At 26.8% G+C, this 72,089-nt stretch overlaps 3 protein-coding genes across 10 annotated transcripts in view; 2 read left to right on the top strand and 1 right to left on the bottom strand.

Annotated features, from left to right (window-relative positions):
* The first annotated feature begins 17,670 nt into the window (after positions 1 to 17,670).
* Positions 17,671 to 41,835, top strand: LOC112596783 (protein kinase C-binding protein NELL2-like). 8 transcript variants are annotated; one of them, XM_025342574.1, is made up of 18 exons: positions 17,671 to 18,278; positions 19,178 to 19,396; positions 21,478 to 21,749; positions 30,464 to 30,715; positions 30,807 to 30,957; positions 31,037 to 31,319; positions 31,393 to 31,548; positions 31,606 to 31,752; positions 31,842 to 31,935; positions 32,033 to 32,227; positions 33,882 to 34,007; positions 34,138 to 34,401; positions 34,689 to 34,994; positions 36,463 to 36,597; positions 36,692 to 36,960; positions 37,654 to 38,151; positions 39,594 to 39,646; positions 40,341 to 40,854. In XM_025342574.1, the coding sequence occupies exons 3-18, from the start codon at positions 21,599 to 21,601 to the stop codon at positions 40,852 to 40,854; spliced, it is 3,594 nt and encodes a 1,197-aa protein (XP_025198359.1). In that variant the 5' UTR covers positions 17,671 to 18,278; positions 19,178 to 19,396; positions 21,478 to 21,598. The 8 variants fall into 8 exon arrangements, with proteins under 8 accessions (XP_025198359.1, XP_025198357.1, XP_025198358.1 ...); XM_025342572.1 differs by having other exon boundaries at positions 19,049 to 19,396; XM_025342573.1 differs by having other exon boundaries at positions 19,049 to 19,429.
* Positions 41,836 to 51,806: 9,971 nt separating this feature from the next.
* On the bottom strand, positions 51,807 to 56,311 carry LOC112596760 (tubulin beta chain-like). The gene is made up of 6 exons (XM_025342541.1): positions 56,297 to 56,311; positions 54,444 to 54,500; positions 54,194 to 54,302; positions 52,932 to 53,127; positions 52,710 to 52,869; positions 51,807 to 52,622 (listed from the first exon to the last, which is right to left on the bottom strand). Exons 2-6 carry the CDS (start codon positions 54,498 to 54,500, stop codon positions 51,807 to 51,809), a joined length of 1,338 nt encoding a protein of 445 aa, XP_025198326.1. The 5' UTR covers positions 56,297 to 56,311.
* Positions 56,312 to 64,114: 7,803 nt separating this feature from the next.
* The window catches only part of LOC112596808 (bestrophin-4-like), a 21,170-nt gene continuing 13,195 nt past the window's right edge, over positions 64,115 to 72,089 (top strand). The window contains exon 1 of the mRNA XM_025342613.1: positions 64,115 to 64,717. Within this exon, the coding sequence (XP_025198398.1) occupies positions 64,647 to 64,717 (71 nt within the window). The 5' untranslated portion in view covers positions 64,115 to 64,646. The remainder of the gene's footprint in view (positions 64,718 to 72,089) is intronic.

Here is a 72,089-nt window from a genome sequence, read left to right as displayed (position 1 = left end):
ATACGTCGGGCATAATTATTTCTGCTTTTGTTCCAACATTAAATTCAACATCGTCAGCTCCACGTTGTTTACAACACGGCACATTATTATCATATATAGGTACACTCTTAGTATATTTATAGTGTATACACATCAATGAGTCGTGAAAAAGAATTGTACATGTTGATCATTGCGTAAAATATAAAATGTACTGCGTAAAAAAAAAAAATAAAGTTGACATATATTTTATATTCATTACTGCCACTGGTTAACTGATACCACTCGTTTGACGTTTCACTAGCTACTCGCAGCGTATGCTTTAAATAAGCATTGGTGGTGATAACATGGCATAGGCGAAAATCTGCAGGTGTTATGGAACTTGCCGGGTCAGAGCTTATATGTATTGACGCGGTGCCAAATACACGTCGGATAGATCCTCTTCTCACCGCGAGAAATTCAATCAAAATATTGAATACAAAAAAAAAAAAAAAAAATGATCATACGTGTAGCGTCTTTGGTCGTATAACGCAAAATATATAGATTAGTCTACCCGTACTTAATAATTATTAACAGCAGGTCAGTCACGTCGTTTTATTTCAGTCGAACGTATGGCGCCAAAAACGCGTATAAGTATATACCCAACTAATATATTAATTAGATTTTGCCGAAGTTAAAAATATATTATAATATTAAGATTTAATTTGTATTATAGTATGATATTGTCTATCATTTTTTGCATACAACCTTTTCATACAGTTCAACTAGGAGATGAAAGATTGAACTCCATCATCTCTTAATTAACACTACTGCAGTGTACTATTGCCATATTGTAATATTAAAAATAAAAGCAATAACGAATGATCGACTATTAACCAAGCGAAAATGTTGTGACTTATATTCGGTCAACGGTTTTCAGCTTATAATACAAACGAGTTGTAATATATCAATTTTTCGAACCGAATTATTATTTGCATAGTTGATTTTTTTAAATGACAAACATTCAAGACGTATAATAATTATTGTAATGTTGTCTGTCAACACGCGCGTACTTCATCAGCCTTCAGCTAAATGTGATGTATATACAGTTTATAATAAATAATCTTCTAGATATATAGTACTGTACACTTCCGCATGAATTGCGGATGTTGGATCATCCTGATTCGACAGTATTTGACATGGGCACATTTGGCATGAGTCAAAAATCAATAACGTGCGTTTTGATAAGTAAGACATACAACTGTCGCAGTCTACGATCGTGTAAACTATTTGGAAGCCTACAGCAGCTGTGCAGACAATACATAATAATATGCTATTTAAATATTTAATAAGTATAATTCCTTTTTATGACTAATTTAAATTTAAATAATGAACTCCGAGTATAATATATTTATATTTAAGTAAATAATCGAAAAAAATTCATTAGATACGAAGAAGAAAATATTTAGAAGTGAAGAGATGACGAATATTATAACATACAAGACTGCGGTTAAAAATGAGTAAATTGTCACCGACGACTGAGTAGCTCAGAATCAAACTCAGTATATACATATAGGTATATCGTCATGTGTACGTATCGAACCACTATAGACTACTTGAAAAATAAATATCTATAGATATCTATATCTGTTTGTCCATCGCATAAACGTATTTTATATTTATATACAATTGTACTATAGAAGTATACGTCAATTTGATAGTGGACGCATAGCAATTTACTGTAAATATCATAACATTATATATTGGAGATGCACAAGTCGCAAAAAGATGCGTGCACAAGACGGGTACTTGAAGCGAAAACCATTTGATAAAAAGCCTATTGCAGAATAGATGATTTTGTGAGAAGACGTCCTTATAATATGTTAAGAATGGTGTAGTCGTATATTATACATAACACACACACACACACACACATATGTAATATAATGCAACTACATTTCATATTAACTCATATCTTGAGATTCAGTAAGTGTTATAGACTAGTAATAATAAAATATATTAATAAATAGTAATATACATATATACGAGTATAATATATATATATAAGTTATACGGACGTTATAAAAAAAAATAAAAAAAAATACTTTTTTAAAAATTTAAACTATCATTTTAATACCTTTACTATTCTATTATGTATGAATTCATATATCTTTACACACCGATCTATTTTTTTATTAATTCAACATATTTTCAAGTAAAATTGTTTTTATCACATCAGATAATACATAATATAAAGTACATATTATACATATATACCAATGTGTATAATATATTACTTTCAAACTTGACGAATACCGCCAATATAATATTATCTTATTCTATATTTTTCTCGCACTTTAAAAAAAAATATATATTCACAAAGCTGTGATAAACTGTTAAATAAAAATGGAAATTTTAAATTTATATATTTTATTTTATTTGTTCAACATAAAGTGTATTTTTGAGAATTATTGTTCTGCTGTTTTTGATTAATAACTCATTAAAACGTTAAAAATTCGAAATAGTTGTTTAACAGATAAAGTTAACTATAGATATTAGCTAGTACCTTAACTGATAACATATCTTATTTTTATTCAATTTATTATTTATTTTGTTAACTTTCAACTTTTTTACTATGTAATATGTATATGCAGTATCTACATTATATAATATTATATATTTTACTATTATGTATGTACCTATTTGTATTATATATCGTATACTAATTATTACAAATTAAATGTTAAAACTATTAAAAGTAAACATTGACATTGTTTTTAGGTATATAAATCATGAAAACAGCTCATGATTTATGAAGAAAATTTAATTTTACGTCTGTCGGAGTATAAACATTTTTTATACTCAGTTCCTTTATAATATTTTTGTAGAATGCAATATAAAATACAATGTACATTTATATTAATGAAAAATGAAATATAAATATATAGCATTTCATCATATGCTGGAAATTTCATTATTTAAATTATGGCAAATATATAGATATATTATCGGTCCTTTCAGTTTGTCGTAACTCGTCACTGATGGATATTTAATATCTTATTAAAGTTTAATTTAATATGGAAAACTCAATTTATCTAATAAAATTCAATAAAAGAAAACAGTTTGTGTATTTAAATTTTAATAAATATGACGTAGGAAAAGTAAAAACATAAGAATGAGCAGATTAAATATACCGTAAAAACGTGTTATGCAAACATATAGCTATTGACGCTCAAATAATTTCAATAATGATTATAATTATAATTATATTTTAAGTATTTTTGTCTAAATAAACCGATGTCAAAAATGAACAACAAATATTGCGAGAAAGTTCTAAAAGACAAGTAGTAAACGGACTTTGAACATAGCTCATCAAAATGAATGGTAAAGAACCAAAAGATCTTTGAATAATGTTAGTAATGATTTGGAAATGAAATACATTATTTCTATTCAAAAAGTTACATAGTATGTAAAAAAAACAATATCATACATTAAATGAATTCTTTAAATAATATTATTCATCAGTTACAATATTAGAGTATTTTAACTTTTAATTTAATAATTTGTATTAAAAAAATGATTTTACTAATTTTATCATTATTTAGTTATTCTTATTATATTTATTAATACATTATTATTGATAATACTTTAACTTTTTTTAATTTTGATGAAATTATTGGATGTTTATAAAGCGTATAGAGTATTAAATAATTTGACAACGTTGCATAAACGATCTCATACGCAACTTACTGGTTTTATTTTATTGTTTTCTTTGATCTACCGACAAACAAACGAAATCTTGTTACCAAATAATCAACAAATAAACTAATCATGTTCTCTCTTTCGGTATCCTTTTTAACTATAAAAAAACTAAATTTTTTTATGGAAATACCCTTATTTTTTTATTTAAATATCCAATTTTGTCAAAATTAGAACTTTTAATGTTTAGAAAAAAAGTTTTTTATAATAAATTATCATTTTGTCAAAATATAATTTCAAACGCTTATAAATAAATATTGTTCCCAATCATATTTTTGATATTTTTTGAAATTTTTATAGAAACAATAACTTATAAGAGACTTTGTACCTAGTGAATTTTTAAGTTTTTTGACTGTGAAGAATATATATTATTTATAAAACAGATTATAGAAAATTAAAAACACCTTTTAAATAAAAATAATAATATAATTATAAAATGCCTTGAACATTTATAGCTCTAATTGAAATTTAAAGCAGTGACAACGGCTTTTTATATTTTAAATTCAATATAATTTTATGTATGAGTATATATTACAATAACAGTTATGAGCTTCCACGATTGAAACAGATAATTTTAGTTTTTTTAAATAAATAAAAATTTAATACAACGTTAAACGTTTCTTGTAAGTCATAGTTGTTCTTACAGTACTTAGTTAAAAAAAAAATATAGTGCACTTTGTAATAAATTGTTATACTAGTACAGTAGTATTTATAATATTTATATGAATGATCTATATTACAGTAAATATTATTAAAATTTAATAAACTATAATATAATTTCATTTTCAGGCATTTTTGTTAAAATGCTTTATTTTACGTATAATTTCTCTACGCTAGTCTTACATTGAATAAACAATTTTTAAACCTTATGTAGATTTATTGATTTGCCGTCATAATAATTCGATAGAAAGAAATATAAGGTTTCCATATGCCATACCATGACGTAATTTATAAAATAATAATACATTTTTGAAGGAAATTTATCTCCATCACTTACTTTTTATTCAATCCACTATAGTAATACAATTACATCAGATTTCAGATTTCATTACTTCAATAAAAATAATATTAATGGTTATTATTTTATATTTTTATGTGCAAAAATATAATTTTAAATTATAATGGGGCGTTGTATTATTCACGGAGAAAAGTTATTAAGCTGATGAAATATATAAACATTTTTTTTATAGGTGCCATTAAAAGCTTTTATACTTACAACTTTAAGTTCTAGTAATTTAATGATGCTAATAGAGACTATGTTCCTGCTGAATGTACAGATACAACCAACTGATAACAACCATTATTTTAATGAGGGGTAGTGATATATTCATAGTTTAAAATGAGTTTTTATATTTCTTATAAACACATAGTTTGTATCTAAACGATCAGCGGTAGAATTATAGAGGGTTTTTTGTAATGAAAAAAATATTTTAGTAAATTTTAAAAATAATAAACATATTATTTTATCTTAAAAAGGAAAAATAAAAATATCAGTATATCAGCCCAACATCAACCCTTATTATTTATATACTTATTTAAATTAAAACGAAAATAAACTTAAATTATATAGGTATTAGGAACTGATTATATTTTTTTAAATTAAAATAATGGATTTCTTTGTGTAACGTATGAAATAGCATTAAACACGAACTGTTTTAGAAAAGAGAATAATCTCAAGTTTATTCATTATGGGCTTGTTGACCGAGTTAACTTGATAAATATTTAATTTAATTTCTTCTTCCTATAATTATATTATGTTGATATGTAACTAATAAATTAATGAAGTTAATTTTTATATTTTTAATTTTAATTCAAAATTTGAAAAAAAACCATTGATACCTATTTAAAAGCGTATATTTAAATAAAAACTTGAATAATAAATCTATTTAATATAAGCTTTTAAAATTTGTTATTTTAGAAATTTTTATTTTAACAAACTATACATTTGAAAATCCACCAATAAAAGACTCAAAGATTCAATAAAAATGTTCTAATTTTTTGTGTGGAAGCATAATATTTATTTAGTTTTGATTTTAATACTATAATAAAACCAACCATTTTTATTATACGTTTGATATTTTACGGCTGCCCGCCGCATAGGATAAACGAAAACAACAAATCTGTGCTGTATTGCGGTCTCTTAATGTTGTAAACAGACTTAGACACTATACCTACTTAACACACATACACACATACACATATATATATATGGCCATTTAAATGATTATTTTAGATAGATAAGTAACGAAGATAAGAAGAATAAATAACATTACTTTCAATAGAATAATAATATTATATTGTGTAACTACCATCGTGTGTTTAACATTTTTTTTTTCATCGGATACAGAGGTAATGATTGTTTATTGACTGAATTCGAATAGTTGTACTCCAATGGAGTGTAGAAATGACCCAAAAATCGTATTTGTTTAAAATAGTTTATAACAAATAATGTAATTTATTGAAATACGCGCATTTTGTATCCTACGGAGAGACGGAGATTTAATATATCAGTACAAATAAAAAGTAACCTTGAACGATGATTTTGTCCTTTTTGTATATGTTTCAATAGAAATATATGTATATTATATAGGACGTAGGCATGTCGACCGTTAGTGGTGTTATGTGTAAATATATTTAGGTTATTTTTCCTTTATGGATGTATTGTGTCAACAGAGTATATATATATATATATACATATATATATATATATATAGGTTTCAGACTTCTAAACTTACAATATACGTATGAAACTGTAAATGTGTTTCTGTACGATTCTTCAGGATAAAACGAAATAGTACCAGGCACCATATGTGTCACGTACTCGCACTATTGTGTTTAATGCAACCATTCCTTTTTTCACGAGTCTTTTATTGAATAGTGCTTACTTTACGATGCTCTTATAAAAAATTAATTTGTTGTAAACAGTTACTTATTCATTTCAAATTTTCACATTTTTACAATTTGTGTTTATTTATTTTTCGTTTTTTATTTTTTTGATATAAATTAATTCATAATAATATGTAAGTAATACTAAATATAGTGTATACAAATAGTTATTTATTTTAGTATTTTATACTATATAATTTTTGCCAAAACTAATACGATTTTTTATAAATTTGAATATCCCATAACAAACTTAATCTAGTTTATTGCATACATAGTTAACTTTGTCATGTACTTTGATTGAATGCTATTTTGTATTTAAAATAAATAAATAAATAATTAAATATTTCCATTTAATCATAAAAAATATTTTAAAAAATATGTTATTGTAGTATTAATTTTTAACTATAAATTGAACATTCTTTAGATTTATGTACACATGAGATTTACCGAATACGCTCAACGCCATTCATTCAGGAATTCTACACTGTCATAGGAATGAAAAGATACTATCATTAAATAATTGTAAAAATTTTAAAACGAACATTTAAAACGATTTATTCTTATATCTGTATACTAATGAAATTCTGTTCAGATTTTATAGCCACCACACCAACATAATGTTTATAATTCGATGATTCATATCTTCTAAATCAATTTTTTTTCTTTTACTGTCTAAAGTACAAATATTATTTGTTTTAAAAATGTAGGTTGTTAGGTTTTTTGATTTATTTTTATTATCAATAATAATAATAATTCATATTGTACATACCTAAAGTAATTGTATCGACATAATATGGTTTCATAACTGCTCAATCTTTATCTTAAAACTTCATTATAATTAAAAACGATGTGGATTAGATAGAGACCACTAGTATATAGATTTGGTGTAGGAACGAAGACTAACATTTTTTTATTTAAAAAAAAATTTTTTTAAATAAAATTATTTATAATATTATAAGATATAATATATTAACCTAATTGCATTTATTTGTTAATGGACCTATTATGATTGCCTAATTAATAAATGTATGTATAACAAGTCTTTTTATTAAGATTTAAAATTCATAAATAATCACAAAATGTATTACTATGTTTATACATACCACCAGACTTTTATCTATTATCCGCTTACTCTTCTCCTGTCTATGCTTTTAAACTTATATGCATACTTTGAAAGTATTATAAATCAGTTATTTAAATTAGCATCACTCTTAAAGTGATACAATTCTTTATTTAATTTACTTACTTTTATTTATTATTTCTTATTTATTTTATTCATTATTCTTACATTAATATAATATAATATAATATTTAAATGGTTAAGTATAATATAAATAATTTTTTTTTGAGAGCTTTTAAGGGAAATTAATCTTAATAATGTCATCACTTATTATATTTTAATTCTCTTGTAATGTCTGGCTCATTATTATTTAGTATGACAATAATTTTTAGTTTTTTTATAACTCATTATTGATTACAAATAATTTTTATTTTTTATAAAGCAGTAAGCACTAATTTCGGTGTATAATAACGGGATTAATAAAAAAAAGTTTACCAACAAGGTTAATAAATTAATTACAACATTTAATAATAATTTAACAAAGATTAGTATAAAATTTTTTTTTTAACTTACAAAGCAAATATACTTATATAAAAAAATACCACCCAGGGCGATCACCACCTCACCCGTTCCCTATTTATACGCATTGCCTAGGTAAATTATTTAATGCTACTCCAATAACAGTGCAAGACCGTTTCGTCAATAAGATGAGTCTAATAATTAATGCGGCTGCAGATAAATAATTTTAATAATCGTGAACAATATAATAACTACAAAAAAAAAAAAAACAATTTGTATTTCACTTAATTGTTATTTCGACAAATTATATATGCTACATTAAACCGAAAACCCAGTGATGGGTAAAATATGTCAAGTTTCCGGTTTCCATCGACTACATCCGTAATTCGAGTACAAAAACGATATACCAATAATAATTTATTAACGTTAATATTTCCTATAATCGAATTCTATGCGTTCCTATTATATTATAACACATAGTATTTCGTATAATAATAATAATAATAATACACTGTACTAAGTGTTGCGTGCAAAATACGTCCAAATGACACGCGCGATATCTAAATATACTGGCTGCTATATATTATAATGCGATCATCTATTTAATAATAATATAATGGTATAGACGGGTATAAAATATAGCCGTAGACGATTTGATTAAATATTCAATATCATTGATAGAACTTCATGCATTAGTTTATTAAATTATGAGTTATTAATACTTAAAGTTTAGGTAATCGGAGTGGAGTGATATATTATATCGCAAATTGTTGGTCTACTTCTCCGTTAATCTAAACTTTAAATACTTATAAATTATAAGTTACTCGTCTGAATTTCAAATTTTATGTATCGAAATACTCCGAAAAAAATTCTTTACATCATAATCGTGAAAAAGTGTAAGCTCCGACTTGAGTTTCTAAAGTTGACCCTTAAAACTCTTCTTAAAATACAGTAAAAAAAAATATATAAAAATTACTAATCATTTTAGATTTTTTTTTAATTAAAAAACTTTTCTGTTAAACATTTTTTTCTACAAGGAATATTTTATGATTATATGATAAAATAGCTGTAAAATACATTTTTTAATCACCTTGTATATTATATCAATGTGTTATATCAGAATCGATATTATTAATTTCGTTTATGAATACTAGTTAATATGCGTCAACCTCGATTGTCGCCATATTATTTATTTTCCTGCAGTAAACAAGAGCAACTAAGGCTGCAACAAAAGTACAGACGGTAACAACGGGCGCATATAAGGCATTCAACAAACATACATAGTATAATTAATATTTATTATTATAAAATGTATACGAGTATGTAAAATAGAAAATAACTAGAATAACAGACATTTAAAGACAGTGGCGCCATAATACATATATTATGTACAGAGTTATTCACCTAGTATGTTCACTCTATTTTTTCTTTAATATTGCAGTTATTCAACATTTGATGTTTAGAACTTTTTAATGTATTTTAACTTATACGACCCTATTTTAAAATTCTCTATTGTTTTTTGTACTAGTATCCTATGGAGAAACAAACTTATGTTTATCAAATAACAGCTTTTTTTAATAGATTAAATTAGTGGATAATTTTTCTGAAAATTTTGACTTAAGGAATTAAAATTCGAACAAGCAGTTTTTGAGTTATTTAACTTGATGTTCTGTTGAAGAATTATAGATCCGCGATGATGGATTTGAAATACATAGTAATGAATATTGTAAATTGAAAATTTCAAGAAAATTAATAATAAACAATAATTATTAATACTAGATTAATAATATTTATCATTTAAAAAAATGGTCCAATTATAGGTAATAAATAATAAATCATGTATTACATTTATTTTTGTAAAACCATTTCTAAGGAAACGTTTTAATAATTAAGAAACAATTTATTTAAATTTTGAATTAGACACATTAAAAAAAAAAAAAAAAAAAAAAATGTAACCTAAATAATTTACAGTAAAAAGTTAAGAGTATTCTTATTAAAAAAAGAAGTACGTAACCGCTACAGGACATTCCTTAAGCAGTTAAGAAATCTAAAATCTCAAAAATTTGAAAATATAATGTTCAAGTGTATGTAAAAAATTTACAAATAAAAATTTGAATAAAATTATTAGGTATTAAATGAAAAATGAGAATGAACCTGACTCGTTCGTCACTCTGCATAAAATATTTATACCTGATGCAGTGTCTACTGCAGACTGCGGTTAAAATATTTCACTGCATCTATGTGCGCACGTGACCACTACTAGATTTTAATAAGGACTTGTTAAGATGTATAAATATATATATATTATGTTCGTCTTCCGCGTCTATGATACATACGTTTGAAATCCGTTGGTTGTCTATTATGATGAAAAATTACTTGCCAACTAGGAGAACATCACTAATTTATACCGTACGTTAAAGTTTTAATTATTTAATATTATTAATTTATATATATATATATTTTTTTTTTTGTCTCTCATTATTATAACGTAACCTATGAATTGATTCAAAAATAGTATTTTCGAGGACATTGCGTAGTGTCATTCGTATAAGTCTTTCCTGTATGAATGTAATAAACAAAAAATAGGTAGTAGCGGTAGTGCATAAAAACAATTCATTATGTGAGTTATATTATACTCTAATGTAATGAAAATGTCTCGTAATATACAATATCATAATATAAATATTGAAAGAGGTAAAAATCATTTTCTATTTAATGAAATACACGATTTATTTTTAAAATCATTACATTTGTCCAATAACTTACGATCAGTTACGGTGAACTTGCTTTTATTATAATCTACGAGTGCGGAGAAACGAAGACAATATCAGTTTATATGTGTGGCATCCCCTATTAAATCCATGGTCACGTTTTCAAAACTCATGTTCACAATTCTAAGAAATGTGTTATAAATTAAAAACGAAAAATAATAACATAATAAAAAGCATGAAAGGATTATTTTGTATCATATCTGGAAGATATTTCTCAGAACCGTGTAATATAATGTAAAGGATACAAAGACGGGTAAATATAATGTATAACGTCACACAACGTCCACCATTCGAATGTTACTATTTACTTTCCAACCCCTATTGCACAGTTTTTATTGTGTAGGAATTAATTTCTAATATGCAGTATTATGTACTTATTTTTTATTTTCTTATATAATACGAGTAATAAAAGCAAAATATCTGTGTTTGTGCATATTATATAATAATATAAAATATTAAATAAATATTGCAATACCATTTTTATATTATCTTGCGTATAGGGATTTCGATCTTTATTTACATTCAATTACATATCATAGATAGTGTTAAAAATTACACATTTATTTTATGAACTAGTATATAAATATCAAATAACAATTATTAAAGCCTATTTATATACACAACTAATATGTTTAATATTAAGAAACTTTCATTAAAGTTATAACATTTTAACATTTTATTTGTAAATAATATAGCTATATATATATATATATATATATATATATATAATTAACATGGTTAATTCATTGTTACAACTAAAATAATTTGACTACAGGAATTGATTTTTCTGTATAAGTTCCCTAAAACTAATTTTTTTAGTACACGCATGATAATTATTTACCGAATTAATAATAACGGCAAAAACACGACTCAATACGATCATACAAATTCACAAAATGTCATAATCTATACATGTTAATATTATTTGAAAAAAATTTTGTTTTACGTTATTTACAATTAAAACGTTATACAAATTTTGATTTTATCGTTATTCAGAATTTAAACTTATTCAGCTTTTGCGCTTATTGCTGTTCAGAATTAACATTTTTAATTCATTTTATAAATTATAACTATTAAATAATTGAAAATTGATTATTTCATTTAATGATGTACTCTATTTAACGTTTTGTGTTATTTAACTATTTATGTTTATCGTTTTTCGTTATTATTACGCTACAAATCTCAATCGTTTTTTGTCAAATATAACGTTATTATAACGTTTGTAAGCCCTGGTTTATAGGTTGAGTACTAAACATTCATATAAATAAAATAATAGAACTTATTTTGGTCAAATTATATTAAATATTTTCTCAAACTAAAGTTCATAATAGGACTTACTGATAATAAACGTTTCACGTATCAAATTGAAAATCGTCTATTTTAATTTATATTGTGGTCTGTTAACAAGTCGACTATGGAGATCACAGTTGTGTAAATAACCATTAGTGATAGTATATTTTAATTAATTATCTACTTTGACAGTATAATTCAATAAACGTTTGTCCAATGTTTTAACCTGTGAGCGATTTTATTCCTTACGTTTTTTCCGTCATTTGTACATTAACGGGAAACGCCTACAAATAATATATAGTTTGCCATTGCGTTTTGTTTTCCTTAAAATAGGTAAAAACATACTATACACGGCAACAGCAGGTACTTACCTATATTATTTATTATGTAATACTAATCTATTTTGAGACGTATATAATTATTCACTTATTACTGTTTATTTTAAATTAAATACACGATTTAAGTATATGAAAAATATGAATATAGTGTATACTGTAGATTATGATTATAATAATTTATTAATTTATTTACAACAGAGATTTACGGCAAACAACATATTCAAATAAAAGAAACGATAATATTATTATATCTAAATTAAAAAAAAAAAACCATTATCGTTTTACGACATCAATAAAAAATAAAAACTGCAACATGTACTGTAGATATCACTATGCGCATACAATGCTATATCCGCAGTGTTAATCAAAATACATATACATTATGGATGTATTATTCGATTAATCAGTACATTTATTTCTAGTTTATTTCATGAATACAATTTATGAATAACGTTTTACTAAGGCATGTAAGTTGTATTGTTTTTCACTCCCCACTAGCTGTGCTTTGTGTTTACTGAATCGTAACAGAATAAAACAACAACAGCAGGTGACAACAAACTGTCATATAGATGTTATAGGGGGGTTTCGATGATTATTAGCTGGTTGCTAATGTACACAGATAGAAAAAAATATAGGTTTACAACAATAGCAATATTTTATAGATACTCGAAAAATATACCTGTAAAATAAAAATAAACTAAAAAAATGTTTTCCGAGTGTTTGAAAATACAATGGTTATTAAATGAATAATATAATAAGTACTGAATTCAAATTAAAAGAAATTAATGTTATATTGTTAATGAAGATTGTGCACCATCTACTACAATAGTGCAATTTAAAATTCGTTAAATGAAGATGATAATGTGATTATACTGTATGTGGGTAGTGTGTTATGTTGTTAAATTATCATTTATCATTTTATATGTTTATGTTGCAAAATTGTTTGTGTGTACGTGTGTGTGGCTCGTGCCCCATAACGTTGATATAAATGTATTCTAAGAAATTTGAAAATAAAACGTGGCGAAATTTCACCATTATTTTCTATAATACACAAACATTTTAAATATATTTATTTGAAAATATTATAGTTGGAAATTTTTTCATTAAAATAGATAATTGGATTTGTTCAGAATAATAAATAAAAACAGTTTTTTATATTTATCTAAAATTAAAAATGTATGGTTATTATAGTAGTCAGTAATACGCATATATTATTATATTCAGGAACAAAAAGAACGTATTCATCGAGTACAAATTGTATTTGAGCCAGCAAAACAGTTTTTTATTTAACATTTATATCGTTGGTTTTATATTAAAAGAGGGATCATGTGTATAATATACTGTGGCCCTGGGGAAGAGAAAACCATAAATGTAAATACGCCTCTGCTTATTACTACATAACCTCATTGAATAATTTAAAATCGAGTTTCAGTAATTTAAAATAGCAAAATTTTTGTGGTAATATAAAGCATTCATAAATAAATGAGTATAGCACTTATTTAAATGGGACTAATATTTAAATTTCATATCCAAGTTTAAAACGAAAGAGACGATCACCATATTTCTCGATTTCTAGCATTAATAACATATTGGAAAATGAGAAAACATTAGGGCTCTTCTAATCACTACAATAATTTATACCTTAAACAATTTGTCATATTATTCAGTATTCTTAGTACCTATAGTTGAAAATTAATACAATATATTATGTATAAATTACACAGATAATACATTTTAAAAGTAATTTATTCTATACAATTTATTATATTTTTCAAATTTAAATATATTATCATCTTAATGCTTTAATGCATTTAAAAATTATTTTCCCTAAAAAGATTTTGATTCTTTTTTTTGGATATTATTTCTCCACATGTATTTTATACTGGACATTTTTTCTCAGAATATTTATTTATAACTAGATATTTTTATAGTTTAATGTTAAGTTTATCTACAAAATAATATGTGAATTAGTTCACTAAAAAAAAATACAAAAGTTTAGGCATTCCTAATCAATTTAACTTGTGGTATTTGCACTTCTTCATTATTTAATAAAATATTACTTAGTAAAATAATATGCCACTCGTTAGTAATAATTATTATATTATAAACTTAAAATAAACTCTATACAATATATCTTCGTGTATATATTATTGTTTTGTAAATAAATGTTAAGCATTTCAGTTTTTATTTTCGAAAAATATTTGAACAATATATTCCATTGTGAGTTGTGCTTGTGACCCATAAATCTGTTGAAGTGGAAATAGAATATTAATTTCTGTGCCTGAGCATTAGATGTTCAGTATAACGACAAATGTTGAAGAAAAATAAAGTAGAAAGTTTTTTGTAAAAAGTATAATAGTCCATCACTCATCAGATAGTATATACCATATACGTATACTATATATAGGACAATATATGAAATGGGCTTTTTAAAACATAAATTACGTGTTTATTCTAAATATTATACAATCGGGGCGTAATAAAACATTACAATTTATAACACACACCCTTAGTAAACACTGGGTTCGAATTGGTCACATATGATATGATATATTATATTATTTATACATGCATCATGCAGAAATAATGTAAGTATAATGCAATTTCGAAATAGGATTTCACTAAGGTTTAGTTTATTTTACGTCACGTACGAGATAATGACCCGTATAATAAATATGTTTATGCTATATATATCGTAAGTATATATTATGCAAATGTACATATACTAATACACGCACACATAATATCATATCGGTACTTTAATACGCGCATTATTATTTACGTTTTAAGACGTAAGGAGAAAATAAAAACCACTATAAACCGTAAAACTGTTATAATATAATATAATATAATATAATATAATACAATATAATATAATATACTGTGTATTGACAAACGCATCATATGACATAATTTCATAATAGCGTCTCTTGGTCACCGCCGCTATACAATGATAACGATTATTGTCATTTTGTCGGCTAAACGACCGAGGCTGTTTTATACACAATATAATAATATAAAGAAAACTGATGTAGTGATGTACAACAGCTACAGCTCTCTGTGACCACGCGTGGCTCGTGCTCGTCCCAAAACGTCATCTGCCCCGTGTGTTAGTGACGACGTGTGGGTTCAATGTGTAAACAATATCATCATCAAATTAATGAAATCGGAAATGCACGCACACACAGAAATGTACTATTCCAACGATTATATCAATCGCGTCTCGAACGTGGGCGCTAACGGCAGTCGGCAATCGGTTTTAAACAATAACGCGACATCATCACTTTATTATATAGCTGTATTTATCGGTTCATACGCAATACACGTGCGTTGAGTTCCTAAAAAATCAAATATTTCATACAACACACTTTATATTTGGTTATTATACACTCGTTCCCTCCAAATACTACTCATATTTCGTGACAATCCAATCAAACCATACACATCATTAAAACTTCCAAGCCATGTTACTAAACTTTTATTAATACGTAATCTAGACTGATAGTCATGATTTTCATAAATCATTATAATAAGTATAATATTGATAATGTTTTAAATTTACTGTTTATTTCAATCACAAGAAATATTATCATTAGTTTTTTAGCCAAATATCGTGAAACCATTACTTTTTTTACATTCAGATTCAGAATAACGAGCATTTATGGGTAAGCGCATACTACAAGTTGAACTTTAAACTGCATACGTATAAAACGCATTTGATACCGGGAAATTCGTGCCCTTAAGACTAAAAAACATACTGTAAAGCGTTTTGTACATCTATACTACGACATATTATATTATTATCGAGCGCATTGATCAATGGTGAACGGCTAGGGGTTTTGTTTTTGTTTTTGTCTTTGCTGTCCGAGTGAAAGTGGCGTATGTACGCATTGCAGGCATCGGCTTGCAACTTTCCGGAACTTTTTTGGGATGCTTGACTCGCTGAGCTTGCGATTTAAATTTTTTACAATACGATATTTTGATAATACGCCCGGAGACATCGCTATACATTTTATGTTGGGCATTAAAAATCGATGGTATTTAAATTGTCCGCATTGCCCGCACGACCGCCGACGCAATCGATACACATTCGGAAATGAATCACCACGAATTGCTACGCGCCACGATAAATGCGCTAAAAATGTTTGCAAAAAGGTCCTCTGGCCCGCGGTGGCCGGTCACAAATCACAATAATAATGTACGCGCGATGACCGCGTGCATATAATATATTATTATTATATTGTGTGTGGAGGTGGGCTCTCTTTATACGATATATATATGCAAAGACTGAAGCGCATGCGAGACGGTCGCCGATAACGGCGGCGTACAGAGACAAGCCGCCGCCGCCGCCTCCACGTTTCGGACCGCCTCCTGCTCCTCTGCGTGGCGTGCGGTGGTGACGGCGGCGGCGGCGGCGGCGGTGGAGGTGGTTGTCCTGCAGCAGGCGCGCATGTGTTTGTAACGATTTGGGGTGGTGGACGGGTAGGTGTCGCGCGCACCGTGCGCGGTGGTGGCGGCGGCGGCGGCGGTAGAAGAGCGTGGACGGACGGACGGATGGATGGACGACGGCGCGTATGGTGTATATACGCGCGAGCGACAAAGCGGGGCGGACTGGCGGCGGCGGCTGCGTTGGCGGCGACGGTGCGGTGGCGGTGGTGGTGTCAACGGTCCGTGTCGATGGCAAAGCGGAGGGATTATATTATACACCATCCCCACCTCCCCTACGTAACCTCACCGCCCCTTACTGCCGTAGACGTCGTTGGCAGCCGCTGTCGGACGGGTGCGCGCGTACGTACAGCTGTGCGCGCGACCGCCGGCTCCGGGTCGGCCGGTACAGTGGCGGGGGCGGTGGTAGTGGTGGAGATGACGGTGCGTGTGTGTGTGTGTGACAGGGAAGGGGAGGGACGACCGTGGCGGGGGTGTGACGGGGTGACGGAGGGATCCCCGCCGCACAATAATCGTTTCGGTTTTTTTTTTCCTTTTTTTCTCTCTTTTTATTTTTTTTTTTTTTTTATTTATTTTTTTTTTTTTTTTTGGCACACGCCGCCGGTGTACGAACCAAGTCGAGTAGCCTGACGGTGGTGGCGGTGACGGCAGTGTCGTCTCGACCACGATTACGACCACGACGACGATCACAGCGACGACGGCGACGACGGCGACGACGACGACGACGACGACGACGACGGCAGCACCCAACACCGGCACCACACACCGGCGACGGCACGCAACGCGCGCACACATACGTACACACGCGCGCATAGACGCAGCAGACATCGGAGAGTCGAGAGAGTGAAAAAATTATTATTTAAATTTTTTTTTTTTTTTTTTTTCATCCAAACGAGTCGCGTAAGCGTTTTCATTTTACGCACACACGCACGTATATATAAACATTTATTAATTTTTGTGCGTGTGCGTATCTCTTCCTCGGAAACTACGACGACGATATATTATAGAGTCCACTGCCGACACCACCGCGGCGTCAAAATAATAATTACACGCGCATATAGGCGTTCGCGCGCGTGCCACACTCGTTTTCCATTCGGCTCGGTCGGTCACAGCCAGCCACTAGCCAGCCAACCAGCCAGCCGACCAGCCGACCAGCCAGTCAGTCAGTCAGTCAATCTGCCGACCACCAGTGCTGGCGTGCACGACAGCTGTGGCCACGGGTGCAGTATCGCGACGTCGACCTGAAGCAACGGGGTGACTATATATTATACATATGCATAATACATAATATATATATATATTAAATAATAATATAATAATAATATATTATATTATACGCGTATATGTATACATCGTTTTTTTTTTTTTTTTTTTTTTTACAGTACCTGCGTAATAATAATAATATATTATAATATACGACGACGACGACGGACGGACGGACGTGTCGTGTGGTCATTGTATGACATTATATAATTATATTACGTTAAACTGCGGTTGTCGCGCGCCGTCTCGTCTACCGTTTTACCCGGTCACATTAAAATCGTTATTTTTAAATTGGACATTATACACACGCGAATTTATAGCGTACGCCAATTGACGCGGCTACTTCTGCTGTTCCTACTGTTGTCCGTCTGCACCGCACAGCACGGTTGCGCTAAACTGCTGCGGCTAATTATTTATCGTATACGGACCGAGCACGCGCGCGAGCGTGTTGTATGTGTGTGTTTTGGTCGCGACGACCGTAATCATTATTAAGACGGTAGCGCGTCATCTCGAGTTTCGCGTCTTCAAGTTTTTCGCGTTTTTTGCGTTTTTTAATTTTTGTTTGTTTTTTTTTTTTTTTTTTTTGTTTTTTTTTTTTTAACGTCATTCGAAATCGTCGTTTATTCGGCATTAGGTCTCGCGGTGTACGACAGCGACGGACGCGCTCCGACCGCAGCAGTAGTGTACCTTAAAAAAAAAAAAAAAAAAACCCGATAAGTCTTTAATATAATATTATTATATTATATTATATTACGTTGTAGCGAATAGCGAATTATCGGTTTGTTCGTGTGAAAAGTTCGCGAGCGGCGGCGGCGGCAGTGGCGGCGGTAGCGGTGCATCGCCGAAAGGTGTAACACGGCGCGATATATACCGCATATATATATATATAGATCGCGTGCACCACTGCGGCCTGCATTCTCGATTGGTGCTATGTGTACGGCAATACGCATGGACTACTCGGATCGGGTCGGACGGTTAAGACGGCATTGGCTGCAGCACGTGGTGTCTTCCGGATCGATAGTTACGGCGGTGATAAAAACGCGCCAGCACCAGCAACACCACCCGATGCATCAGTCGTTATCGTGCAGTTGCTGATAACAACGGAAAAAGTAATTATTGCATCCGATTCCGTTTTTTCGCCTGTACGTATACACGATATATCATAATATTATAATAATATGATATTACTGTCATTATTAGGTATGCCTGTTATAATATTGTTCATCATACGAGTGTGTTTAACCCGCCGATTCCATGGCCTATCGTTTCGGATATTATATCGTAGTATAATAGGTATCACCGTTATAACGAGACGCGATAATTACGTTACACTGTATAAATAATATGACGATGTATAATAAAACACCAAGCTATATAGCGTCACTCGTCGACCACTTTGGCGCGCCAATATAACGTTATTACAACACATCATAATATGATGGTATTATGTCGTCGGTATACTCGCGCGTTTCGTGTGCATTGTTTCTCCGACGAAATTCTCCGATGTGACTCTCTCGGCGTGCATATAGGTACACGCGATTACCATATATACACACACACGACTAATCCAATATTATGTATATATATATGTATATTGTATACACAACGACGGTGGTCAGGTATATAATATCATAATATATTATTATTACACGATTGCGTTGTTTGTAATGCCCGCCGGGACGACTGTGCCGCCGCTCGCCGTGTATTACGCGCTTAACACTCGGTACGTCGCGTACAACACTCACTCCGGTGGATATTATAGGGATACGCGCGTTCCCCTGCGCCGATATTAATAATAATAATAATATAATTCCACAGCCCCGCACGACACGCACACACATTTTGCACATGTTATTATTAGCGATGTTATTGTTAGTATTATTATTATTATTATTATTATTACACAGGTGCCCGCGGGGGGTTGCAAATCACACACAATATCCCGATGTATGTGGGTACACTTTTGTACCCAACATCGTCGACTGGTTAGCGTGACATCGTGTTTAAGCGTGATGTTTGCGGATTATTACCCTCTGTAACATTTTGATCGTGCAGCCTGCCGCAGTGGTAGGCGCGTTAACGCGAAACTGTTTTTTATATACTTTTTACCGATTCATTCAATCAACACGTACGAGGTATCCTGCGAAAAATGAAGTAACATCTAAACAGTTCCTATTCAAAATGTTAAAATTTGAATCATTTTTTCATTAATTTCAATGATTTATGGGTAGTATTCGATTTATTTTTACTATCATTTTAACTGTTGTTTCAACAGGACATCATACTGAATTTTCATCTGTTAAAATTATTAATTTCATAATAATGCAATCCTGCGTGTTATAGTATTTACTTCAATTTACATTAAACACGTTTATACTGCACAGTAATAAAAAGTTTCCGCCAATAAAATAATTAAATGAGATCTATTTCTAATAGATTTTTATCGTTATTATTCAATTTTTTTAATATTTATTGCAAGTTTGAATTAGATAGTTTATTCGCATACGTACATAATTTATTCATGAATTTTTAATGCATTTGTTGAAGTTTTTAGGGCATTGATTTTCTGTATTAGTTAATAATTATACGATGGTTTTCGATTCCTAAAAGCCATTTTTATAACTCGTGAACATGCAACGAAAACATTAATTCTAAATAGGTACATTATTACTTATTGTTTCTAATAAAGTAGTACGTCCCATCATGATTCATGAACCCATAAACCACTAATATTTCAGTATACTCGTTTAATATAATGTATTAGATACGAAAAATACTAAAAAGCCGCTAATAAAATTTAGACGTAATTAATTTAAAAAAAAAAATCAATTTCGTTGACTACTGTTCAATTATTTTTTATACAAAATTGTTTAGAGGATTTTTAAAAGGGTAGAAGGTGATGTTGTGGAACGGTCTCCGGTCGGTCGTTAAGTTATAACGACGGTGGCTGTAATGGCCTACGCGAATCGATGTGGCGGCTGCTGTCGTCAAGCATTAGTATCATATTTTATTTGGAAATTAGCCGTTACTTCCGACTGTCGTTCACTAACCGAAAAGTTACACGAATAACAGTTGTAGTATATATGCGGTTGCGCGATTTTGTTACGAAAATGTATAGTATTATGCACAAACAAAATAAGAATACCTAATAATGACAGTGGAAATTTTTTTTGTGTTTTTTTATATACAGATTGCAGTCGAAGAATCAAAACTCAGTGGTAGCCACCCACTATCACTCTCAATCAATGATTGATCGTTAGTAGCAAAATAAACACACAAAACAGCAACATTTTTGCGTCCGCTGCGATATTATGCTATATACCTGTAGTCGGGTGCAGTGGCGACGGCGGCCTACTACGGTAGTGGCGGCTGTGTTGTTGGCACTCGCGGTATTAACACCGCGGATATTGACAGCGCAAAAGCTATTACAAGCACCAATAAAAGGCGGATTAACTCCTTCAGGTAATTTTTTATTTGAGTGTTTATTACGAGAGGGAAAAAAACCAATACCATCAAGTTAAATTAGTCGAATTAACGTTAATTATTTGCAACCACGTGGAATTGATTATTACTGTACAGCCGAGTGCCAATGTGTTATATAAGTATCACGCATTTACGATAAACATTAATTAAATATTATACTTAGTTGAACGAAAAAAATGTACGTCACCATTTGCCAAGGTGTGTATATTTCAATAAGCCACTATGTCGTACTCAGACGTCACTATTTTTTTCTCGATTTAAAGCAGCGTTGAATTAAAAAAATGCATAAATAAAAGCTAAGCTTTTACAACATTATCTTAAAATTAACGTGTTTCTATTGTAGACTTGTTATATTATAATGTTACCTAATTAGATAGATTTTTTTTTTATTGTATCTACAACTTATCTACAATTCGTTCTCGATTTCTATTGCAGATCCAATAATAAGTACACGAGTACATTTTTTATTTGTTTCTTTTATTAGTATTTTCATAAATTATTGTTTGTATGGGAAGAAAGTTCTAAAACGTTTTATATTTCAACTCTTCAAGTACATAGATGGACAAATTCAATAGATACGGATAATATTTGTATTTTTAAGAGGTCATAAAAGCTATAGCTTCTATAGAAAGAATCAGGAATTTTGGAGAAAATTGTAATTAAAATAAAATCATGATGAAAAAATATGAACTAGCGCAGTTATAACTTACTTTTGACCATTTTTTGGTAAAACTACTTTTGCTTAGAATCATCTTTATTTAAACTTAATTTGCTAAATTCTCGCATTACAGCAATCTACTAAACTCAGTTTCAACATTATTTTAAATTTATTTTCCTTAATTTCAGTCATCATTGAGAATGATAATTAAAACCACTTTATTTACAATATTTCTGTACCTACATTAATTTATTGTTTCAAGATTGCTAATAAATTTAAGCAAAACACTCTTCATTTTTTTTTCGCTATAAAACAAAAGTATCCAAAACTACTCAGGGGGTGAATGTCAAACCAAAATGTATACATTATATTATATGTTAATTTGTCTTGATTTTACTCAGCGACCATCTGATACTAATTATTACTGCTACGTCTGTAATATAATTTTTACTATGAGTACGAGCGATGGCAGTGAATAATATAACCGCTGACACATTACTGAAGTGGTACATGTATTATAGCATATTAGCATCGTCTGTCGCCGTAATAATATAAAATTTAATGTCTCACACTTACATGAACTACATAAGATATAATACTTTTTTGTTTTTTTGTTCTTTATATTTTTAATTTTAAACAAGCGGAAAATGAAAATGTTTTTTAAAAGATAAATTTTACGTTAGACATATCATACATCCATGTTATCGAAATAGAAACGTCATTTATAAACATCCTTGTAGACGTAATAAATTTCATAAATAAATAACGTTTAACGTTTCAAAAATTACATTATTATCTTAATATCGGTGAGTATTTGGTTCGTTGCCATTACACTGATCGTTATGAACACACACACTATCATGTGTCACCGACTGACCAGCTGTTAATTTACCGTGTCTCTTCGCACCATCATAATATCACATCTCAATGCACATGAACGCACACACATTGCCTTCTTTTCTTTATACCTCTCACAGACCATTTCTTCTACGCCACTTGACGGTAATAATAATTAAAGACACGTGCTGTACTGCTGTCAACGTTGGTCAGTCGAGTGAAACCCCCCAAAAGTACATATTTAATGTTATTTTCCCGTTTTTGGTAACGCGATATGAGTGTGTGTGTATAGTTCCTGAAGTATCATTAATTGTCATTATATAGTACACATGTCGTTGTTATTATACACCAACAGTTGTGCTGTGGAGTAGTTGTGGTACATGTGGCACGCGAACAAGACATAGAAATATATATTTTTGTTTAACAGATAATAAACTATTTTTAAGTAGTGTGAATTATACAATTTGGCTATAACTTGGCGTCGATAATGTTGCGCGGTACGGATTTATTGATAAATGAGATATTAATAATTTAGAAAATTTCATAAGGATAAAATTTTATTTATTTTAAGATTAACCTATCACATTTTATTTATTTTTAATTATAATTTATAATAACTTTTAGTAAATAGAAGTCAAAAAAAAATTTTGGTCTCCTAAAGTTCGTTATCAACACTTTTTTTATTTAAACGTCACTAAAATTTTAGCTACGTTTTAGCTTGTTTTTTTTCAATAAATTGATTTATCATTAAACTTTCCAGTAAATACATTTAACATTAATTTAATAAAAATTAAAATAATATATGCCTATATATTGATTTAAGTTACTATAAATATAAATATTGCGTAGGTACGTCTATAAAATACAGTTTATAATATTATTATATTTTATAATTTATTGTACTTTCATGAATATTATACCAATTTTTATTGATTATTCAGTATTAGATATAAATATATATCATAATAAATAATGATACTTAAATATTCACTAAAATTAGGTTATTTTTATTAAACATCAATACGTGTCGAAAACTATATTTATTACGTAACATCTATGACATATTTAAGTGAGTGTGAGAAAAGGTGAGAGCCTAAAATTAAGCCACGCGCCGTTTTATATAATATTTACAAATGCTGCGATTTTGACCGGGCTAAACGCTGTTGATGACGACATTCATTTCTCGAAAACATAATATAAATTAATAATCGACTGCGATTTTTTTCACTATAGGATAATACTGCGAATTATTCAATCCTAATAAAAAAAATGTGCATAGCTCATCATGAGTTCGATAAACTTTTATATAATGACAACAATGACGATATACACGTGCGTTATTACTAATTATTATTATACTTGTACCCACTTTTAAGAATTTTTTTTCATATTTTACTCATACGTTGGTTCATATCTTGCATATAATAAAAATAAAAAAAAGTCGGTTCTTCCGAGACAATATAACGTAGAAAAAGAGGGTTATTTGAAAAATACGAGGGTGGAAGAATTGATTAATAGCTAAAATAGTACTCGACAAAATGGTACTGAATGGTACGATATTTTATATCTGATGGCCAATAAATTATTATAATACCAAAAAAGTGATAGTGATGATAGAACATGCAGGGTTATCTAAATATTAAGTCGTACTAGTGATGATGTTTTACTTAGTTTTAGTGTTTTCTTGCGTGTACACCTTCTCGAACTTCTTAGCGATGCATTTAAAAAATATTTATATTTTTTTTGTAGGTTATATCTTTGAATTTCCATAATCGTAAAAATTATACTGACAAATAATATACAGTCGTCACTCGTTAATTCGAAAAACTCCATAAATCGAACTAAACGCTAAGTCCCCTGAGAAAACCTCTATAATTAGAAGAAAATACATGTATTCCGGTACCCTCGATAATTCAAAATGTCTGTCGGTGGGACAAACTCTACAATTCGAATTTTTATTCCATAAACCTCTATAATTCGAATTTCCTTAAATGCGATTATATGTAAGTTCATATGTAAATACAATGTACATACATATGAAAATTACGTACAATCTATTTGACGTATTCGTAATGAAACTAATAACGTCGGTGGTTTAATATTATCGTAGTTAATAAACGTTATCGTATCTTACTTACCTAATCTAAACATTTGTCAAGATTACGTCAATTTTTTGAGTTATCTGAAATGAACGAAAAAAGATGCGATACAATTTCCAATGCTATCAGTAAGTTAGACAACGCTATGAACCAAATTGTGGCCAGCAATTTATCACAAAAAAAAATAACAGATTTCTTTAATTATGTAAAATATAATAATATAATAAATAAATGTCAATTAATAATTGTAAAATATAATAATATGTATGTATGTATATTGTATAATAAATATATGTTAAAATAAATGTAATATGTACATACATACATACAATAATTGTTCACCTCTCTTTAATTCGAATTAATTTTTCCCTCTATTATTCGAACACTCGGTAAATCGAAAACCTCTATAAATCGAATTTTTAACTTGGTCCCCTGAATTTCGAATTATTGAGTGACTACTGTAAAAAATTTTAAGAAAATAGTTATCATGAATAAAAAAAAAACAAGGACTTGACTTGAATTATTAAAGACTTAAAACACTGCAGTACACTGTTATATTTAAACATAATAAGTAACTATGTATCCTCCTAATATCAAAATATACTAGTTACAAACATACATAGGGAGAGTTCTTATTAATAATATGGGTAGCTAGCTGTAAATCATATAAGGGACATTGAACTCAAAACATTTCGCTGATTCCCAAGTACAATTAATGTTCATATATTATATTATAATACATTACCACATTTCGGATTCAATCACAAATAATAAAATCATTGGTTTGTAATGCAATACTATTACTTTGTTAATAAATATTGATGATTATCATACAACAGATTGAACAAAATAAAGAATATTATAAATTGACTTAAAAAAATATTAAAATTGCACTTATGTACAACATATAATATATTATGCACGTATAATATATATATATATATATATATATATAGGTATATAAAATAATTATTAGTCTCGTATTACATTTAATAGGTGCTCATACACAAAAGTGATGTTATAAACTAGGTATGCTTACTAATTCAATTCAACAACCAAAATTAATTACCAATTACTAATAAATACAATTATTGTATTTTATTAATACGTCGTAATTTTTAAATTTATGACCAGCATACCGCATGTAACAATTATTCATGTTTATCGTACAGCGGTGGTGCTATAAGGTAATCTCATGCTTCCATTACTAACACATCTCAATATAAATATACTTTTATCGCTTTTAAAGATGTTATAAACTGTATAATAAATTATTATTAAGTATTTATACTACATACTTAATGTTTTATTCATTTTAATCAATACATATTTATCGTATAAAATATTAATTATTTAGTTAAGTTTCTTATACAAGACAAAATATGTTTAAATTATTTTTTTTCGACGTAAGGCTTTTTATTTTTTATTAATATCGTATTAATGTTGTGTTATAATAATAATAATAATGTTTACTGCTATCATAGTCAGATAGAATATTATATAACTTATAAATTATAATCATATACATATATATCTAATGGTGATTTTGAGTGAATGCATGAATATACGTGTGATTAAATCGTAAAAATAATCTACGAAAAACAATTTTATTATCTATTAGTCTGCCTTATAAACTGAAAGCTGATATAAGTACTAAATAAACAAAAGATCAACGAAATTATTTTTTTAAGGACCAATAGTAAAAGATAACATATACATTAGTCATTAACTTATTATTGTTTGTATATTATAATATTATTGTTATGTCAGCTAAGCTTCAATGATATAATGTCATATTAACTTACACAATACTATAATATGAGTGTACTATATATTTGTTTATTTTCATATACTTAATAATATCCGCATTACAATAAAATTGGAAATAAAATTATTTGTATTGGTCTAACATACTTGTAACATCCATATTATAATTCATTTGAAAATGACCTACCGTGCACACAATTAAATCAAGATTATAACATTATTATGCCTTTTTTTATGTAACAAATTTCAAAAGTATTTATACTAATAATTAGCTACAGCTAAAAATAAATAGTAACACTAACAAAAATAATACTATCCTATTTTAAATAAGTATTGTATGTTTGTAAGGCAAGAAATAATAGACTATAATGTAATATCCTCTATAAATAAATAAAATTGTATAATTAAATTAGTAAATAATTTACTTAATGTTACATCTAGTGCATTATGCATTTACTAATTTATAAACTAAATGGTTTAAATTCTTCATACCTACATTAGATATATTGCTAATGTGGTATACTTAGGTAATCAATAAACACCATATCCGCAAATGTTGTCACCGTCTTACAAACGTATAAATATTGTGAGTTTGATGTAGCCAATTTTGTTCTGTTAGCTTGAGTATTAAAGTAAACTAACCAATTGTTTCTAAATTTTGAAGTAAATTATTTTTATTTATATGTTAGATTTTTACGATTTTTTTTTTATTTTTAAACGAATTAGGTAGATATGTAAAATAGTAAAATATAAAAATGACTATAACTAACTTAAAAGTGTAAATATCCTAAAAATCAACTAATAATATTATCACTTTTTACCATAATAGTTGATAAATTCACTCTAGTACTGAAACTTACTACACGAAATTAGTTCTTTTTAACGTTAATTTTATAAATATTTTACGTTTGTTCCAAATAAATAACACATGTTATAGGTTTAGCGTATTTTCAATGACAAGATGTAATTTATGACACCTACTCGTAATAAAATTAATGCAATTGCCTATTAAGAATCTACTTAAATACAATTTTTGTTGTGTTATACTTTATAAAATTTATACCAAATAATAATAAAAAAAAACATAACTGATAGGCAAAACTAAATTTGACAATAGACACCAAAATTATACATTTATCAGTATTCAGTATATTAATTTTATATAAATACATTTTTATGTTGTAGATCAGAAAGAGGTTAAGCAATTTTAATTGAAATTCAATATTTTTTTCAATCATTTGTCTTAATTTTCATTGTTATTATTATTAAATATTCATATTAAACTCCTATAACATTTTTAAAAATTTCATAAATTCTATTAAAAATGTTTTTATTTATTTAGCAGTAACTTAAATATATAACTTTAAATTATACAGTATTACTCTAGTAATTAACTATTCAATAGTTTGTCAATTGTCAATAAGTATTTCGATTATTTTATCTCGTATTTAAAATTTCATTATATATTCGAACTTAAATATTTTTTTTTAATAATTATTTTTAGACGAGTATATCACACATAAAACAAGATTCTTTGAAACAAAAAACATAAAGTAATATTTGATTTTTTTAAAGCAGTTCAAGTAGGAACATTATTTTTAATCGTAATAGTCCCTATAAACTTATAAGTAATTTTAAATTTGTAATGAAATGTAATATAAAATACAATCACAGATAAAAACTAAACTTAATTTTAAAAAAAAAGTCTTTAAAATCTTTTTTATGTTTAAAATAGAACTAGGAAATTATTGATTTTACAATGATGTAATTTCAAATACATTTTAGTATAGCAAAATTATTCTAAAAAATTGTTGTAGTCATTTTTTTATTACCTAAGTTATATAATGTAATACAGTTTAAACATACATGAATACTTAATTATATATAAATATTTTTTTTTATGCATTCCAAACTAGATTATACTTTCATTAAAAACATAAATGTATTAAGTAATGTTCACTGATCTATTGATTATGATAATTTACATTATACCGAACTATTAATATAACTAAAATAAAACTATGATTATGGAGACTTGGGTTTCCTATATATTTTATATTATTCCAACTATAAAGAACCTAATGATATTCAAATAAATACATTTATATTTTGAAATTTGCAAATGCCTAATTATTATTTTTTAAATCTGTATAAAAACTTCGTACAATTTATAAATAAATATAAAAATATATATTAATGCTATTATGCTAACAATTCTTTTTAAAATTTAATGAATAGGTACTATTAATTCCGTTAAAATGTGTGATAATTATTAATTGTCAAAATCTATTCAAACCAAACTCTATTAAACTTTCAGCAAATATTTTTATGTTTTTAAAATTATTGTTTTTATCATAAGTATTAAATAATTAATTCATTATATTTTTGTAGAATACGTTCAGTATATAAAATTTATTTTTATTTTTTTCAACACTAAAAGGCATAACTAACGTTTAAACCTTTTTTATTGATTATAATATTACCAATTTTTATTATTATTATTTATGTAAAATTAAATACAAGAATTTAGATGAATTTTTTTTTTACAATAGAAAAAATATTCAATTTTCATTTCATTTTAAATTTACTAGCATTACATTTAGAATATTAACAAGCTTTATTTATACTAATCACAACTTTAAATCTCTATATTAGACTTAAACTTTGACTAAAAATTTTTATTTTTTGAACTTTGCAAATATTTTTATAATTGAAAAATATCTTTTTTAAATTTTTATTTATCAAATAACTATATAAGAATAGTATCATTAACTTATATAACGATAAAATATAGTTTTCATGAAAATTAACTTAACTAATTTTCACTAATCAGTAATCTATCTATATTAGGCTACAATATACATTCAAACATAATATTACTTATTACTATAATTATCTATAAAATCAATAAATAATGTTTTCTATTCATAATTTGATTTCAAAGTTTTGTTACATTTCCTCTTAAGAAAATTATATTTTTTCAAAACATTGAGTTAATCTAACCGATAATTGTACATACAAAATTGTATACATTGTATAAAGTAACACTTTAAATTTAAATATTACGGTTCACTTTCAATTTATGATGTTAACATTTCAAACATAATAGTATTAATTATTATCTAATTTAAACTTTAATTTAAAATTACTTTTAAAACATTTTTTGAATACTTTGACAAGCAAGTAAAGGAGCTATAACGATTTCAAACTTCATGAATTAAATTGACAGAATAACTTTATTATATACATTATACATTATAAATGTTACACATTATATTATAACTTATTAATTTGATAATGTTTTTTTTTTTTTTTTATGCATATAAAAATAGCTTCATCACTTTCCCAAAATAATATCAATTATTTTGCTGTAAACGAAGCTAATTCACCGTTGGCTATTTTGGATTTGCTTGAAGCTACTATGCAAATATACCACAATTATCAAAATCATTACAGCGGTAGTAATAAAAGCGATACTACTAGTTTTACATTGGGAGTGTTACTCGTAGCTGTATCAGAAGATGAATTTTCTAATCCCTATGTTTTTTCTCCTAACCGGTTGAGACCAGCATACAGTATGCAAGGTAAATCCAATATAAATAAATTAAAAACTAAACAATAAATTAACAAATAATTTGAGCTATTTAAATGATTCATACAATTTAAACAAATTAGGTTCGTTGAGACAATTAAAAGTTCCTGACATTGTCTACAAACGTGCAATTCAATTGTTACGAGGTGCAGACGAGTTAACTATAGCTGCAGTAGTACGGCAAGAACGTGCGAATACTGGATCTATAGTATCGTTCTCGCTCGACTCCAACAGGTATCACCAATAAAAATACTTAGAATAATTAATAGAATAAATAAAAAAAATCGATATTAACATTAATGGTATCATTCAGATATTTGGAATTAGAATCGAGTGGACGTAAAGACGAGGTGAGATTGCACTATGTTTCTCAGAGTAGCCGTCGTGTTCATACCGAAGTATTTGCATACGCTTTGGCTGATGGCCATTGGCATGCTGTGGCCATAACACTGAGCGGTACCCAAGCACGCCTGTTCATAGACTGCCGGCTCATATACACGCGCACTTTGGCCGCCGGACCGGCCGACACTAGTTTTTTAGGATCACCGGATCTGTACATAGGCCAACGCAATAAAGGAGTACATTCAATTTTCAAGGTATTATAAAATAATTAAAATTGTTCAAAATTGTTTGAGAATGAACGTGAGATGAACATATCGTTATTAATAGGGACTTTTACAAGACGTCCGATTGATTAGAGGAGCAGATGGACAACGTGTGCAGTGCCCTAACCTGGATACATCATGTCCAACGTGCGGCCAATTCATTGCCATGCAAAAAACAATGGAAAACTTGAACAAAATTGTGCATTTGTTAAGTGATAAAGTACGTAAAAGTTAAAAGCTAAAAGTTTGAAAAATTATCAATATGTTTTACACACAGCTTGAAGCGGCCGAAACGAGAATCGCCGAATTAGAAACTTGCGAATGTCGCAAACCATGCGTACAATATGATGAACGAAGTAATAATACGGTAATGAAAATTGACGGATCAGTATGGCAACATGAATGCGAAACTTGTACATGTTTGGTAAGTACAAACTGCTAATATGCCATTAACGTGATACATATGAAATGATAAATCAATTAAAGAATAAAATGTATATATGATATTTTCAGCGAGGTCAAGTAGAATGTTCACCACTTAGATGTCCCCAAGTCAATTGCAAATTTCCAATTAGAAAATCTGGTGAATGTTGCGATACTTGTCAAAGTATGTTAACACAATATTTAATACTTATAAAACTATTACAATAATTATACGTGAATTACAAATCATAACACTAATGAAATGAAACTATTATTTTTAGAATCATGCCGAACTAAAGGTAATATTCTACTTGAACACGGTGAAACTGTCAATTTAGAACCATGCTTGACCTGCATTTGTCTCAATGGAGTTGTCAAGTGTGATAGAATAGACGCACAAACTCAATGTCCAGTCTTGGAATGTGATATATCAGAACAATTTTCCGTACCCGATCAATGTTGCAAATTTTGTCCAGGTAAAATTGCATAACAATTATTTAATTAGTTTTTATCGAGTGTTGTAAAATAATATTGACAGTTTTTCTTTAAGCCACATCCAAAAAAATTCAATTTCTTTATAAATGTTTGTTAAAGAAACAGAATTATAAAATTATATTTAAACTTTGCTTCTTTGTAAAAAATTGAAAATAATATAATTTAAAATCAATTATTATCTAGAATAGTAGAATCAATAGAAATTTAAATTATTTCATAAAAAAACAATATGATATTTGAATAGTTAGGTACTAAAATAATTATACCAGGGACATAATTATTATTAATATAAGAACAATTATTAAGTATCTAATATCTATGTACTGTATGGATATCTATATAAATATCTACTGTATATCTTTATACATATTTAAGTTACATTCTTTCAAATACATAAGTATTTAGTCTGTTAAAAATATATATTTATTATAGATATAAAATAAATACATTTATATACTAATTTTTTTTTTAAACTTATCAGTTATATGCTGGCTCAAAATTAAATACATATACAATTTTAACAATATTTTTTAATGTTATGTTTATTACATTAGAAAAATACAAAGGAATAAAAATAATATAAAATATAAGTTTATAAAAATAAAATCATTAGAATGAGATAAAGGCAATTTATAGACTATACCTTATGTTGTAGTGAAATATCAATATTCTACTATAACTTTTAACTATTATAAAATACTTTTCCCCCATATTATTTGTGGCTTACAAAGAAATAAGATACGTTTAAGTGCATAACCTTAGTAACACATGCCTTAAAACATGTGCATTTAATCTTACACATATGTCACATATGCCAACAGTTTAAATTATTAGGGGTTCGGAAGTAAATATTGCTTTCAATACGATGCCAACTTGAATATGAAGTACCAATTAACTAAAGTTATCTAATATGTACACTATTAATAGGCAATTACTAAATAATAACCACTGGTTGTTAAAAATTATTCTTCTTAAAAAAAGTATTTTGGATACCGACATTATTATAATTTATAAGTTATAAAACTGTTCGTTTCTATATATTTCAAACTCTCAATATTTTACCGTAAGTCTAGTCTGTAACCTTTTAAAAATTAACAACACATGTTGTTAAAATAATAAATACTTTTTGAAAATGTAAACAAGATTTTGGTATTGAAACTCGACGTAATTTTACTCTCATGAAATATTAGTATTATTTAAGTATGAAATAATTGATATTATTGTTTACTAAGTACTAACAATTAAAATTTAACAAACATTTAGATTCGCATGTTTCTTATTGAATGTGGTTTTTTTGTAATAATTTGTATTTAAATAATTATTTACAATAGTCAATGATAGTGTAGGCCGTTTGGAAATCTCAATTTTTCAGACAGTCTACGGGTACAATTGTAAATAATGTGTTTGTTGTATTAATTAATCATTTTTTAAATACTAAACAAAAAATAATAATAAATGCAATTATTAGATTACTATATAACAGCGAATATAAGGAAAAATTCTTTCCAAAAATGGGGGAAATGTGTCCAGGGAGGAGAAGAAAATAGCCTCGATAAATTATTATTTTTATAACGCCTTTTATTAATTTAATTTTAATCTTATATGTGTGTGTATTGTATGTAAACGCTTATGCAGGCGTCGATTATTGTGCACGAGGTGGACGTGACTCGTGTGATCCGAACGCTATTTGTATCAATCTAAAAACCACACACAAATGTGCGTGCGCTGTTGGGTACGCTGGTACCGGTTTACAGTGTGATGGTAACTAACAGAATTAATAAATTCCGCTTGTTAACTTGCGTTATTACATTAATAATAACGCCTTTAATAGCATTGTGTGCGTATGATAATATCCGATAATAACACGAATCGAATTAATAATAATGTTCAGATGTGGACGAATGCTCGAGCGTCGGCGGCCAAAACGGACATCACTGTGATGCGAATACGACGATTTGCGTGAACACACCTGGATCGTATTCGTGCAAGTGTAACGCTGGATATGCACATATCAATAGGTTTGAATGTGTAGACATCGACGAGTGCAGCAGCGCGGAACCACCATGCCATGTACACGCTGTTTGTGCTAATTCGCCCGGCAGTTACAATTGTAAGTGCGAGGACGGTTACGAAGGGGATGGATACACTTGCAGACGTGAGTATACATAGTTTTATACCAAAGCGGTCCTTATTCCTTATTTCATTTTTAGTTTTACTTACGTCACGTAAACCCTTCATTAGTTCAGCTCGTACGTTTTTATCAAATAACTATGTCTGTTAGCTGCGTTACTTACAAAAATTATAAACAGCTGGTTCTTACTTGAAGTACTTAGTAAAAACCGTGTGTTAACAAGGATTAACTCTAATAATAGTATACGGATCTAACCGATTTGTCCACTGTATGTTAATTACGAATGTTTGTATGATGCACGTATTTTACAGCTATATGCCAGCAAAAGTGCTTGAATGGCGGCGTATGCACTCGGCCGAACGTGTGCTCGTGCCCAAACGCGTTTGAAGGGCCTGCTTGTGAGTTGGATGTGGATGAGTGCACCACCGGTGCACATGGATGTCTAGGCCCTTCGTCCCGTTGCGTCAATATGGCTGGATGGTATTATTGTGCATGCAGCCCAGGTTATCAGAACGTGGTTATGTATCCTACTTCAGCCGACATCGCTACCACAGCTACTAGTGACTTGAACGCCATGACATCGACCTGGTCGTCTTCGTTGGGCACAATGTGTCAAGGTAAGAGCATTATTTATTATTGATATATAGAAATCAGCGCTCATGGGGGAAATATGAGGGTATCTGTAATGGGTGTGTTCATTTTGAATTTAATGATAATCTATTGCGTGAAAAAAAATAATGAAGACAATTCGGAGACGTGTGTCAGACTTTATTTTTAAGCATAATTTTTTTTATTTTTTTACTATAAAACTAATTTTTTTTTTATTTCATTGCATGTATTTGATTATTAATTATTATAATATATCGTTTGTATAGTTTTATTAACTAATAACTATAAGTTAAAAAACTAATTTAACTCATGGATAATGGCGTAAAGAATAGGTTCATGTTAAAATAGCATAAAATCAGTGTTGACAATTTCATTACGAATCTAATGATTAAAAGTTTCTAGTCACTACAGTTAATATTTTTAAATTACAACCAAATAACTAAAATTTGTTATAGGAAAAATCGCTTTTTCTTTTAAACGTCTATTTTTATCTAAAACAAGAAAATATATCAAAAGTTTCCCAATGTCTATAAATATATTTAAAAAGAGCCGGATTACATTAAGTCTTTAAAATATTTGGTAAAAATTTAAGTCTATGGTTATTAGTTATTACCTTTTGAATTATAACAAAATAACACAATTTTATTGATTATGTCTAAAATTGTTGACACGTCAATATTTTCATTTTTCATTGTTGTAAACTTTGTTAGTTTGTATCATTTAATTATTTTAAAAATACTAAAATTCCTTAAGTATCCACTAGATACAATTTGATAATAGGCACAACAAATTTGAAATTTTATACAGAATCTAAATGTTTGTGGAATTTAATTTTTAAAATAATTACATTTTTTAATCTTATATTTTTAAATAATTAAAAATATATTAAAATTTAATAAATATAACAAATAATTAGTTGAATTTATCTGAATCACTTTTGATTATTATTCGTAATTTCATGATAATTCATATAAATAAATCAATCTATCGGCAGAGCTTTCGGTTTCATTTTTAGAAAACTAGTAAGCTGTAGTAATTTATTTCTATCATGATTTTGAAATAATATTTTTATTTTTTTTTATTATTACAAGGATTTACTTTACTCTAAATTAGTAATTTTTTTACTGAATTTTAACATATTTTTTTTAGTCGTTAGAAAAAATGCAATACATAAAAATAATTTAATGTAATATAATATTATTTTTTTTATCTATGCTATTAAAAAACTTTACTATAAAAAACTTTTGAAAAAACTCATATTAAAAATCTACATAAAATTACTTATTAATTAAATACCTATATTGATTTACTGTGGTGATGATTATTCGTAAATACGTTTATGATATAATTCGGAATATAACTACTGTACATCTGTACATACTTTTCAGTCCTGTAACTACGATGTATGTACTAAATAAATAGTATGCCTTTGTGTTAATGTATAATGTCTTTTTGATTTTTTTTTTTAATATTTAGACATCGACGAATGTGCGATTAATAACCATACATGTCACTCAACGGCTACATGTGTGAATACCATAGGTTCGTATGAATGCAAATGCCCTACAACTAATGCCAATGCTGGTAACATCTCTTCAAAATGTAAATCGAGTAAGTTAATATTATATCTTATCATGTGCGGTTAACCGCGTTGTAGGATTAAAACTCAGATGTTGTTTTAATTTTTTTTCAACCACTTGCAAAGGCTGTTTGTATAAAGACGGAGATAATGCAGTAACAGAAGTGAATGATGGTGCCTGGTTCATTCCAAAAGAGTGTACTAATTGCACGTGTACAAGTGGACGTTTACATTGCGCAAAAATTGAGTGCGATTGCACAAATAACGACCATATACAATCGATTTGTTGCGCCCATTGTAACGCACAAGCGTCGTGTGTTCATCAGGAATTGACGAACGTAAGGTTTCGAAGTGGCCAACAATGGATATACCAGTGTCAAACATGCGAGTGTTTAGTGAGTAGATAAAAAAATTAAAAGATGTTTTTATTACAATTATGTATCTGTAACATACGAAGGTTCGAATATGCATATAAAACACATGTATTAAAATGTTTTTCTTAGTAGGTAGATACAATGACAAGTGTTTCAAGATATTTAGAATCAAATCAGCTATAGTTATTAGCTCTTATTTCAATGCAATTATTCCGTATTTCAGTATTTGTATAAATATTCATATAATATATTGAATATATTCTCGATTGCTTATGAAACATAAAAATCTATACCTAATCATGTCTATAAAATATAAACAATAATATTTAAATAATAATAAAAATATTCTAATATGTATTAGAATTAAATTTTTTTAAATAGACAATAATAATTTAGATGCAACGATTACAAGACATGTGTCTTTAAAAGTTTCCAAACACAACGTAAAAAAAAATTATCCAGATGATCTTAATCCGCTACTAGAACCAATAAAATTATCCAATTACCATAAATATCACATGTTTAAATTAGAATACATAGATCATGGTATATATGGGAGCAACTACATTAGTTTTTCAAATACACATTTATTGAAATCCGAGACCTATATCATGTCATAATACATGATAATATCGCAACCAAATATTGATGATCGTCATGAATGTCTCTATACACATGATGTTCATATTAATATAAATCATTCTTGTTGCACAGATGGGACAAGTAGATTGCTGGCCAATGCAGTGTCCACCGATGTTGCCGGCAGGTGCGGGCAGCTGTAAGGACTCCACAGCATCCACGTTTGCGGACTACAACAACCCGGTAGCTGATTGTTGCGCACCGAGATGTGATTCTAAATCCATTTTGTCGACCTCATCGGCGGCGACGACCACTACCGCAATAACCGCTGCTGATCCATGTGTTCACCAACAGCAGCAACTTCAACAACTAGACCGGCACCGCGGTAGTGAAATAATCGACGACGGCGGCAGCGGCGGTGGAGAATACCACAGCAACAACAACGACAAGGGCGTCAATAACGGCAAAAACAATGACGACTACGACAACGGCGGCGACGGATACGACAACAGAAATAACAACAGCACAACGCCGCCGACCGCGGGCCAACCGTGTTTTTATGGCGAACGAGCCTATCAGTCGGGAGCCCGTTGGGATGATCCGGTGGATATGTGCACGACGTGCGATTGTAAGGTAAAAGAAAACGGCAATACGCAACGCCATTCTTACTCAAAAAATCAATTTACATATCAATATAATATACGCATATAGGCACTTATTGTACAAAACGTATAACAACTGTAATATAATATATAGGTATTAGCGAGTATCATAATATTGTCATTGATTCGATGTTTTTAACTGGGGACACGGTTCACAATGTTTCGATGGACAATATATCCCCCATTTATAAAATATCATAGTATATACCTACCTATACTATCCAATACTAGGGAATACATTTAACGTGAGACACTCTTTGTTTCAAAAACTATTAGCGTTTTCGAAAATATGAATTGCATTATATTATTTTAAGTTTAAGTCGTTATCATGTTTAAATTTTTCAATTTAAATTGTGCATTTTTTATTTTTTTATTCCAAACTCAATATATTTTTTGGATTATTTCAATACATAGCAATCAAATTTCGGACGATTATTTTATGAATTTATAAAATATTTAAAGTTTAGAAGACTCGAATTTTATAGTGGTATTTTGCAAAATATTGGTCTTCTATACGCTCTCTTCGTAAAGACTTTAAACATTGTTAACTCTAAACAACTACTAGTCTAAAACTTGATTTTTTTTTAGATCAAAATATTCAAAATAATATTTTGCTTTGAAATATTAATTTAAAAAATAAATATGTTAGAATTTAAATAAATAAAATAAAATATTTCTTTTTCCAAAAATGTTGTTTTGTAACTTTAAAATTATGTAAAAAATATTTTCAAAAACTAATGAGTGTCTTCGTTTAATGAATCACTCCGTATAAGTAGATAACATTTCTGAGTATATCATTCATGCTACATGATGTAAACATACATTATACATATACCTACTCTTATAGTAATGCAAAAAACAATCATACAAAATATATACATTTTATGTACGCGCACGGCTCGTATTTTGAATATACAACATTAATATCATTATTATCTATTTTATAGTCAACGCGTGTTTGGCCACTTAGAAATCTTATTATATTATGTATATATTGTATATATATGCCTTTAAATATATATATATTTGTAATTCGGTATCTTTGTCGTGCATGCATATAGTGTGTGTATATTGTATAATGTATATGAATATATGCGCGTGTTAATAACGCTGACTGGCTGATTTACATAATAATATTATTATAAATTATTATTACGTTCAACCAAATTAGTACATAATATTATAGATGCGTCGTGCAATAACATTATTTTGCAATTAATACCTTTGTAGATCTTAACAAAATATATCGTTTTTATAACTCCAATATTTAATGTAAGAATCAAATCCGTAACGAATAACAAGATACTTTTGTTTTATACAACTAACTATATTTGCCTTATCGTATATTTTCGATTTTATTTTTTCTATTAGATTGTGTGTGTGTTAATATACATTTTGTGTGTTTCCATTCAGGTGCCGCCATACTGCGCCCAATCGGTGAGCAATATCGCGTGTTGTGTGCATCGGTAAACTCTCACATCTTTTTTTTATCCAATATAACCTTTATATATTTCGGCTTTCTCTGCTGCTATTTTAATGTATTACATAAATTTATTACCTTTTCTATTGTACGATATTTATCAGCTTTTAATAGATTTTTTCTCAGCCCCTTCATCGTAAATCATATTTCCGATGTCGATCTACCGGTCGTTCGATGTTTCAGCGTTTAAGCGCATTTTAATCGTTACATATTATATCAACCATCAAAAATACCACCACCACGCATGCACATCTAAATAATTAGTTTGCACGACTTTACCTGGTAGCACGTAATATAGTCTTGTGTAATTTGTTACTCTCGTTTAAATGTTTACACTCATGAATAATTGTTGTAATGTTTATAAAATCACGCACGCATGTACTCACATTCACACTCTTGTTTTTTATTAATCATTTGTGGTTACTATAAGTGGGATATAAATAAAATCTTGCAGTAAAAAATAGCAGTATATGATGCTCCTTGCAAACATTACTAGACAGCGCACAATTTTTTTTTTGTTATACGTACCTATATATATATGATTAGTTTTCGTCGACAGAAGATTTTTATTTTGGTTGCATACGATGTCATCATCCATGACGACAAAATAACGAGCGTCTGTCGGCGACGTCTAATTTGCATTTTGTCATTTGTGAATAATAAACAATGTTTATTTTTAGGACGGAGTACTATGTTGTTCTTACAACATGCATCACTGCAATAATAGTGCTCTTGCCGGTGCATCAAATCAATCATCAAGTACAGATGTCAACTATAATATGTCTACTTATCAGTCTCATCATATTTCTAACGAAAACATTAGTAGTCAATCTACCGATACGAAATTACAGCAAGATGTTGTTAAACGAAGTCTTAGGCGTCGAAGGCAAGCAAAAATGGTTAACAATGATGGCAATAATAATAGGGATTCTGTCAATATTAATTTTCTTGAGTATAGTGATAATAACAATAATAGCTTTAACAAAAAAGACTGGTGGTGGAGGAAAACAAGACGGCGAAAAAGAAGAAGGACTCAAAATACGAGTAGCCGTCAGAACCAAATTAATAGTATTAGTAGTGAAAAACATTTTAACAGTAATAATAAGTTTATCAATAATTTTGGCATTAATAGTAAAAATGAAGACAATAATATTAATAATAATAATGATAACCACCACGATAGAATTGTTGTAAAGACTGCTGTTGTAACTTAAAGTAGATTTTATTTATTGTGTTTGATGAGTGATGACGAGTCGAGAGAAAAGATAACTGCAAGCAACACCGGCGGCGACAATATTAAATTTAATTTAAATAACACATTTTAAGTATTTATTAAGAATAGAAAACCAAATTTACTAAACATAGGTAACATAAGATAGGTAGATAACACAATAATATGTTACCTAATTTCTTGATTTTAATTTTAAAATCAATTTTATACTTGTTAAAAATCGTTGCCACCGCTGTTTGCTATTTCCGCTGTGATAATATATAATACAAATAATTTTAATGCTATTAGTATAATATGTATAATGTATACAATATATACATATTATCATATATTACATGTATAATGTATATATATGTATATATAAAATACATTATAGACAAACAGCCTATATCTCCCCTCCCCTCCTCTCCGCTATCTATTTGTTATATTTTGTAATTTTAAAAATGTACTATTATAATTATTAATTATTAGATAAGTTTTATTATTATTTATTTATTTATTTATTTATTTATTTATTTTTGATTGAATTACTAATAAATTAGATAATCAGCTGTGCAGGGTGTATTCAACAAACGATAATAATATTATATAATAATTATTATAAATCTATATAATCTTGCAAATTGTTGAAGTGTTGGCTTTGTTGGTATTAAGAAATATACTACTATTATTAGAAATTTATTATGTTATGAATAATGTTCATTTTGAACTAAAATACAAGACTGCTGGTCAAAAAATGTAAAATATAGACGCGTTTAAAATATAGATGAATATAATATATACAATAATAATAAGTGTGTGTATTATAATTAATATTTAAATTATTTAAAATAATTAATATACCAACACCGCCGCACTAACGAATGCTCTTTTCCTATAAATTTAATTGGCAGCAGACAATAAAAATATTAAACGATGATAATAATAATTATACATATTAAATATATAATATATAATATATATATTATCAAGTTAATAATCATGTCTATGTATATATTATATATATATTACTATTAATATTATAGAATAATTTTTCATTGTTAAATTAGTGATACTATTGTTTTGTTGTAACTCATAAGTTACGACATGAATTTGCTCTCTTTCTTTCTGTCTTGTTAAAAGGTGTTGTAATTAATTAAAATATTTTACAAATCAAATAAAACGATACTGATTTATAAAGTAAGACAAAATAATCAGTGCTCGGAAAAGACACCTATACACATCCGAAACGCTGTTTTTGGAAATCATAATAATATTATATTTAAATGTATTGTTTCTTGTGAATGTATATAACACTATTAGTTTTTATTCTACAAACCAAAAATGAAATTATTTTACCATTATGAATAACATTGTAGATTGTTGAATTCATTTTTACTATATTTATTTAAAAAGTATTAATTAATATTTGTTGTAATATACTTATCTAATACTTAGTTATACTTAATAAATAATAATCATTAATCATTAAAATTGATAAATTAGGTATTTGATTTAAAAATTAAACTGCTCTTCTCTTCTCTTTCATGGACTCATTTTTATTTTTTAGTTATATATTTAAAGCGTTTCGGTATAGAAACTATTTGTTTTTTCGAGCACTGAAATTGAAAAGCCTATACTGTTCCTATAAAAACCGAGTCGTATTAATTATTTGTTTATTTAAAATAGAAGTTTAATACTATTATGTTGAATATGTATGGATGTATAACACTACTGTTTACTGTATACTACGATATACTATATACTATATTATATGGAATAAACATAAGACATATATTTTTCAGTGTAAACAAATGAAATAATCACTGTAACAATGCGTAACATACAGTCACAAATACACACGTATACACTTACTCACTCACATACATATACGATATACACCTACTGTATAACAATTGTATAATAATGATTGATAATGACAATGTTGATAATAATAAATATAGAGATAAAAATTTTAAAAATGTGATGATGAATTTTTTTGATATAATTCTAATATTTTTAGTGAACATTTTGAAAACTATTAATGCACAAAAACAGCTTATATTATCTCCACTGTTTGAATTGTGCACCTACTATCTTCAGTTTTCATCTGACTCGTCTGAGGGAAAGAGCAACTTTTATATAATATGGCAGTAGTTTTGAAAGTAAGCTTTCCATTTAAATATACCCTAGCTAACTTAACCTAATTATGATGTTATTAAATCTAATTAATAAATAAATACATGTGAAAATAACATTACAATTTTAATTATAATGGTATCAACAATAATTTTGAGTTAAAAAAAAGGTTTAGCAATTTGATACCATCAGTTGTATAAGAGATATCGAGTGAGATTATTGTAGAAGATGGGTTAAATTTGAATTTAATAATACATTATTGTAAACAAAAAAACTGAAAAAACGATCTAAGCGAAGACGATGGGGAATTATTGATTCCGCCGAAACTACTTGTTTAGGAAAAAGGTTTGTATCGATTCCGCCAGCTATTAATTCCGCCGATTACTGTTTATTATATTTATACATCGATTCCGCCGGCTACTCTTTATAACATCCACATATCGATTCTGCCGGACACTGTTTATCTCCCCCCCCCCTTGTATATGTATTTTAAAATATATATTAGCGGTTCCAAAACTTTTTTAGTTCACATCGTCTTAAAAATGAAAAAATGAATTGCACCTTCTATGAATAAATAAATCACAAATTTAAAGTATTTAATTATCCAAATATTTTTTATTATTGTGACAAAATAAATTAACAATAATATTATTAAATTTCTATTTAAAGTATTACAAAATTTTTAATTTTTATGAAAAAAAAACAATAATTATTAATATTAATATTTATGTGAATATATTAAAAAATATTAAAATGTATAGTCTAAATTGTATAAAATGATAATAATAATTGTATAAATGTATAATTAAAAATTAAAATGTGTATCCTAATTAATACGTGTATGTAAATATATTAATGATAATAATAATTGTATAAATCAAAATTAAAATGTATAATCTAATTAATATAAATATAATATAAATGTAACTACTTTAACTAAGTGATCTTGGAAATTTTATTACCGTTCAAATCATTTGATACATTTTTAATATTTTGTTTTTTTTTTTTTTTAAAAGCACTATTTTTTACTGATTGTACTGATATTTATTCCATTTATATGTATATAAGTGTCAGTTTGTATTTTTATATTTAAAACTTGGGTAAATATGAAAATTTTGGGATGCGCTTTTATGAATTATGAATTTAATTTTGAGTGGAAAGACTCACATCTATTAGTAGTACATTCCGATGTTATTTCCCTTGATGCTCAAATACGTGGATTGAATTTTGCTCCTTCATCAATATAATAATCAACTAAATAATCGCAAAACTTTCCTACTCTTTCATCATCTGGAGCAATTGACATCAAATCTGTCGTAAAACATTTACTAAGAGGATGTCGTACCTGTATGTGTTGTCTCCGTCTTACACATGTACGACATAGTATTCGTTCACCGATAAACAGTAGCCGGTGGAATTAATATCCAACGGAATCAATATCTAAATATTATAAATAGTAGCGGGCGGAATTAATAGCCGGCGGAATCAATATGTAGATATTATAAACAATAGCCGGCGGAATCGATATACTCCCAAGACAATTTGTCATCTTATATCATTTAGTACATTTCGATTTCATTGTATATTTTTTAATATTACCATTAAAGTAATTTATTTTACAATTAGTATAACAGTAGGTTGATTACATTTTCGGAAAAAATATTGCAATTATCAATTATAATTATTTAATTATTATAGTAAGATATATTTATACCTTATTTTATTTTTTATTTATTGTTATAAATTAAAATGTTTACTACAAATAATGTAAAACAGTGTGAATACCTCTAAATTCAAAATATTAACAGATGACATCTTAAAATAAATTAACTTTTTTTTTTAAATATTGTTTCGTGTAGTAAAATACATAATTAACACAAATACTTCTATACAATAAAATATCTATACAATCGAATTATATTTTAATTTATAAAAAATTAATTAACATCGTGTTATTTATTGTTAAATTACGTAATTTCATCCAAAAGTTCATTAAAAAATTGATTTTGTATATTTTTATTCCCAATATGAGCTACTTATAATAAACATTGTATAAATGTTTAAATCTTAGTTATAACAAATTGAACATTTATACAATTTTTACTGCAAAACAGTGTAGTTTGTAATTTTCGTGATTTGTAAAAATATGAACTTAAAATGCGTATAAAAAATATGTCGTCTAAGTATACTTAATAATTTTATAGAAATATAAGAACTAATAAGACATTTTCTTATATATTTTCAAGACTTTTGATCTAGTAAACAATTTTCTATCGATTTAAAAAAAAAAAATTCTCTTTCTCGTGCCTATAAATACTATGTCTATCATCTTCTTTTGGAGCAGTAAAAATGCTTCAATTTCCTACCATGGAGATGATTTATGGCGAAAAATTAAATCTAATTGATACTTTGAAGGGTCAAAAGTAAAAACTGCTAGTACATTTCTAAATAATCAAAAAAAAAAAAAAAGAAACGAAAATAAAAGATTTAGGAAAATAGGAATTGTTATACAAATCTAGTTTTTAATAAAATCAATTTTTTTTTTTTTTGAAACTATAAAACAAATAACTGTAAATAAGTAGTAAAAATTTTCACGAGATGAACATATTATCATTTTCTATACATGGTATAATTTGGTTATTATCTATACACAGAATTGTTTTAATATTCAATGATATATCATTAGATTAAAATTTAATTCATCTCTCGTATTACACTAGATCCCTGTTTTACAGCATAGCAGTATCTACTAATAAAAATTCCCCCCCCAATTATTAAAGAAAGCGCTATACAATTTTTACTTTTACCTAACCCTCCCTCTTCAAAAAGTGCGAATTATATCCAATTTACTACCAGAAATCACTCCAAAATTGAAAATCGAAGCATTTTTACTGCCCAAAAAAACAGATAGAAAAATAAATACACATCGTTACTTTACCCCAAATCTAAATATAGGGAAGTTAAACTACTTTATAGAGGTTTTAATTAAATTTTTCTATTGAATAGGCCACTTTAATGGAAGTTTAACGTAAGTTTAAATTCAATAAAAAACTATTGAGTACAAAAAAACGATTTTGACCAGAAATCAAGTATGAGCTATTCTTGGGAAAATTTTCTGATGAAAATTCTTGAGAAGAAATTTCCAGAGATTTCAATGAACAAACGTAAATTAACGGAAATTATAGTAAAATTTTTATAATAAATTACAATTAATGTATTAAAAAATAAATAATGGTGTATTACAATTCAATCAATGCAATACTCATGTTTTTCTTTTGGTAAATTTAAATTTAAAAAGCAATATGAATTCTTAAAAATATAAAAATAAATACAATATAAGGTTTCGGTTTCAAACCTTTTAATTAAAGTTATATATAAATTATAAACTTATAAATTATAAATCAGATATTGTTAACATGAGTCAATACTAAAAACCCGTAATAATGCTAACGTGAATTTGTCAACTTTAAAAATGTATGTAAACCTAAAAACTTCACGTATTTACTATTTATAGTTTATACCATACGTGTGCCTATAATACATAACTTTCTACGATTATAATTAAAGTGGATTACCTTAAAATTGAATCTCAGGCAATATTAAAAATCTATCAGAAATGTTCAACATTTTTTAATTATTATTTTTAATTTGATAAGCCTGGCAGATTTTTAAAATTTTCAAATAAATTGTTAATAGTATTATTTTACTTTTAAAAATTGTATAATGTTTTTGTATTTTTAATTCATAGAATCTTTTCATCAATTTTTGAATTAATATTTTGGTATGAAATATATTTACTTACCTCTAGCTCATCGGAACTCCAAACTTAAACATAGGTAATAATATTTTATTTTATGTGACTTAATGTAAATGCTATTAAACATTTAATGTTATTAGGTAGATCTATTATAAAGATTCAAGTGTTAAATTAGTTTTACAAGTATTGAGTGAAAAATCCTTTAAAAAGAAGTCTTGATTTAAACTCAGTTGATAAACGCGCTAGATCACTAAATAAATAATAATATGTGACGTGCATAATGTCCTACATGACACTTACTACACAATGCATAATAAATAATAATATATGAAACACAAAAATAAAATAAGTAATAATTTAATATTTATATATGAAATATTATATTATAGGCACTAAAAAAAGTCGTTATACGAGTATACGACACAATAAAACTATTTAACAAGTTTTTTCTCGGTATTAAATACTTTTGTACACACTAATGACACATCAATACAATATTATAATATGCAATAGTCAATAATGAATCATATTTGTAAATTACGCTGTATTACAATTAATTTTAAAACTGTTATAAATATGTATAATAAATCGTGTCATGATATTATTTTATTAATGTTAAGCAAATTTATTATAAACTCATGTTGTAATTAAGAGAATCGTAAATATCGATCTTAGATACGTATAAAACTGCAGTATTTGATTAATTCCTACAAGGAACCACAGTGAATAATCTAAATATGACAAATAAACATCTTACCTTGACAAGTCACCAGACACGTAATCCTCAGATAACAATAGCTGCGGTGGTAATAAAGCTCGCAAATATACGTATATAATGTCGTATGTATTAGTAATCGATTTGAGGTTTCGCGACGATTAAATTTGGACATTAAAGAACGATTAATATTATAAATACTTTATCAGCGAATGAAAAAACTAAAGCCGAGTTTTCGCAACACCGTGACGTGTAGAGTTACATTATTCAGTATGCAAATAATGTCTTACCATAATTTCATTACCTAAGTACGAATTAAATATATAAAACGGTATAGAGCGAAACTGCAGTGAACCCGTCTTAATTCTGCATTGTCAGTTTATGGTACAAATAATATAGGTTACCAGCCGCTACCGTCGTGCCGTTTTTACAAGGCGCCCGCACCGTGGTCGTATACTGCTAGCTAGTAACCAATGATTTCAAACCTCACCGAAATCAGCGTCTCAAAGTTGTTACTGCGGTTGTAGAAGTGTAGACAGTATGGTTGCGTAACGAAAAGAGAAAAAGCGTCAACACGTCATTGTTCATTTATTTTGTTCCCGCCAAATAGCTAATATCATAAAGCGCTCCCAATGGATTTATGTAATATAACATAATATAACCAAACGGCAAAGTGGATTACACATAGATTTTATTAAGTATATTATTAAAACCAAAAGGCTATGTAAATAAACTGATTTATAGCGCTACAAAATCTCAAGTAAAATCAGCTGATTTCGGGAGAATATCGGTACCTAAGTTTAAAGCGTCCAGTAAATGTAATAAACCGTATACTGCAACCATACTATTTCCTATTAAAAGTGTTCTACGGTAACGGTCGTATACCGTACGCGAACTATATTTAATGACTAAAAGGCGCACAGCGTATAGCTTTCATAACAAAATAATAATCGGCAAAAATTCATTATTTGCTACTATACCTTCTAAAACCCTGTATAATATGGAACCCAAATAATGAGGAAAACTGGTTTTTATGGAAATATGTTACGATCCCGGAGAGCTTAATGTATTTTTTAAATACATCGTTCCCTAAATAAGATGGAACCTGTTTGTCATGGAAATGTAAACGATATTTTTTCATGCACCTATATATCATGGAATAAGTACATGTTGTATTTTAAAATTATTTTAATGAATATAATTTATATTAATTATATAGATTATTCCGTTGCAATAAATATTAAATTTATTTAATCGATAATTTTTATAGTAGTGTTATGACGAGGAATGCATATAACGTATATTCATTATGGTGTGTAAAAATAAATTATTAACTCTAAATGAAAAAAATTAAACAAATCGAGTCAAGTGAAAAAAATGAATTAACAGTTAAACAAATTTGTGAAATTTTCAACTATGGAAAAAGTCAAGAACATAATACATTAAAGTAAAAAAATGTAATAGAAGAACAATCTATAAATGGTAATAAGCTTAACTATAAAAACTAATGTAAAATTAAAAATTCTAAACATGTATAATTGTATCTTAAAAGATGTTAAACAATGCAGTTCCAACAACGAAACACATAACTTATCATTGCAAAGCGATGATATTAAAGTGTATGAAAATGTTCTTTATGAAATTAAAAATATTCGCATTGGATCAAAAAAAAAAACAAATTAAAATAAACTTATGGATCAATTTTTAATTCGAAAAATTTAGCAATAAAGAAAATGACAAGTTATTTACCAATACAAAAAACAATGGAAGACTTTTAAAAGAGTATGAAACTATATTTAATAAAAAGTTAACAAAATACTAAATAAGTACGTCATAACATGTAAGTATAAAATACATGTAATAATTATTTTAATTTTTCTTTTACTTGTATCAAATGGAAACCTGCCTAAAATGGAAAAAATATCCAGTCCCAAATGTTTCTTTTTTCTTTATTACACAGATTTGACTATATTGTTATTTCTTACTGTACAATACACGTTTGATTGTTTCAATCTCTAACGGTGTTATTCATAATTAAATTTAACCGGATTTAATTAGAACTTAACTGTGATTTGATCATAGCAGTTTATAATTTTTGATATTCATAGACTTGAAATTAAAAAATTATACCATAGAAAAAGTTTAGCGATATACCTACGATTTATAAGCTGTAGTTAAACACTTGATTTAATTAATGAACATTTGTAAAAGAAAACCAATCGATGTTGATCAAATTAAGATCTGATTTACAGCATTCATTAGAGCGGCTGGCCGTACTACAGAGTTTTAATACAATATTATTACAATCTATAGTGTAAAACTTAAAACTATTTTTATTTTTTTTTTTTTTTTTTTTTATCCTAAACTTAGAGAGAAAATTATTATAACATATAATTTTAAAAATAGATTTTTGTGAATAGAATAAAATTAATATATTTTCAACATATATAAAGATCAGAATCTAGTTTTAACGGAGAGAAATACAAATCGCGATCGAACAAAACTATTTTTTTTTATTATTATTAATAAATAACTGATTTTCATTAAATGAGTAGTTCACTTTATAAAGTTTATTATTACCATTGAACAATTTAATATATACAATATAAATTAATTGTTCGATTTCAGCTGTAAGTCATAGACAATTAAAAACTTATCTATTCTTTGTAGGGAAATATTTTGGTATTATTTGTTTTTTTTTTTAATTACTTAGGTATCTAGTTAAATAATTTTAATCAAGTTTTAACGTTTAAGATTGAAAAACAAAAAAACCATTCATCGTTTTATAATGTGTGTTTTAAAACTGCATCACCTGTTGGCTGTTTCTGTGTTTAAGTCACAAAACATTTTTCTTTTTTGAATCATTTTACAGCCTTTAGGTTTTAAAAACATTAATATTATTTACATTTCTTTTACTATTTTTGTAATTTTGTTGTTTTTTCGTTAAACCTGATATATAATTGAATTCTTCATTTCAAAACGTTCACACATTATATTTTATAGATTATATTTATAAATTAAAAATATTTTATCTATTTTCAAATTCTATTCATATTAATTAGATGGGCTCTTAAATCAGCTGAGCCTCTATACTTTCTATGGGCCAAAGAACTCCCTCCTCCATTATAATTTATAATGTACATTAATCATGTATAATAATACAAAAATATCATAATTTTTTGACAATATGTAGTTTGATATTAAAAATATATAGATTTAATATTCAATATACATATAGACTATACCTATAGTTATTTACACATTAATTGTTTGAGAATTTCAACTGTAAATAATGTATATAATTGATATTTTTCTTGAACCAAACTTTAAGCTACTGAAGTCATGATTTTAAATATAAATATTTTATATTATATATCTATGCATAGTTATTTAAAATAAATAATTGTTATTACATTTTTGAGTGGATAAAAGGTAGGAAGTATAAATTAGTAATTATTTCACTCGGCTCACGGCTAGTTAGTAATATGGTTATAACTACTGAGCAATAAAATTAAATTTAAAAAAATATATTTAATTTTTTTTAATACGTATATTATTTATAAACCTTCTGAATACATTGTTTAAAATGCATTTTTATTGCGTCAAATTGTGTTATTATTAAAAAAATATTATGACTTTTGTTGAATTACCTCATACATGTTGTATATTTACTAATAACTGAATCATTACGTCACTATATTAGTTTATTACCTAAAATTTACTTATAACTTACATATTTTAACGTGTTTTAATATATAGTTATATTTAAAGTTAATCAAAATAACAAAATGCTACCAACTTTGTATAATTAACTTGTAATACATAAAAATATATTTTTTAAGAATTTGAATATACTTACTAACTAGGTACCTATAATAAATGTAGTGCACCTTCTACATTGTATCATTAAATTATTTTTATCTTTTATTTAACATTTTTAAAACCCTTTAAAAATTTAACTTATTCGGTTATTTTTATGAATTGACTATTACTAAGTCACTAACCAAATATCTTGTAATTTTAATAGATCTGAGATTTTTTGTCACTGTATATTATAATTAGGCTGTAGGAGACAATTAAACCATTTTTCAAATATTACTCCACGAACATGCTCAGTGTGACAGTGCCCATTATCCTTTCAAAGAATTAATAAAAATAAGAATATACCAGTACTGCAGGGACGACAAATTTTCTTATTAAAACATGTCAAAGAAAAAAACTTAAAATGTTCGAATTGGTAAATTCATAAAACATAAGCATGATGTACCACAAAATAAATATTGTTTTATTTCATAAATTATGTTATTGATTAAAAATGCTTGGATTTAAGCTTCGGCATCCTCATCGTCGTCATCTCCCTCACCTTCCTCTTCTATAGTCGCGTCCTGATACTGTTGATATTCGGATACTAAATCGTTCATGTTTGACTCAGCCTCAGTGAATTCCATCTCATCCATGCCCTCACCGGTGTACCAATGCAAAAACGCTTTACGTCGAAACATCGACGTGAACTGTTCGGACACGCGCTTGAACATTTCCTGTATAGCTGTAGTGTTTCCTATGAATGTGGACGACATCTTAAGACCCCTAGGTGGTATATCGCACACCGCTGTCTTTGTATTATTTGGTATCCACTCAATGAAGTAGCTGGAGTTTTTAGTCTGTACATTGAGCATCTGCTCGTCGACCTCTTTCATGGACATACGTCCCCGAAATATGCTCGCAGCCGTCAGGTACCGGCCGTGCCGAGGGTCACATGCGGCCATCATGTTCTTGGCATCAAACATCTGTTGCACCAATTCGGGAACAGTAAGTGCACGGTACTGCTGGCTTCCACGAGACGTTAACGGTGCGAAACCAGTGATGAAAAAGTGCAGCCGTGGAAATGGTATCATGTTGACGGCTAGCTTCCGAAGATCTGAGTTGAGCTGCCCAGGAAACCGGAAACACGTAGTCACGCCGCAAATTGCCGCTGATACCAAGTGATTCAGGTCACCGTACGTAGGAGTGGTGAGCTTTAACGTCCGGAAGCATATGTCGTACAATGCTTCGTTGTCAATACAAAATGTTTTATCGGTGTTTTCTACCAATTGATGCACGGATAACGTGGAATTGTATGGTTCTACAACTGTATCAGATACCTATGCCAGATAAAATAGATTATATTAGGGGAACTAACATATTCATACAGTTCAAAAATGTTAAAGACATATTTGTGATGGCTATACCTTGGGCGAAGGAACGATGCTGTATGTAGACATAATTCTGTCCGGATATTCTTCACGAATTTTCGATATCATAAGTGTGCCCATACCTGAGCCAGTTCCACCACCTAGCGAATGTGTTAATTGAAACCCTTGTAGGCAGTCGCAACTCTCTGCCTCTTTCCTAAAATACAATATATTTTACGTTATAATAATTTTATTCGAATAATATAATTATTTATATACCTGACTACGTCAAGCACTGAATCCACTAATTCAGCACCTTCAGTATAATGACCTTTAGCCCAATTATTTCCTGCACCAGATTGTCCAAAAATAAAGTTATCTGGTCGGAATATTTGACCAAAAGGGCCAGATCTTACAGAATCCATAGTTCCTGGTTCCAAATCCACAAGTACTGCTCGAGGTACGTACTTACCACCTAATATATTATAATGTTTAATTGAAAATTTTATATTTTTTATGTACATTTTAAAATATTTTAATATTTTAATTAAAAATGATTCTTAATGGTTTTTATGCCGAGTATCATAAAAAAAATTGGTTAATTTAATTGTTCATTAAAATTTAATAAACTAATAATGGGCCATTATATCATATTATTTAAGAGACCATTAGCTCACTATTGATTCATTAAATTTTTATTGATTATTCATGCAATTCAGCATTAAAATGATATTATTTAGCTTAAAATTGTATATATCACCTAAACGATAAACCTAAATTAGTACATTATATTTTATATATTATTATGCCAAATATAAAAAATAATACATATCATTATTAATTTTATGTACGTATGTATCTAGTTTTTTTAGTACATAATAATACATATTACATAATAATCATTATTATAAAAAAATTAATAGTAATTTAATAATTATAGCTATAAATAATAAAGTTATAATTCAATAATGACGTACAAAACTAAATAATAATAATAAACTGTAAAGTTGATTTACAATTATTAAGCTTGCACACAAATTTATGAATGTAGTAAAATGTAACTACTCGTTTATCGAAAACCAAAAAACTTATAAATAATCAAAAATAATATTTTATCATTTATAAGTTTTTGAGTAGAAATAGTTTTTTCTGACTGTTACTGTTACCATTTCAACCTAAAAATAACTACAATTACACCAATTAATCGTCCTTAAGTTAAATCGATTAATTTCTTAACGATTTTATGTAGCTTAATTCATATTACAGTTGAAAATGCAACCAAACAACAAATAAATACATATTATTTTGTTTATTGATTTTACGTTACGTAGAAAACCGTATTTTATAACATATTAGAACTTGTTTATGTTACCTACATTTATTACATTATTAGAACAGCAAACATTAAAAACATAATATGATTCAACGTTATTCCATGCAATAAAAAATTATAGTTTCTTATCATTTAATAAATCAATATTTAATTCAATTTGACATGCAAATTGTATTAGGCTATTAAACATTTTTAATAAAAATTTTACCAAGTGCTTCGGTGAAATAGACATTGATTCTTTCTAACTGTAGATCGGAATCTCCATGATATGATCCAGTTGGATCAATGCCATGCTCATCGGATATTACTTCCCAAAACTTAACAGTTATTCAAATTAGTAATTGTAGATAAAAATAATTATGCAACTCTTAAAGTTTATGGTGACATATATATATATATATAACTATTTTTATGCTAATCAGAACACCGAAGTCGAATTTTATAACATAGCATATTACCTTGGCGCCTATCTGATTTCCACACTGGCCAGCTTGCAAATGACAAATTTCACGCATGATTATTAATTATTAAAGTTCAAATTAATTAATAAATAATAATAAATTAATAACTCAAGTTAGGACGTCAAATAATAAAGACGAAAACTACACAACAATGTAATAAATTATCTATGTGTTTGAATGTAAACAAGAATATTAGTTGTAGTAAAATTAAAACAGCCAGCACTGCTTCAGAAATACAATAAAAAAAAATTGCAATACAAATAAAAGCTTATTATAAATATATTATTATTCTAACAACTAACAACTAGGTACATAAAAATTAAATTTAAAAACTGGTTTGATAAACCATCAAAAATTAATGAAGGGGCAACGCGGATATGAGTAGTAAATTGTGGTCCTTTGAAAAATGCCACGGAGTGTGTCACAGATAATGTGATAAGTTGTATTAATCAATGAGTATTTTAAGAATATATATAAGATACAATAAGATAATTATGGAATAAGAGATATAAAATAATAGCTCTAAGACGAACTTTATCCAACCCTAAAACAAAAAATGTAGTTTTTCTTCATTTAGCGTTTAGACGCATTATTATTGTTATTAAATTTGATTTTTTACTGGATTTTTCGTAAAATTAAATCATATATACATAGATATGTAACTACAAACTTTACCTAATTTATAACATTTTATAATTTAATATTTTTAGGCACCTGACCAATAATAAGTAATAGTCATAATAGGTTTTATAGTAGTAATATATCAATATCATCATTATTTATGGAAACAAATATACTATTAGTAAAAATAAACTTATCATAATCTTGTTAAAAATATTTGATTAATATAATTAATTTAATAACACAATATTGTTAAGTGAAACTACGCTACGGTCAAAAGGTTTTGCTTAATTCCTTGAGATTTGGGGAATACCTATATTCATAGTGTTCATTTTTCAATCCCTATAGATTGCCATAGTATAGCTCACACAGTCACACATGAAATCATTTTAATTTTTTTTTTTTAATTGGTACCACACCATTGATTGAATCCATCGTGTGATTTTTTCAATATAAGAAAATAATAATTACATTTTATGTAATTTATTGTTTGTTATTCAAATTTATATCATTAAAAAGCAATGTTTGTATATTTATAACTTATAAACTCAATTACAAAAAAATATGAACTAGATTTTGACAAAAATTTCAGATGTTATTTTTAAATGTATCATAAAAGTTTATTAATTAGTTTGAACCACATTCATTAATATACCAAATGATATATATATATATATATATATTATATATTATATACAATCCGTAACCACAGGCAGATTGCCCATCTCTGTAAAATTAGTTCACAAAGAGGAAAACACCGATACTGATTTACCATGAATTAAGGTAGGTACATTAAAAGCAAGATACATCAATAAAATGCCAAATTTTATATTTATTCATTTTTTTTTTTAGGGCAAAGTTGGTTTACAAAGCTATTTTAATATAAAATGATTTTCAGAAGAATAAAAAAAATTACCTTTTTTATTTTAATCTATTGTATTTCCAGAAATAATCTGTAAAAAAATCTTATTTTACGTCGATTTTACAAAAAAAAAAATAACCGAAGTAATACTTAAACAGCCTTAGAAATAATTTTAATTAAATTTCCAGTACTTTTATTAATAATTTGAAAAAGCAAATGATTAAATTATGAAAAAGCGAGCATTTTTACACGAAACCAATTTTTAACCAAATAGGTATATTGAAATTTAATTAATTATTTTGTATTGATTATAATATAATATTAATAAATGTATGTTTTTACTGGTATATTAATAGATGATTATCTTTTTTTCATCTACGTATAAAATGTTTCGTCATTTTTCTTAATAATATTCTATGATACACATGTAATAGCGTTGAGTATATATTTTATATTTTTTTTCTTACAATATGCATTCTCAACAGTTATAATTTATAACTAATTGGTATTATGTACATATGTGTACCTATACGAGTATTTAAATATATAATATTATGTACAACTAAACTCTGCTCACAATTTGTTCATAGAAGATGTGCTATTTATACGAAATATTTTTAAAACATATTATGTAACCGTAGTTTTTGGATACAATTAATAATAATTATGATTAAATCTACTGTTATTAATTAGTTGGAAATAAACATAAACAAAACTGCATAAATTAATGGTTTAGAAAAATATAGGCTGTATCACTTGTTTTAAACAATTTTCAAAAAAATATGAAAACTACATTTTCGAATATTTACAATTATACCTATCAAATTTTTTCTGTTTGTTTGAAACCGAAGAAGCAACTATGTAACCATCTCTAGGCCCGGGCTGGGCCATTGTACTACTGTTCTACAGCGCAGTGGGCCGCATGCCTCAATTTTGTAATAAAATACTTGAGTTTTTTTTAAACAATTAATAAGCAACAAAAAAGAAGGGTTTTTTTAATAATGTATCTATGGGCCTATGGGCCGCCTACTTACTGAGAATAGTAGGCCGGTATCCTTCCAGTCCGGGCTTGACTATTTCTACATATTTATTATTACTTATGTATTTAGAATTTTTTTTGTTTATTTCATTTTCAATTTTAAGGCAAATATAGTAAAGACAAATTAACATGTTAACATATAACTTGTTATTTTGCCAATGTGTACGGCAGACAAGTTAAATACGCATCATTGTCTGTTAGATAATCTGTCATCATTTTAATTTATCATTTTCCATAATGTGTTCTACTGTACTATATTTCAACTAATTATAAGCTATTTAAAGGCATATGCCATTTTTGAATTTCCTTTTAGTAGACTTACTGTCATTTATTTTCTTAAGATGGAAATGATTATAATATATTATTAGAAAAATAAACTATACTAGTGTATTGTCTATTATGAAATATTTGTATGGAAATTATGAGGAAAATTCACTTCTATTTTAAGTATTTTCTAGGTGGTTATGAATTAGATATAATTTTTTATACCTACAATTTATTTCTAAAAACGAAACTTAATACTTGAAATTTAGAAAGAAAAACAACGAATTGATATTGTAAAATACACTTGAAATATAGTGTGTAAGAATATGTAGATTAGCCAGTTGCATCGACTGTTGGCACCTAGTGTTAATCGGTAGAACGAGAATCTGGTATTAGGGGTTCAGAAGGTGTTTGCCAGAGAAGAACAAAAATTGAAAAAGTGTTAGTATTTCACGCACTTGTTAAATCAAAATCGATCTGTTGGAAAACCATTTTATTCTTATTTCTACAACTCAGTGTTTCGGATTAAATTCAACCCTCAAAAAAATATATTACACAAATATCTAATACCTACTAACATAATATAACTAACTAATAATATAGCAATATCAGGTTAGATTAGCCGTTAGCAGAACAGAATTCAACAGATATAATATTGTATTACATGATATTTATATACATACCATATTATCGCATACATGATATTATATACAACGTTATATACAAACTCAATTATATTTATATACCATTATATCACCATGTAAATCATTAAGATATATTATCTACTCAAACATCAAAATAATGATTTATTATTATAATTGTATAGGTACCTACCACCTAATAGTTACAACCTTCAGATCACTCGTTACGAGAACCCAATGTTAATAGTTTTAATTATTATTTACTGTAAAACATAACTTGGCTGTTCCAAAAATATGGGTATAAGAAATTTAATTATTATAAAAAATTATTATTTTCATTGATTAAACCCGTTATTATTATTTAGCAGAGCTATTAATTTAATACATTTTCATGCATTTTTGATATCTTGTATAAAAAAATGAATTCGGTCAATTTTTTTTTGTGTTATTTAAAGATCAAATACGAAATTTAATTTTACATATTTTTGTATATTTAATAGATTGAGTAGGTATATGATTGCACAATTTCATTAATTCTTTATGTCAATGCTTTTTTTCTCATTTTAATAATATTATTTTTTTTTTGAATGAATGAAATGTCTTAATTCTTAAAAGGAAACAGGTTTCAGAAAAAAACTAAGAAGTGATATAAAAAAAAATTTAATTTAAGAAACACATAATAGTAGTTGGTGGAACTTCTATAATATCTACATTAATAATATACTGTTTTTTTGTTTTTAAATACATTATTCAAGTTTGAGTTTTTACAGTAATTTTAGATCATAAATTATATAATTGCTTAAAATTAATCAAGTGAATTATTTTTTTTTATTTTTTTCATAAATTACAACAGAACAACCATATTTATATGTTGTATGGCATTAATAACTTTCGTAAAGTGTCACTACTTATTAATTAATTTAGGTAGATACATTTTTAACAATTATTATGGTTTCCTTAATACTGTAAACTATTATTATTATTTATTATACTCGTTAGTTCATTACACCGTACACGTTGGTATGATTTAAAAGTTATTAAATTAATTTAATTTTTGAAAAACATTTTAAGTTACTTTATATTTACAAGCTTAATAAGTTGCATTATTAAAATTATTTAATTAATTAATTTAATATTTATTTATTTTATTTTTTAATATTTCACACAAAAAATTATTTTATTACTATGAATAAATTAAGTGATGGGTTAAAATCATGTCAAAAATGATTTATAACTTAGAATAAATACATATGGGTATTGTTTTCTTTTTATTATACATTATATAATGTTTGGCTTATAGTTGAGTTGCTCCCTAACAATTTCAATAGGCTGGATTATGCAGTGCCTGGTATTATTAGATTTTGCATAGACTTGTAGGTAACAAAGTGAACAAAATACATTCTTCAATAGAAGGTACTTATATTGGCTATCGCCCATAAGCGCAAGATATGATCCAAGGTTAACATAATAAGGCACAAAAAATTGCCTTTTTAACAGCCTGCTTATTATACATAAATAAATTATTATTTACAAATATTTAATAATTTAATTTAATCAATAAGTTTCAAAAAAAAAAATTAAGTATAGTTTAAAAACAGATTTTAATCCCACAAAAATATTAAAATAAGAAAATTAAATGTAAATAATAATAGTGTAATATTCATTAAAAATGCTGTATTGACCTTGATAGTTAATTCATGAATCATGGGCTACCTAATAAATATCATTACACGCAACAATAAGTTAATTTTATTAACTAAAATTATTTTAATTAACCCACAAATAATATATGCCATAGAATAGTCCGAAAACGTCAAGTAAAAAATACCTGTAAGGCTATTAATATAAGTAAGTACTTCAAGTCCAAAATTCTCAACTCTTAAGGATAAAAGAAAAAGATACTATTTTAAGTTTTTGTTCTGCGTCGTATTAATTTAAGGCGCATGTAACTTGTGTGATTAAGAAAATATTTATATTTTTATATAATTAGTCTGCATTACTAAACAAATACCAAAACTTTCTTGGAAAAACCAAAATCGCATGTAAATTGTTCTTCGAACTCCAAAGACCAAAAATTCTATTAAGCTAGAAGGTTATATTTTTCTAAAATATTAAATAAATAATAATATATTGTAGACCAACTGATCACCATCTTTCCAAATAAAACTGGTTATGTTACTGGTGTGTGTGTGTGTGCTCGCGAACATAATATATCGTAATAATCTAGTGCGTATTTAAATGGTTCAACACTCCTCAGCACGTAGGAGGGGAGATTTGTTCATAGCACTGCAGAACAATCTAACAACAGATCAAACACGGTAGACCGCTGATCACCCAATATAAACCACAGTCCATGGCCATCAGGCGTCTCGGAATCAGTCTGAAATTAATGGCTTTATTTCATTTGGAGTATAATGACTTTCAATTTTCAAATAAACCTATTCGAATTTTGACGTTACTACAGTTCTTGACAAGATTTAATTCCACACCCGAATTTTAATAAAATTTATTTTAATGTTTTATCACTCTTAAAATCATACTTTTCTATTTTATTTATAATATAAATCTTTCTATATTTATTTAAAAAGATAAATGAAAAAAAAAAAATTTTTTTTTCGTTAAAAAAAAAGTCAGGTCTGAAAGGGTTAAATAAAATATTGTGAAAAGCATAAAACTTTAATTTAACCCAAAAAGGTTCCTAATGGAATTATATTTATGAATTATTAATACAGCAGTTATATTAACATAAAATCAAATCAAGATGAGGAAAATAAAAAATTTGGTTGGCTACAGGTAGAGACGTAGGGTGTCGTTTAATAAATAGCTCTGAATCCTTGTTGTTTTTAAAATAATTATGAATAACGAATCAGTAAACAAAATTAATGTACCTAATAAACTTATAACCTAGATACTTACTATCTATTTTATGATAAACTAACCAATAAATTTATTACGAGTTAGTTATTTCATCAAAATCATAGTCTAAAGCAGAGGTTTTCAACCTTTTTTGTATCATGGCACCCTAATTTAGATCCACGAAAATGGTGACACACTAACTCAAGCAACTAGAGATACAATATAAAAAAGACCTTTTTTTTTTCGCTCATTAATTGTTTAAAAAATGTTGTGTCATTTAATATTAGTACCTCACGCGACACATTTGGACTTACTCGGCGACACACACCGGTTGAGAATCACGGGTCTAAAGACTAAAATAATAAATTGTGTGACTCTAATTTATGATGGATTTTCAATATTTATTATATAACTTCCTGGAAATATACAAAATATTTTAAATAAACTTCATTAAAATGTAATTTATGTTAAATTTTCAATTGTTTTATATGACTGCAACATGTATTTATTATAAAAACTACATTCAATAATTCAGAATAAAATGTGTGGATGTTTTATAATTGAATTTGTTAAAGACAAAATTAGATAATTATTTAATATATTTAGTATCGTTTTTTAGTATACAGGCTTTGCTAGTGATGTAACATTAATATAAAATTGTTAAATCACATCATATTATATTATATCGGCGCATATCAAGGTGAGACACATTCATACTTCAATAGTTCACATCATGCCATGACACATCGATATGAAAATTGTGATCTATCGGGTAATTCTTAAATGTATCTTCCGTTTATTAATAATAAAATTAAATAATTACTAATTAGGTATAGATAAAAATAATTATCAGCTAATAGAACATATTTAGTGGATCGTAGTAAAATATTCCGTTTTATAGACTCCCTCTAAAAAAAAAAAAAAATAAAATAAAATAATCTAAGTTAATTAATTTAAAACACCTATACATATAATAATAAATATATATTTATATCCAAAAATAATATTGAAGAAAGTATTACAAATAAACTACTGATTAAATGATAACATATCAATTACAGTACCTATGTATATGTTCAATACATTAGGACCATTAGGTATTGTAAAAGTATCATATATTTACCATAATAAATAACTATATATTTTATAAATAACACAGTACATACATAACTAAAACTTATTTGATTTACTGATATTTAAAAAGAAAGATATAGCAGAAAAGTATTTAATATTAAAATAAGTAGGTACCTATTCAAAATAACTACCTAGTGACAAAAAATACGTTTTGATTTTATTCAAAAAAATAAAGTTGATAAAAATCATATATTACGTTTATGTAAAATAAATAAGTATAATTTTAAATTTATACAGTAGGTATATCAGTTAATAGATAACCAACTATTTTACTGATTTACTATTTTTATATTTTACAAACATACATTTTTTTTTAACCAATCTTTTATTTACTATAATACTTAATATACTACTCTCATAGTCACATGAGTCATTACTAGGTACGCTATAGTTTATAATATAGTATAAAATTAACAATTCATAATCATTGTCGTTGTTGTAAACTTGTATATATTTATTATATCCTATATCCATACTGACGTACAAGTTTTATGTCAATGACGTATTTTATTAGCTGACATGTGACAATTGATTATGTATCAATACGTTGATACAATATATTTACTTGGTAACGAGTAGTTACAACGACCATCACTATTTAGTGACAATAATAATAAATTTTAACGTATTACTATTTTTAAATAACAATATTAATACTTTTTCTCTCGCAATTATATGATCACACCTGTAATAATATGACCGTGAAACAATATTCGAGTCCTTATTACTGTAGTCCGTAGCCTGTATAGGCTCCAACATTCGACTTAACCTCCTTCAATAATTTTATTAACGATTTAGAGAACATTACTTGAAACTTATCTACATATATGTCTTACCGTTCTAATTTATAATATACTAAATGTTAATTTTTTTTCGTAATTAAAACTTTATAAACTTAAAATCAGTGGCGTCAGACTTACATATACATACAATATATTAAATGTAAACTGATGATATGATCGCATCGTGTAATAATTTTGATCATAACATACATAACATTAAACCTGGATAGACAGGTAAACCAATAAATATTTTTCAGCGTTACAATATTATTTAAAGTATATTGCTACTGATTACAACTAATAATATTGAGAGTTGATATGTTGACAGTTAATCAAATTAATAGTATAGATAAATAAGTGATTAGAGTAACAAGATATGTTCTAAATTTCTAATTATTTAATTTATAACATTTATTTTTTGATATTTTATATTAAATTTTTATATATTTCATGCGGTACACTACCGGTTTATATATACGTAGAGGTATCTGTATATTTATTTAATAAATTCATTCTTTAAATTGTCTTATTATTATAAGTTATAATAGAAAGATTAATATTTAATTAAAAATGTTGACAGATTTTTAAAATCAAAAAAATTATAGAAATAAATATCAGATATTTCTTTATAATATTAACCGTATAGATTTAACTGATATAAATAGACATTAGAATAATTTTTCAATAGCTGACGATTGATGCTTTATTTATAAATTGATACCAGCTGTTGGTCGATACTAAAAAATATATTTAATAGTATTTCTACAAAAACAATAGTTAAAACTTAAAACCTTGTTAAATCAACCCATCGCCCATTTATAAATTGAATTTAAATGGTGTATTTAATTGATTTAGTTTATTATTTTAAGCGTTGACACACTCGATTTGTTCACTTCTTGAAATTTTGGATTTTTTCTTGATTAAAAAACGTCGTATAAACGTTCAAAAATATAACAACCGGCAACCGTGACGTTACGTGTTTACGTCAATCGTATAATGATGAGCGATGACGTGATTCGAAAAAATAACGTATTTTCCTTACATTCACGCAGAGCCCGTAATTGTAAGATTATCTACAATACCTGTGAGAATAATAGCCGTGTATAATAAAATGTGATGATAAATTTAGTGTATGTGATTGACCCACCCGCACACATAATTATAACATAGGTTTTGTTGTTACCGTACGGTGTAATACAAACACCACGCGATGTTTTAATATTGTTATTATTATTATTATTATTATTATTATTATTATTATTATTATTATATGTTTATTATTTTAAAGTTCATTTGCGTGAGTAAAAACTGAAATCGCAAGTCGCCCGGCTGGCGCGTCGACCTCATGAAATATAGCCAATATATGTATACTTAGTGGCAGTGGCGGCGGCGACTCGTCGTCGGTGCGCGGCATGTAGTACCATAATATGAATTGGTTGGTGCACATGCCGCCGCAGTGTCGTGCCGACGTTCGTGCGAGCAACTGCAATTATTCCGATCGCACCGCGTTGAGATGTCGTCGGACACCGGCGCCAGTAGATTAGTTGCTCTCACGTCCGAGTAAATTTTTTCTTTAATTTTTGCACATCCGTCCCTCCTCCCGCACACCAAGTGCTATCAGTCAAAAAACGATCATCAGTCCATCGGAAATCCGCCTGCACTGTATCGATTAAAAATAAGAGCATTAATCGTGTTTTACGCTTTATCGTGATGATGCAGTAAAATTATTATATTGTATATGATTAACGCGCGCACGTTTACGATAACGATAAAACCGTCTAATATCCGTCCATCCACCAACGTATCGCGAAATCAGTGACAAAACTGTTGTAGCTATTAGTCATTATATTAAAGTTGGGAATTTTTTCCTCGCACATCGTCAACCGCAGTGGTTACCTTAGCGCGATACTACACCGGTATTGTAATAATAATATATTATAATAATTGTACATAATATCGACGACGACGACGACGACGACGTGACGACAATATCGTACAACAATGACTGTTACTTATACAGCAGAGGTGGCCACGTGCAGAGGTTTTGGATGTTTTCTCAAATTACTCATAAGGTAAGGTGGCTTATAATTTATAACACGTTTAATATTTTCAGATATCATTTTATAGGTACCCGCAAACACGCAACCACTATTGGCCAACTCCGATAAAACGTCGCGTTAATAAAATTAATCATATTATAGGTGGTCGTGTATTCTAATATTATTAATTACCTGTTATTAATTGGTTGATATTAATCAAACGCCATACAATATACTACTACTATTTTATACCTACTACCCTTCATTATACACTAATTTGGAGTATAATAGGCTCATTTATAGTGTGTTTGTATTTGTTCAATGCTGTATATACATGCGGTTTGGTCTTATAGGTATATATACTCGCTATTATACAGTACACCACCGTTATTTATTAAAAAAGTCTCACGTTTTCTAATTTATTGCTATATTTATGAAGTATAAGACATAAGTAACCTACGGTTGGTCAAATACTACCTAACACATTACGCATTTATTACATTACTTATGACCGTTACACAAATTTTCATTTCTTACATCTTATTTATCGTATCAAATAATATTATATTAGTCTTAAGAAGAAGCCATACCCAATATAAAATATTTTCGTTCAGCAAATCCGATTTCGAGTTGATAGTTTGAATACTATAAATACATATTTTAAATTCTTTTTAAAAAATTTATAATTTAATACTCGTAACACACAATTAAAAATGCTCATGTTTCACTTATAAATTTAAAAAAATTGATACTAGGTCAATTCACTTTAATATTTAAACTAAAAACTTCAAATTAGAACATCTAAACAAAAAATTGCTTTGTTGCGTGTTTATAAGACAAACATAACACATGTTTCTCCTCAAATTCTCCGTATTTTACTTCTTATGAATACTAAATTATTGAAATTAAGAGATAACTACCCATTATAGAAATTATAAAGAATAATGTTATCTGTTTTTTTTTTCAAGATTTAGTCGTTGAATTTCTATATTTTAAAAATTTTAAATATTATACATGTTTTGTCTCGTAAAAAATTATGTTATTCCATTATGGCTGCCAAATAAAAATTTTAGACACTCATTATATTAGAGTATTATACTGTACTATTCTCTAAGGTATAAGCAATTGTACCTTGTTTACGGGCCTCTCTTTAAAAAAAAAAGTACAGTATCACAAATTATTATTATTATTTTACTCGATCATTGCCCGACACGAAGGACCATGTGATTTAATGTACCTAATAATATAATAATAATAGCTTTGTTCGAGCCGCATTTTCTGTAAGTATGTGCGTCGACCTTGTACTGGGGAAGTGACTGATCAAACACCGGTTTCTAGATATTTTTGCTATAGTTACTATTATCAAAAACATCAACTGTTTTATTTAATAAATTTAATTATTTTGAGTTCGATTCTCGATCACAGTATACATGTACACAAAGCACTTACAATTTTCAACTATAATACTGAAAAAAAAATATCATCTTTAACGTATATCACATATTTAATCATTATATTATTTTTTATTTCTTTATTGGGCTTTTTTAAAACCATTAGTCTTATCAATTAGGTAAATAAATTTTCAGTATGAAATTAAACAGTTTTAAACCAAATTATTTGCTAATCCAATTTAAATTTAATTATTTATACAACATATACTTTATTATAAAAAGTTAGTAGACAGTAATAAATCAAATATGCATTGTTTCTGACAATTATTAATTGGCCTCTGCAATTGTTTATTTAGCAACTATAATAAATATATATTTATATAATGTAAATATTTAAAATTTTAGATTGTAGTATTTTCTTATGAAATAAATTATTTGAATATTTTTAGTACACATAAATATAATCAAAAACTATATTTCAATGTTTGTAATCTTGTAACTTTAAATTGCTATATTGGAGTTTTGATATCATTATCTTTAAAAAAAAAAATCAAGGTCGGTTAAATCATTAAGATGGATAGGAGACCATATATTTAATTTTCTCGATCATAAATCATAGCACTTCCCTATGATGACTACTATTGTCTATTATTGATTAAATATATTGTTTTCGTTTTAAGGATTATGTTTTTTATATGGAGCTCATGATACGAATTCAAAATATGAAATATTGTATTATAATTATTAACTTATGAATAAAGACAATAATTGTAGATGAGCTAATAATAGTATACATATCACTTAAACTTGTAATACAGCAAAAAAAAAATAAAAAAATATTTAAAAATACTTATAGAATGTAATGTTACTGTTGTAAATTTAAGGTGTGTTAGTTAATAACTAAACAAATATTTTAAAACATTTTGTGAATAGAATCATTAATATAATTAACTATTTATCGTAATTTGTGATAATCATAAATATGTAGATATAAATTATCATATTATTTATAGGTAAATTTAAACTATTTTAAAAAGTGAACTTTAATTAAGTTATTATGAATATATTATTTTTTAAGAGACTAGATAAGTACTTAAAATAAAAGAGATATTAACAAAAGCTTATATTGCTTAAAATATATATATTATATACTATTATATATAATATATTGACTAATTATTCATCGTATAAGTTTAAAAATATTAAAAATAAAATTTAATTTATTGTACGATGACAAAAATGTACAGATATACTTTTTTCTTAAATGATAATTAAATATATTTGTGTTTTATAACTATGCTGTAACTTTTTTGAATCACAAAATAGTTCCCCACTTCACAACATATACGTTTATTATAATGAAATTCTAATTGTTCATTGTTTGCAAATTACTATTGATAACTTCTACATTTTTGTAAGACAATTACGCATCATTCAATGTTTGGGTTATGCTTTATTTACATCACTCAATTACCTTACGTGATATTATTCATATTATCGTAGGTTTATCATTTTTTTATCAGCATAATACACACATAATATAACAATAGAACTGGGAAAATTTATAAGTACCCAAAAGCGCAAGTTATTGTACACCAACTTTCTAGTTAAAATTTGACATTCGTATTACTCAATTTTCAAATACTGTCAATGTATATTTGTTTAAAAATGTATAGTTCAATAACATTAATTCGTGACAACAACCAACTTACAGATTTTTATTGTAGTATGTACCTATTTAATTATGACTATTATTTAAATTTTAATTAAATAAGCCAATTTATTTTTAATTATATATACACAATAATATATAGGTACTTATTTTATTACCTAAGTGAATTAATAACAATAATTGTTGAATTTTCAAATTCAACTAGAGATATTAAAAATTCTTTTAATATTTGATTTAAGACTTATATTCTTTTCAATATTTTTATACCCTTCTAAATTATTCAATATTGTGTTGATACGCAAACAATATACCTACTATATTTTAGCACAGATAGACGATGCGCAAACGATGACCAACAAAAATTTCGTATTTTCAATTCCTACTTCAAATTTCTGTTTTAAACTAATGAATCAAAGATTTTTTAAATTTTTAAAGTATCAATATTTAAATTTATTGTTAAAAAATTAATTGGAAAATGTTACACAATGTGATAGGTGACCGACTTGGATGTACAGGAAGTGTGAGAGTATATTGTACGACTAAAATATATAAACATTAAGAAGCAAATTATAATATCTATATCATTGTGTTGATATGAAATATGGGTAGGTAGCTTTTCATATGAAAAGTAACTTAAACAGCAATATTACAAATCCTTTTTACGTATTACCTATAAAAATGATTGAAAAACGTTGGAAAAAAATAGAGCGTTCTCAATTAAAAATATTATTCTGATAAGATCCACGCTCAATCGTATTTTACATCTTTACTGCAATTTATTCTACAAATAATAATTATACTGTACTTATTACAATTTGTATTAAAGAGGATATGATAAATGCTAGTATATTATTTAGTAGGTAAATATACCATTCTACAATTTTTTTCTTTACATAATAAACAAATTTTGAAGAAATCTTAAGGGAGGAATTTATATATTATTTTCATGCATACCTATTATTAAATAATAATAAATTAGATAATATTAAATATTAATCCTTCTATCCCAAATAAAAAGATGCAACTTTAATAGTATTTCTATTTCCTTGTTATTTATAACTTAAATTATCATAGTTGTTCATTATTTGTACAAATGTATTGTTAATTAAATTATTTATCTAAAATCATTTTAAACTTTTCAATATTTTTCTTTTTTTAAGCCAAGTTATAAAATATTTGTTATTATTATTATTATTAATAATAAATCCTATTTTTGCAATTCATATTCCTAAATATCAACCATTATAAATTATTTAGTCTTTACAAAACTTTAATCTCAACTCAATATATTGTTGAATTAAATTAAATATTATTATTGGTAATTAATAATAATAATATTTTATATATAAGTAACACGCATCAATGAATTTACTAAAACAATTTTAAAAATGGGTACAGTTTTTAACAGTTTCTAACTTTCGTGTATAATGTAATTATATAATAATAAATTAATTATAATATATATTATTGTGATGTTAAAACTTTAGATATTTTATCGTTGAATGAATTAAATTTTGTAAATTGATATGACTTAAGACCAACATTAACAAATTTGTATTTGTCATAAAAATTATTTTAAATTGTACCATGTATATTAGCATAGTATACTATTTGTGTTTAGTTGCATATTAAAAATTAATTGTGGTATACGATACTTTTCGTCAGGGACAATTTTAACGAGGCCCTTTCTGAATAAATGTATAATTTAATTATTGGATGAAACATCAGCTTTCCAATTATTAGATATCCAACACTAATTAATTGTTTCACCTAATTAAGCGATTTAATTACAATATCACGGTTTATTAGATAAATAAGTTGTTCATACTTCTTCATTTAATATTTAATTTCCTCCAAATTTAAATTTATTATCTATATAAAAAAAAAAAATGATCTAATGTTTCTTAAATATTTTATTTATATTTATAAAAAAAAAAATTAAATATAATTAAAAAATTTAAAAAATACTAAGAATTTTTAACTTTTGACCCTATGAGTACCAACTAGATCCAATTTACTACCAGAAACCACCCTCAAAGTTTAAACGTTTTCACTTCTTTAAAAAGTTATTGGAATTATAGAAATAAAAAAAAAAAAATACACATCATTGTAAAATTAGTACATTTATCGCTCAATTTAAAATATATATAACATTGGTAAGTTATCAAAGAAAAATTATAACTTTACAATTATGCATAGTATTATTAATTATAAATTAGATATTAATTAATAAATATGTATTACCAATGGTTAACTATATAACACCAACTAAATACTTTAACATTTTTAAGATTTTCTGTAAGTTGTTTATTTAAGATAAAGTAAATGCAATATAGTTGGTTCGGTCATAAATAATTACATAATTATTATATGTTAAGTAAAAAATTAATGTAATACAATTTGCATCGATATTGTTAAATGGATGATACCTATTTTTTTACAAGCAATTATATTTATAACTAAAATTAAAATAACGATACAACAATTAAAGTTTATATGAATTAATTTTTTTTTTTTAATAATAATATGCAGCCATAACAACATTTCTTAGTCAAGTATTTTATGATATCAGAAAAATTAAAATACATAGGTAAGTTTATACTATAAGCCTCATACCTAATAATTATGCACCACCGATACTAAGTACTCAATATTTTCATCAACTTTCTTTACTGTTTATAGAATTGTAAACAAGATCGTCCATTTAAGTGACAACACTCATTATTTCAAAAAGTTAAATTTTTAAACTAATAAGTGTAAATAGGTACTTAAAATTTAAATGAATCATCTTGCAGATACATTTATATTTTTTTTCTTTTTTAAATTATATTTATCAAATATTTATAATCCATACTACGCATGCAATGATTAAACTGAAGGGAGAGTTAAGAGTGATGAGATGGTGAAAAGGAAGCTCAAATTTGAGCTACTTATGCAATGGTTTATTTATACCTTTTATAAAGTAAAGGTGTATAAATGTATTATTAGCTATGAAGTTAATAATTTAATTAGAGTTACAATTTATGTTAAAAAAAAAAATTAAGAAACTATAACACTATCGTTGTCATAGTAATAAAAAAACCTTCAATACCTACTTCCGAAAATAATGATTAATTGCATTTAAAGTTTTTTTGCTACAAATGTATAATAATAAATCATAAAACGAATCAACACCTAATTAACACCAACATATTATACGTTTCTATAATAGTACGCCTACTTATGTAGTTGTTAATATATTTTATTAGCATAAATTATCATGATTACGTCTTATGATAAATAAATCGTTTTAAAACGAATACTGCTATGTTCAAAATATCTTTAATACGACAATACAGACAAATTACCAATATTTTTAAATTTTTGTTTAACTTTAATCTATTATAGTAAGCACATTATGGATTTTCTACTTACGTATTACAATTTTATACCTAAAATCATGAAAATTTTAATTTTAATTTTATTTTATACCTAGCAATTCTAGTTATCTCACACGAAAATTAAAAATAATAATTTTTGTTAAATTTTCTTGTTGTTAATCACCTTTGTTTAGTAAAAATTATTAATTATATTCAAGCATAACAAATAGTTTTTGTCTTATTGTATATATCTAGTGGTTAGTATATATTATTAATATTTAAATTACATAATGTATAGTAGGTTTATTGTTTATCATTAGTTTATACTGATACGAGTTTATACATTTCAATATCTATACGTCAACCAACAACTTTATCTGGTTTCTCCCACTTGTCATATTATGTCTGTCACGATCAAGTGTTTAACCTATATTCCACAAAAAAAAAATTTAATTGTCCCACTTTTTTCAATGAGGTGATTAATGTAAGAAAAATGCATAGTAATACAAAGAAGAGTAATGACAAATTTCAAAAAATTATTCAAAAAGCTTTACTTAAAAATTGATTACAAATCAAGTGATCAGACAGATATAAGCATTTTTAATATCTATACAATTTAATCTAATCTAATCGAATGTGTAATCTATATTGGTATAATCTAAAATTTAACAGTATAATTTTTATAAATATTTTAGTATATTGATTAAATAAAGGTAACAAGTAGTTATGCATAATTATAAAAAAATATATATATTTTTAGATTTATATACAAGATTTTCAATACTATAACAAATTTTAAAATACAGAACTATAGTTGTATTCATTTAAAAATGTACTATCCAATTAGACTACGTTCCAAATAAAATAATTCAATAAAATACGTTACTATTAAACTATAATATAATAAATATATTTATCTCATTAATCAATTAATATATCTGTTTGTTTTTTTTTTTATATAAGCTATAAGAGTCGATTTATTT

This window comes from Melanaphis sacchari, unplaced genomic scaffold, assembly GCF_002803265.2.
Source record: "Melanaphis sacchari strain LSU unplaced genomic scaffold, SCAv2.0 Contig34_pilon_pilon, whole genome shotgun sequence".
NCBI classification, from domain to species: Eukaryota; Metazoa; Arthropoda; class Insecta; order Hemiptera; family Aphididae; genus Melanaphis; species Melanaphis sacchari.
Note: the sequence above shows the minus strand (reverse complement) of the source record. Positions and strands in the feature narration are given on the sequence as shown.

What these genes read in the sequence shown, in the direction of transcription:
- LOC112596760 (XM_025342541.1), bottom strand. Translation starts at nt 54,500, where the DNA reads ATGCGTGAAATTTGTCATTTGCAAGCTGGCCAGTGTGGAAATCAGATA. An exon ending in TCAGTGCTTGACGTAGTCAG is followed by an intron (nt 52,870 to 52,931) that starts GTATATAAATAA and finishes ATTGTATTTTAG; the next exon opens with GAAAGAGGCAGAGAGTTGCG. An exon ending in GCATCGTTCCTTCGCCCAAG is followed by an intron (nt 52,623 to 52,709) that starts GTATAGCCATCA and finishes TATCTGGCATAG; the next exon opens with GTATCTGATACAGTTGTAGA.
- LOC112596783 (XM_025342577.1), top strand. Translation starts at nt 21,599, where the DNA reads ATGCTATATACCTGTAGTCGGGTGCAGTGGCGACGGCGGCCTACTACG. An exon ending in GCGAAACTTGTACATGTTTG is followed by an intron (nt 31,753 to 31,841) that starts GTAAGTACAAAC and finishes TGATATTTTCAG; the next exon opens with CGAGGTCAAGTAGAATGTTC. An exon ending in GTTGGGCACAATGTGTCAAG is followed by an intron (nt 34,995 to 36,462) that starts GTAAGAGCATTA and finishes TTTAATATTTAG; the next exon opens with ACATCGACGAATGTGCGATT.